This window comes from Carcharodon carcharias, chromosome X, assembly GCF_017639515.1.
Source record: "Carcharodon carcharias isolate sCarCar2 chromosome X, sCarCar2.pri, whole genome shotgun sequence".
Lineage (NCBI taxonomy): Eukaryota > Metazoa > Chordata > Chondrichthyes > Lamniformes > Lamnidae > Carcharodon > Carcharodon carcharias.
Window position 1 is genome coordinate 11,552,659 of NC_054507.1, and position 68,330 is coordinate 11,620,988.

The window sequence follows — 68,330 nt, forward strand, 5'->3', positions numbered from 1 at the left end:
ATAATGTGGTGAATTGGATCAGCAAGTTTGCTGATGACACTAAGATTGGAGGCGTTGTGGACAGCGAGGAAGGCTTTCAAAGCTTGCAGAGAGATCTGGACCAACTGGAAAAATGGGCCAGAGAATGGCAGATGGAATTTAATGCGGAAAAGTGTGAGGTGTTACATTTTGGAAGAACAAACCAAGGTAGGACATACACAGTAAATGGTAGGGCACTGAGGAGTGTGGAGGAACAAAGGGATCTGGGAGTTCAGGTACATAGTTCCCTGAAAGTGGCGTCACAGGTAGACAGGGTTGTAAAGAAAGCTTTTGGCTTACTGGCCTTCATAAATCAAAGTATTGAGCTTAGGAGTTGGGATGTTATGGTGAGGTTGTATAAGACATTGGTGAGGCCAACTTTGGAGTATTGTGTGCAGTTCTGGTCGCCTAACTACAGGAAGGATATCAGTAAGATTGAGAGAGTGCAGAGAAGATTTAAGAGGATGTTGCCGGGTCTTAAGGGGTTGAGTTACAGGGAAAGATTAAACAGGTTAGGACTTTATTCCTTGGAGCGTAGAAGAATGAGGGGAGATTTGATAGAAGTTTACAAAATTATGAGGGGTATAGACAGAGTAAATGTGAGTAGGCTCTTTCCACTTAGATTAGGAGAGATAAACACGAGAGGACATGGCTTTAGGGTGAAAGGGGAAAGGTTTAGGGGGAACATTAGGGGGAACTTCTTCACTCTGAGAGTGTGGAACGAGCTGCCATCTGAAGTGGTAAATGCGGGCTCACTCTTAAGCTTTAAGAATAAATTGGATAGATATATGGATGGGAGAGGTCTGGAGGGTTATGGACTGGGTGCAGGTCAATAGGATTAGTGGAATAATATTTCAGCACAGACTGAAGGGCCGAATGGCCTGTTTTCTGTGCTGTAGTGTTCTATGGTTCTATGGTTCTATCTGTCTTCACCTTGCTTTTGTGCCTTCTTGCCCTGGGGTACCTGACTGAATTGTTCGGAGTTTACAGTCTTTGGCCCATTTTATATCCTGTGCACCTCCGGGAGAGATCTCCTCTACAGCGTCCCTTTTCGAGGCAGGTTTTGCCTGGCTGCTCTTCACAGCTCTTCCACCTGAAGCTATTTATCAGCTTCGTGGCCCCCCTGTGCACTGCCCCCCTAGGGGCCTGGGTGGCCCCCTAAGTCACAATGACCACAACCGGGTCCAGTAAATCAGGAGCAGCAGGATCACTGGGGAATTAAACTGAGCTGATTTAAGTCCCAGTTGCATTGCTCATTGTCACCTTGAGCTGTTTAAGTACAGCGGGGTAGGTGTCCATTTTAACTGCCTGCACAATCCCAAGCCCCTTGACTAATGATTCACCAAATATTTAACTCTTTTTGCCAGTGCTTCTTCCAGCTTATATTTTGGTTCCCAACCAACCAGATAATGAAACTTCCTTCATCCCAGTCACTTCATTCGTTCAGTCGTTAATGCTCAGCAGGTCAGGCAGCATCTGTGGAGAGCGGAAAAAACAGAAAGAATGCTTCAGATCTGATGAAAGGTCACAAACTCTGTTTCTCTCTCCAGAGATGCTGCCTGGCCTGCTGAGTATTTCCAGCGTTTTCTGTTTTGATTTCAGGTTTCCAGCGTGCATGGTATTTTGCTTTTGGGGTCAGTGGTGAAGTTAAGTTCTTTCCACCCCATTCAATTCCCCTGGAGCATGAACATTACTACAGCCCCTGCACTATCCTTTCCTCATGTTCATTTACAATTAAACTCACTTAACCTTTCAACTGCTCCTTTACAAATCTAGCCATCTGTTATCAAGAGTGTTCCTCTTCCTACTCGAGCACTTCTGGTCTCTAGCATAGCAACGTTAACAGCCCATTTATACTTGGATTTTTCCTTATGTTTTTCCAATAAGATACCTCATAAAATTTCTAAAAGTACATTATATTCAAAGTTGGCATTACATAAAGTGCAAAGCAAAACATTTTGATCCAATACTATATGTTACTCACCACATTTATAATTACAGTCAATATTTACAATGTTAATCACATGTCAGGCATCCAGTCTGAAGGGTTTTACCCAGTTTCCTGCCTCTTGGTATATTATGACTGAAAGGCCTTCAACAGTGGCCTTTCCCCATTGTGCCTCTGTGGAGGCTGCCCCAAGCTTTAATTTGTCCCTCAGCTCAGAGTCCTGGAGCTTGGAATGTGCCAGTCTCCAGCACTCGGTCAGGGACAGCTCTTTGTGCAGGAAGACCAAAAGGTTTCGGACAGACCAAAGAGCGTCTTTCACCGAGTTGATGATCCTCCAGCTGCAGTTGATGTTTCCTTATACCTATTCAATGTTACCAACAATCACAACATTGGAATGCATTTGCTTTCTCCCCGTGGCTCCCATTACCTTTCCTGTCAAACTCACTGACCTAGTTTGCCCATTATTCTGCCCACAACTTGCTGTCTCTCACTCCTATCTCTTTAAGCTTATTTCATGCAGCTATCACTCCATCCCTTTTTTTGTGCGCAGGACCTGTGTGCATCCTCCTATAAACTGCCTTCCCAATGTTTAATAGCCCAATACTACTGTGAACTTTTCTTTTGCTGCCCTTCTCCTTAATCTTAAACTTCCTGGCTGGGATTCTCAACCAGAACAGAGCTAGATTTTTAAAATGGGCCAGGCTGGCTTTCTCAACTGGGACTGAGCTTGGAGTCTCAACTCTGGTCAGGTTAAGTCTCAATCAGTTGTCACCAGGGAGCTGGTGGTACAGTGATGTTGTCATTGGACTGGTGACCCAGGGCAATCCTCTGGGGACCTGGGTTCAAACCCCACCATGGCAGATGGTGGAATTTAAATTCAATTAATGTTAAAAGTGACCATGAAACCATTAAAAATCCCTGTGGTTCACTATTGTCCTTTAGGGAAGGAAATCTACTGTCCATACCTGGTCTGGCCTACATGTGAGTCCAGACTGACAGCATGACTCTTAAAAATGCTCTCTGAAGGTCCAAGGGCAATGAGAGATGAGCAATATATGCGGGCTTAGCCAGCAATGCTCACATCAGATGAATACATTTTTTAAAAAGCTTCAGATATCTCCACTTAGAGGTCCAAGTCTAACTTTTAAAGCTGGATTATACATCTACAAACAAAAATAAAAACAAAAATAGCTGGAAAAACTCAGCAGGTCTGACAGCATCTGCGGAGAGGAACACAGTTAATGTTTCAGTTTCAAGTCCGTATGACTCTTCATCAGAACTGAGGAAATAGAGAAATGAGGTGAAATACAAGCTGGTAGAGGGGGGTGGGACAGGTAGAGCTGGATAGGGAGCCAGTGATAGGTGGAGGCAAAGAAGAGATAGCCAAAGATGTCATGGACAAAAGGATAAAGAGGTGTTGATGGTGGTGATATTATCTAAGGAATGTGCTAATGGGGACATTAAGGGTGGTAAGTAGGACGAGCAAGGTACAGATAGCCCTAGTGGGGGTGGGGTGGGGGGGAAGGGATTGAAATAGGCTAAAAGGTGGAGATAAGACAATGGATGGAATTAAATTTTAAAATAATGGAAATAGGTGGGAAAAGAAAAATATGTTAAAAAATGCATCGACACTTGGGTTTCCCCCAAGGTCATCTGTGGGAGGGGTGGAGGGGCAGAGACCAGGCTATTGGGTGTGGTGGGGCATTGCTCGCATGAATGGTAGGATGACCACAGGGGGTGCCCCCTGATGGCATCTGTGGAGCAGCCCGTCTCTCCAACCGAGCTGCTGGAGAAATTAATAAAAGGAAATAATTGTAGCTGGAGTTAATAGAGGAGGCAGGAACGTGGGTGGAAGTGTTCCTTTTCACCGGGCTGTCACAATAAATCAGCGAATCAGCCTAACTGTTTAGTTCTGCTCATGTCGCAGGAAAGTGGCATGACCCCAAGGGTGAGTGAATGAGCAGGATAAACACACCAAGCCTCAAACAGCAGGGATAATTACTGGGTGAGCTTAAGACTGACTGACAGCTTCATTTTTTCAGGTCCCACCTGTGTACCTTGGCTCGTCAACTGGAACCTGCCAGCCATCAGGGGTAATAATATTTGTGTAAATGCTAATAGATTTAAAGGCTGGGTGACAGCTGGTGGTCTCATTTCAGGTGTAAAACCCCCTACACAAGCGCAGTGGATTGAATGCGCATTCTTCTGGCAATGCAGAGAAACGAAGCCTGGCTCATAAATGTTTGTAAATCATAGCAATAGGTCATTTTATTTATGCAGCACCTGTTCAATTTTCATTTCAACTTTTTCTTTTTTATAAGTTCCTCAAGGTCAGGGACTAGTGAGCTGATAAACAAAACTGACATGACGTCCTTCTCAAATGACGTGAGACATTAGCCGTGAAAGAAGACAAGGTTCCGTTCTATACTCCTCCACAACCTTGCCTACGCACACAAGCACACACCGAAGTATCCACCACCACCAACACCACCCCCCACACCACACACAGATAAGGAATAGTCTAATAATAATTATTGCCCTATCAACTCCCTCCCTTAGCAAAGTGATGGAAGGAGTTGGCAATAAATGCCATCAAGCACTACTTATGCATCAATGACCCTCTCATCGATGCTTAGTTCAGACTCCATCAAAACACAATGACTCCAAAACTCCAGCCCTGCAGAGAGAACTTGATGGGCTGAATGGCCTCCTTCTATGCCATAATGACTCAACGCCTGATCCAAACATGAGCAGGAGAACTGAATGCCAGGAGCAGGGCGAGAGCAGCTCCCCTCAACATCAAAGCAGCATTCAGTTGAACTTGGCGCTGAGAAGTTCCAGCAAAGTGGAGGTGACTGAGGGTCACATAGAAAATCCTCCAAATAGCCACAGTCATATCTGACACAGGAACTAATCATTGCTGCTCCAGAACATCACGGTAAAAGTTCCTTTGGACAAAGTCTTCGGCCGAATCACCTTCAGCTACCTTGGCAACGATTTTCTCTCAGTTATGAAGGTCAGGAGCAGGGATGTTTGCGCACAATTTGACATTGTTCAGCTCCATTGACACCTCCTCTGATAATGAAGCAGGGCCTGGTCAACTGTGACAACCTTTGACCCGGAAGCAGTGCAGGACGCAACATTTGTGAATTGGTTACGACGTCTGTGGAGCCTGGAATTGCTTTCAAGAAAGTTTGAAAGGGATTTTTAAGGCCAGAATTTTTGGCTCGGCGGGTGGGCTCATGCCTGACCGAGCGTGAAATGATGCGCGATGATGTCAGTCGAGCGTGCCAGAGTCAACGCGCAGTCACGCGATAGTTCACTCTGGCGCACACCGAAGTGGGCAGCGTGCCCACCAACAATTAAAAGGCCTATTAAGGCCATTAAGTTTTCAACTGACTTTCATTTTTCACTGCATGTTAAACCTAACGAAAAGACCAAGCGGCCTTTGCATTTTTTTGGAAACCTCGTTCACAGACAGGATGAGGTTTCCAAAAGCAAATACAAATAAAGTAAAAACTTTACTTTTTGAAATTAAAAGCAGAGCGCTGCCGCTCACATATCGTGCTGGGTGGGCCTTAATTGGCCCACCAGCGTGAAATCGCAGAGCTCTGCTGATCACGACTGCCCCTGTCCACCCTCGCCAATCGTGCACGTCTAGGGCGAAATTCTGCCCTAAGAGTCTGCATCAATTGTCAGGGTGCAGGTCTTCACACACCAAAGGCTCAGGACATGAGAAAGTCTTTGGGTTGTGGAGGGGCAAAACGCAGTAAGAAATTAAACAAAACTTCTTTCCCAGAGAGTGGTGACAAGATGAAACTTGATCCCACAAGGCTGCATACTGCAAAGGCTATGGGCCCTGAAAATATTCCAGCAATAGTACTGGAGACTTGTGCTCCAGAACTTGCCGCGCCCCTAGCCAAGCTGTTCCAGTACAGCTACAACACTGGCATCTACCCAGCAATGTGGAAAATTGCCCAGGTATGTCCTGTACACAAAAAGCAGGACAAATCCAACCCAGCCAATTACTGCCCCATCAGCCTACTCTCCATCATCAGTAAAGTGATGGAAAGTCTCGTCAACAGTGCTATGATGTGGCACTCGCTTAGCAATAACCTGTTCACTGATGCTCAGTTTGGGTTCCGCCAGGGTCACTCAGCTCCTGAACTCATTACAGCCTTGGTTCAAACATGGACAAAAGAGCTGAACTCCAGAGGTGAGGTGAGAGTGACTGCCCTGGACATCAAGGCAGCATTTGACCGAGTGCGGCATCAAGGAGCCCTAGCAAACCTGGAGTCAATGGGAATCAGGGGGAAAACTTTCCACTGGTTGGAGACATACCTAGCACAAAGGAAGATGGTTGTGGTTGTTGGAGGTCAATTATCTCAGCTCCAGGACATCACTGCAGGAGTTCCTCAGGGTAGTGTCCTCGGCCCAACCATCTTCAGCTGCTTCATCAATGACCTTCCTCCCATCATAAGGTCAGAAGTGGGGATGTTCGCTGATGATTGCACAATGTTCAGCACCATTCGTGACTCCTCAGATACTGAAGCAGTCCATGTCCAAATGCAGCAAGACCTGGACAATATCCAAGTTTGGGTGACAAGTGGCAAGGGGGAGGAGGTGGCATAGTGGTATTGTCACTGGACTAGTATTCCAGAGTCCCAGGGTAATGCTTTGGGGACCCAGATTCAAACCCTGCCTTGGCAGATGGTGGAATTTGAATTCAAATTTGAACTCAACATAAATCTGGAATTAAAATGTCTAACGATGACCATGAAACCATTGTCGAATGTTGTAAAAACCCATCTGGTTCACTAATGTCCTTTAGGGATGGAAATCTGCCATCCTTACCTGGTCTGGCCTACATGTGACTCCAGACCCACAGCAGTGTGGTTGACTCTTAACAGCCCTCTGAACAAGGGCAATTAGGGATGGGCAATAAATGCTGGTTTAGCCATGGCTACATGCATGGCCTACATCCCATGAGTGAATAAAAAGAAAGTAAAACTTGTGCCACACAAGTGCCAGGCAATGAGAGAATTTAATCATCAATAACATTACCATCAGTGAATCCCCCACTGCCAACATCTTGCGGGGGTGGGGGGGTTACCATTAACCAGGAGCTGTATTGGACTAGTTATATAAATGGTGTGGCCACCAGAGCAGGTCAGACACTGGGAATTCTGTGGAGAGTAACTCACCTCCTGACTCCCCAAAGCCTGTCCACCATCTACCAGGCACAAGTCAGGAGTGTGATGGAATACTCCCCACTCGCCTGGATGAGTGCAGCTCCCACAACACTCAAGAAGCTCAACACCATCCAGGACAAAGCAGCCCGCTTGATTGGCACCATATCCACAAACATTCACTCCCTCCACCACCAAGGCACAGTAGCAGCAGTGTGTACCATATACAAGATGCACTGCAGCAACTCACCAACGATCCTTCGACAGCACCTTCCAAACCCATGACCTCTACCATCTAGAAGGACTAGGGCAGCAGACACATGGGAACAGCACCACCTGGAAGTTCCCCTGCAAGTCACTCACCATCCTGACTTGGAAATATATCGCCGTTCCTTCACTGTCACTGGGTCAAAATCCTGGAACTCCCTCCCTAACAGCACTGTGGGTGTACCTACACCACATGGACAGCAGCGGTTCAAGAAGGCAGCTCACCACCATCTTCTCAAGGGGCAATTAGGGATGGGCAATAAATGCTGGCCCAGCCAGTGACACCCACATCCCTTGAATGAATAAAACAAAAGGCAGGTTCAGGTGAGATTTCAAGATGAATTTAAGGGGAAGATAGATAAACATGCAATGGAGAAAACAACAGAATGGTATGCTAATAAGGTGAGGTGAAGTAGGGTGGGAGGAGGCTTGTGTGGAGCATAAACACCAGGATGGACCAGTTAAGCCGAATGGCCTGTTTCTGTGCAGTAAATTCTATGTAATCTTATGTAAAGACCTATTCACAAGGCTGTAAGATCAAAAGATAATAAGAAAGAGGAGCAGGAGTAGGCCATTCAGCCCATCGAGCCTGCTCCATCATTCAATAAGATCATGGCTGATCTGATTGTGGCCTCTCCCCAACTATGACCCCCCCCCCCCCACCCCCCGTAACCCTTGACTCCCTTGTCGATCAAAAATCTGTCTAACTCAGCCTTGAATATATTCAATGAGCCAGCCTCCATTGCTGCCCAGGGAAGAGAATTCCAAGGACTAATGACACTCTGAGAGAAGAAATTCCTCCTCATTTCCATCTTAAATGGGATACCCTTTATTCTGAAAGTGTGTTCCTCATTCGAGATTCCCCCACGAGGGGAAACATCCTCTCAGCATCTACCCTGACAAACCCCCTCAGAATCCCATATGTTTCAATAAGATCACTTCTCATTCTTCTAAACTCCAATGAGTACAGACCCAACCTACTCAACCTCTAAGACAAACCCCTTATCCCAGGAATTAGCCAAGTGAACCTTCTCTGAACTGCACCCAATGCAAGTATATCCCTCCTTAAGTAAGGAAAGAAAAACTGTACACATTGCTCCAGGTTCGGTCTCACCAATGCCCTGTACAGTTGTAGCAAGACTTCCCTACTTTAATATTCCATCCCCCCTTGCAATAAAGACCAACATTCCATTTGCCTTCCTAATTACTTGCTGTACCTGCATGCTAACTTTTTGTGATTCATGTACAAGGACACCCAGATCCTTCTGTACAGCATCATTCTGCAGTCTTTCTCCATTTAAATAATATTCTGCTTTTTTATTCTTCCTGCCAAAGTGGACAATCTCACATCTCCCCATATTAAACTGAATTTGCCATTTTTTCCCCATTCACTGAATCTATCCATATCCCTTTGTAGACTCTTTGTATCCTCCTCCCAACTTGCTTTCCTATCTATCTTTGTATCATCAGCAAATTTGGATACAATACAGTCAGCTCCTTCATCCAGGTCATTAACATAGACTGTTAATAGTTGAGGGCCCAGCACTGATCCCTGTGGCACTCCCCTAGTTACAGTTTGCCAACCTGAAAATGACCCATTTATCCCAACTCTCTTTTTCCGGTTAGTTAGCCATCCCCCTATCCATGTTGATCTCTCACCCCCAACACCAAAAGCTCTTGTGCAGTAACCTTTAATATAGCAGCTTATCGAACGCCTTTTGGAAGTCCACTACATCTACTGGTTCCCCTTTATCCACTCTGCTTGTTATATCCTCAAAGAACTCTAATAAATTTGTCAAACACCATTTCCCTTTCACTAAAGCACATTGACTCTGCCTGGTTGTATTATAATTTTCTAAATGTCCTGCTACTACCTCCTTAATAATGAATCTTAACAGTTTTCCAGTTAAATATGTGAAACTAACGGGCCTATAGTTTCCTGCTTTCTGCCTCCCTCCTTTCTTGAATAGAGGTGTTATATTTGGGGTTTGCCAATCTGCTGACACCTTTCCAGAATCTAGGGAATTTTGGAAGATTACAACCAATGCATCTACTACCTCTGCAGCCACTTCCTTTGAGACCCTAGAATGCAGGCCAACAGACCCAAAGACTTGTCAGCATTTAATCTCATTAGTTTACGTAGTCCTTTTCCCTAGTGATCATGATTGTTTGAAGTTCCTCCCTCCCTTTTACCTCTTGATTTTCTGCTATTCTTGGGATGTTTTCTGTATCTTATAAAGTGAGGACAGATACAAAACAATTGTTCAAAGTCTCTGCCATCTCCTTGTTTCCCATTATTAATTCCCCAGTCTCACCCTCTAAGGGACTAATGTTCACTTTCGCTACTCTCTTCCTTTTTATATATTGTAGAAGCTTTTACTGTCTGTTTTTATATTTCTTGCTCGTTTTCTCTCATACCTCAACTTCTCTCTCTTTATTATTCTCTTGGTCATCCTTTGCTGATTTCTCATTTTTCTCAATCTTCTGTCCGACCACTAATTTTTGCAGCATTGTACATCTTTTATTTCAGTTTGATGTCATCCTTAACTTCCTGGGTTAGCCACAGAGGCTGCATCCTTCTGGTAGAATCTCTTTCTCAATGGAAAGTATCTTTGTTGGGTGCCCTAGGTGAAGCTGCAGCTTTGCAAACTCCACCCACCCACCCCCAGCGACACTCCGCTCCCACCCCCCGCCCCACCCCCCCCCCCCACCCCCACTCCCACATGATGCCATGTGACCTGTTTACTTATCAGGGACCTTGTATTAACAAACAAGCACACACATGCACAAACACACAGACATAGAGAACTATGAGATTCCTAGCATAGCAAAAAGGCAGAGTGTGCTGCATTTGCATGGAAGGTCTATGATTTTCTCCAGAATGATTCGATGAAGCGAATCCAGACAATAAAGGGAGGCACTCACCAGCAATGCAATGGACAGGGCAGAAGGAATATTGATGAAATAAGCTATTAAACATCACTTGAAACTAGGTGGAGCATGTTTATAGATTCAGACCTTGAAGCTACTTTTACTTCATGTTAGTGGTGCCAACTCCCAATATGCAGATCCTGAAGGTCAATGGTATTAGTTGGCTGTAATAGCAGTTTAAACACACCTTGCGTGAAGCATGCCTTTGCTTATATCTTAGTCAGAAACCAAGTTTCCTACCAACATTAACAGAACAGAGAGGAAGCTGAAATCTAAATATTAATGAGAAAAATGACCAACGTCACTGATGACTTAATAACTGATTGGTTAAAGTGATAGTTCAAATGGAGGTATAACGCATGCACTCCCAAGCGCTCAGTGCACCTGGAGAGTTGCTTCAACATTAAAAGGAGGACCCACTCCAAGATCAAGCACCCGGTGTTCCTTTACACCAGGGTGAGCACTCTGCTGTGGCCATCAACTGAAAGACTGCTGCATAACAGGGGTCAGGTTCCCCAGGAGCGGGATTGGCAAAGTCCTCACTTCTACATCGTCATCAGTGGCCTGGCAGCGGAAGAGGAGAAGCTGAAAGTCTCCTGGCACCAGCCAAAGTTGTGATTGGAAGGGCAGCGAGCGTGGGAGAGATGGAACTGCTCTTCTGACCACAGATTCTGTCACTGTCCCACATGCTACAGCTGCAACACATCACCCACCCTGCCATCTTTATCGTGTTTTATTTAACTAATTGGGTTTCAAGTCTAAAAATATCGCTCAGCTGTTTTCTGTAGTTACACCAAGTAGTTTAACTAGTTAAACTGTAAATTTATAAAACAGATCTCCGCAGTACCGGTTAAACTACTGACCCAGGTGAGAGAGATGAAAAGTTAAAAACTCACCACACAATCACCTACCTGCTCACGTAATTAAAGCTTTGAACACTCACTAGCTACTGGAGGCTGAAACAAGGTATAAAAAACCGCACTTCCTTCCTCATCTGCACTGAATTCCCACCTGCACCAAATTCCCAAGTTAGCACGCACCCCTCATTGCACTCAGGGCCTCGTCACACTCCGCTCTCCCTCACTGCGATGAGGGGAACTGTAGATTTCCGTATAATAATGAGCGAGGGCTGAACGGACTCCCTTGTCTTTTCTGATCATTTTGTCTTTTCTCTCAGTCTTTTTTTGAACACGTTTGCCAGTGAGGACTGTGGGCTCAGAGGAGTTACTGAGCTTGACAGCCTGAGGGAGCTGAAAATATGCACAGTCGCTGCAAACCTTGATGCAGGCTGTGTTAATGATAGCATCTCTTGTGGCTTTAACTCCTAGCTCCTCCTTCTCACATTGTGGAATTCATTCAGTCCTTCAAACCTTCCCTATTGGCATCAGTGCTGGTTGTTTTAAACAAGTATGTTCAAGAAGGTTGACGAACTGAAAGTTAATAGGGAGTCTTTGCAAAAATAGCAGAGCATCAGAGTGTGTGCCAGAGTGCAATCTCATACTGTTGCCCCTCCCCCTGTTGGATGATCAGCCATGATCATAATGAATGGCAGAGCAGGCTCGAAGGGCTGAATGGCCTACTCCTGCTCCTAGTTTCTATGTTTTTATGTCTACGTTTCTAAGTCAGAGGGTGAACAAACAGGTTGTTCGGCAGCTGAACAACATCACTGAAGATGCAATCACCAGGAAATGACAGGAAAGCACACATGCCAGTATGTAATTAACATCTTAAATCCACTTCTTTTTGCAATAATGGAATTATTTGGCTGTGAATTTTTTAAAAATCATTTAAGAACCCACACAAAAAGATATTAAGGAGTAGGAACACGTTATTGACATGCCAAATGAATTCAGGTCAATCTTGGAATTCTCTCACTGCACTTCAAAATCAATTTGTATAAAGGTACCTACTCTGGTCTGTACTCTACAATTATTAGGAGTGGCTGGAAGGAAATTTGAACAATAAAGGTGTTATTTCATGCTTTATACAGCTTGCAGTGATAATGCTAGAGTTTTCAATCTGAACGATTTAAGGTTACAGGTGATTATTATCTGATTCACTCATGAGTTGTCGGAGTTGACTTTGTGTGTTTGTGTGTGAAGAAGTGTGTGTGTCAGTATGTGTGCGTGCGTGTGAATGTGAGAGTGTGTGTGTATCGGTGTGCATGTGTGTATTTCTGTGTGTGTCAATGTGTGTGTGCGTGTGTCTGTGTGTGTGAGGGAGTGTGTGTGTCAGTACATTTGTGTGAGTGAGAGAGTGTGTGTTTTTCAATGTGCGTGTGTGTGTTTGTGTGTGTATGTGTGTGTGTGTGTCAGTATGTGTATGAGTGTGAGTGAGGGAGTGTGTGTGTATCAGTGCGCGTGTTTGTGCTTGTGTGTGTGTCAGTGTGTGTGTGAGTGAGGGAGTGTGCGTGTATCAGTGTGTGTGTTTGTGTGTGTGTGCATGTTCGCGTGTGTGTGAATGTGTTTTGGGTGCTGGATAGGAGAGAATGCAGTGATGAATTCAATAGTGATCTTGGGGTCCTAGCCTCCTTTAAGTCTGGCAGGCAAGCTGTAGGGCATCAAACAGGGATCCCATTGCAGCACACCAGATATAAGACCCCAATATTCTTCCAGTGAGGCCTCCAGCAAGTTAAGTTGGGGGACAAGGGTTCAGTTAGGGGTGGGTGGGTGGAAGGGTGATCGCGATTGCATTGTTACATTTTAAGAGGCTTAAACTTCATGTTGCAAAGGTACCCTCAGCCCTGTCGACCCTGCAAAGTCCTCCTCACTAACATCTGGGGGCTTGTGCCAAAATTGGGAGAGCTGTCCCACAGACTAGTCAAGCAACAGCCTGCCACAGTCATCCTCATGGAATCATACTTAACAGATAATGTCCCAGACACCACCATCACCATCCCTGGGTATGTCCTGTCCCACCAGCAGGACAGACCCAGCAGACGTGGCAGCACAGTGGTTATACAGTCGGGAGCGAGTTGTCCTGGGAGTTCTCATCATCGACTCTGGACCCCATGAAGTTTCATGGCATCAGGTCAAACACGGGCAAGGAAACATCCTGCTGATTACCACTCTCTTTCAGCTCTCCCTCAGCTGATGAATCAGTGCTCCTCCATGTTGAACACCACTTGGAGGAAGCACTGAGGGTGGCAAGGACACAGAATGTACACTGGGTGGAGGGCATCAATGTCCATCACCAAGAGTAGCTCGGTAGCACCACTAGTGACCGAGCTGGCCTAGTCCTAAATGACATAGCTGCTACACTGGGTCTATGGCAGGTGGTGAGGGAACCAACAAGAGGGAAAAACATCCTCACCAACCTGCCTGCTGCAGATGCATCTGTCTATGACAGTATCAGTAGGAGTGACCACTGCACAGTCCTTGTGGAGACAAAGTCCCACCTTCATGTTGAAGGAGTTGTGTGACACCACCACTGTGCGAAATGAGATAGATTTCGAACAGATCTAGCAACTCGAGACTGGGCATCCACGAGGTGCTGTGGGCCATCAGCAGCAGCAGAATTGTATACAACCACAATCTGTAACCTCATGGCCTGGTATATCCCCCACTCTACCGTTACCATCAAGCCAGGGGATCAACCCTGGTTCAGTGAAGAGTGAAGGAGGGCATACCAGGAGCAGCACCAGGTAAACCTAAGAATGAGGTGTCAACCTGGTGAAGCTATAAGACAGGACTACTTGTGTGCCAAACAGAATAAGCAGCAAGTGATAGACAGAGCTAAGTGATCCCACAACCAACGAATCAGATCTAAGCTCTGCAGTCCTGCCACATCCAGTCATGAACGGTGGTGGACAATTAAACAACTCGCTGGAGGAGGAGGCTCCACAAATATCCCCAACCTCAATGATGGAGGAGCCCAGCACATCAGTGCAAAAGGTAAGGCTGAAGCATTTGCAACAATCTTCAGCCAGAAGTGCCGAGTGAATGATTTTTTTTATTCATTCACAGGATATAGGCTTCGCTGGCTGGGCCCAGCATTTATTGCCCATCCCTAATTGCCCCTTGAGAAGGTGGTGGTGAGCTACCTTCTTGAACCGCTGTAGTCCATGTGGTGTAGGTACACCCACAGTGCTGTTAGGGAGGGAGTTCCAGGATCTTGACCCAGCGACAGTGAAGGAACGGCGATATATTTCCAAGTCGGGATGGTGACTGGCTTGGAGGGGAACTTCCAGGTGGTGGTGTAACATTCCACCAACAGTCCTGAAGACATGTGCTCCATAACTTGTCGCTCCCCTTCCCAAGCTGTTCCGGTACAATTACAACACTGGCATCCACCTGGCTTTGTGGAAAACTGCCCAGGTATGCCATATCCATAAAAAACAGGACAAATCCAACCCGGACAATTACCGGCCATCAGTCTACTCTTCATCATCAGCAAAATGATGAAAAATATTGGCAACAGTGCTATCAAGCAGCACTAACTCAGCCATAACCTGCTCACTGATGCTCAGTTTGGGTTCTGCCAGGGTCACTCAGCTCCTGACCTCATTACAGCCTTGGTTCAAACATGGACAAAAGAGCTGAACTCCAGAGGTGAGGCGAGAGTGACTGCCCTTGTCATCAAGGCTGCATTTGACTGAGTGTGGCATCAAGAAGCAAAACTGGAGTCAATGGGAATCAGGAGGAAAACTCTCCACTGGTTGGAGTCATACCTAGCACAAAGGAAAATGGTTGTGGTTGTTGGAGGTCAGTCATCTCAGCTCCAGGACATCACTGCAGGAGTTCCTCAGGGTAGTGTCCTCGGCCCAACCATCTTCAGCTGCTTCATCAATGACCTTCCTTCCATCATAAAGTCAGAGGTGGGGACATTCACTAACACACTTGAGTTGACAGCCAATGGAAATGTAGTCACAATCAATTAAAATAAATTACAGAGACAAGTGTATACAATTAAACAATGTTTGACTTGCATGTTACATTAAATTTTCACAAGACTAACCCTTTGATGATTGTAACCCATCTCTGCCATGCCTGTGTCCCATCCAGGAGACAGGTATCTACATCAGCCTGGCTACTTTTTGCTGTTTTTCAAAATGGACAATTGCTGGGCTGATAAAATGGCTGCAGTTGATCACCTGCTCCTAGTTCTGGAAGATTCTAAGCTCTTCCAATGGACAAAAGCGAACTCATCAAACTCCTGGAATGTGACTTGTATAGTATAAACATTCCAGTCCAGCCAACACAAAGGATTCGTAGACAATACCTCTGCACCAGCCAGCTCTAGACAAAGGCAGAGCGGTTTGGGGCTCATCATCTCCAACATTGTACTAATCATTCTTCAGTTACCTGCTCACATCATAATGGATTTTAACAAGGGTGCCTTGTTAGCTGAATAGCTCGACCTGAAACCACCCTGTCACATGACCGAGACTTGAGCTGTTTGAATTGCTTTAATTGTACAGTTTTTGAATTTTATCTTCAGTTGCAATTTAACCTCAGTAGGGAAAACTGGACTCTGACCTCCATCTCTCTCAGAGTCTGATCTCCAGAAAGAACTTTGTATTTTGCCTACAGAGTGAACTAATGCCCAGGATACGAGAAGACTTTGCTGCATCTTCAATGGACTCAACCTGCAACCGAGTTCATCAGACGAAGACCAGGAATTCTGCCAGACAAACATCTAAAAGAACCTTCCTTGGGCTTTGATTCTGAACTCTGGACTCACATAAAACCATAATTCTTATATTTATCATAGTCTTTGCCCTGAATCCCTTTTTCCCCTTATCCCTCTTTTATTGCATGAATGCAAAAAGGGACTGATGTTGCGAAACCCCCTTCCTGCGTAATTTATGTGTGTGAAATAAACTAACCCTTTCATTTTATCTTATCCTGACTTTGCTGTGGGGTTATTAATAGAGGATTGGATCACGCCAAAACTGAAGGGTTGGGGCAAATACACCACCACTTATAAAGGAGAAATCAAAAATTAAAAAACACCTTTCTGTTTATGGACAGGTAGTGAGAGGGGAAATCAGGGCTATTTAAATTAATCCCCCCTCCTGATGATAACAGCTGAAATACAGAATACAGAATGGCGTTTGCTAGGACCAAACTTGAGTATTGCTGAAAAAAGAGACATGTCGAAGTTTTTCATCTTGCACTCATCAGGACACTCGCAAGAATATCAACATAAGGGGAAAAGAACAATTCTTCATGGCAGCACCACTTGCCAACCAATCAGCATTCTCTTCACATACAGTATAAATTGTTCTTTTCCCCTTATATAGGTATTCTTGTGAGTGTCCTGATGAGTGCAAGACGAAAAGCTTCGACATGTCTCTTTCCTCAGCAATAATACAGCATGTCTACGGGGCTTATACTTCTCCACATTGGCTTCAGTCTGCAGGGGGATCATAGGAGTTCTCACCTCTAAGGTTTTATTGTTAATCAGTTTCCCAGTTTGCTTTTGGTGCTGAAATTGCACATCAAACGGTTCAGCTTTGAGAACAGCCATTTGTGAGCATCTGTGAGTTCCACATGCATCCAACATTATAAAACCAGGAGGGAATTCCTGATGATATTTACACATAATGGCTTCTCTCCAGGAGAAATAGCTCCCACAGAAATGTTTACATCCCTCGACAGTATCGCTTGAACTCACTTCTTCCTGTTGCACTGAGGCAAAAGATTTCCTTTGAGAAAGCAGCTAATTTCCTTCTGAAATTTGCAAGTGTTAACCTATGCAATTTTGTACTTAAAAGGCGTAAACAAGTACACTGGCATTACTGTTGCCATCCTTACAACTTCACATAGTGAATTATTCTGCAAAGTCACTGAAGAGACAGGCATATTTTTAAATGACTCCTCGATGGGTGAATACCCTGTCCAGTGAACCTAGCCATTTAGTCCAAGAAATGACCAGGTCAGGTTGCTAATCTATGCTAATCTCAGATAGGGTAATGATGGAGGTTCTAACTAAGGGATGAGAAGGTCAGCCATGATTCCTGCCTCTAACTCTGATCAGGTGACCTCAATGTACGTGGGCATTGAGTGGATGTCTTCAGGGTTTTTAAAATTCAGTGGTTATGTCACAGTGGTACAAGCCTTGAGTTTTCACATGGAATCAACTGAAGTAGTGCAAAATATTGCAGAATGCAATGCGTGAATTGGAGCCAAGCCAATTGACGCTGGAGTTAACAGCGCTTTTTTTACACTGGCTCAAAAATCCTCTCACCCAAAAGCGGCTCCCACCCACAAAACTGGCCATGCCCCTGCAGGTCAACATGCTGAGTTTCTACCAACTGCGCTCACCCTTATGTTTTCACAGAGCGCTGGCCCTTGTTCTGCTATTCACACATTCTGTTATCTTACCTTTATGCCACTATCAGCACCTTCTTTAGTCTTTAACACTACCATTAACACTCCCTTTATACCACTATCAGCACCTTCGTTAGTCTTTAACACTACCATTAACACTCCCTTTATACCACTATCAGCACCTTCTTTAGTCTTTAACACTACCATTAACACTCCCTTTAAACCACTATCAGCACCTTCTTTAGTCTTTAACACTACCATTAACACTCCCTTTATACCACTATCAACACCTTCTTTAGTCTTTAACACGACCATTAACACTCCCTTTATACCACTATCAGCACCTTCTTTAGTCTTTAACACTACCGTTAACAGTCCCTTTATGCCAATATCAGCATCTTCTTTAGTCTTTAACACTACCATTAATACTCCCTTTATACCACTATCAGTACCTTCTTTAGCCTTTAACACTACCATTAACACTCCCTTTGTCCTGTGTGCATGACATCTTTGTCAATCTCTCCTGAGCTCCCACCTATCCCTGACCTTCTATCTTGCTCCAGCTGCTCCACCCCCTCTTAAACAGTATAAAATCCATCACATTTCTACTTTTCTTTAGCTCTGGAGAAGTCACACGGTCTCAAAACGTTAATTCTGTTTCTCTCTCCACAGATGCTGCCAGACCTGCTGAGTTGTTCCAGCATTTTAGGTTTTCGTTCCACCAACTGCGCCCTTCCAGGGTAGAGGGAGCTCATCACATTGCAGCCAGGATCTCGGGCACACAGGCACCCGCAGTTACATGAATGGAGCATTAATGACCTGACCAACAGTCAGTGAAGGCACTGAGGCAGGTCCTGCTCCTCCTGCTGATGCCGCCATGATTTGAGATTCAGTTTAAAAGCAGTCAGCTGATTGACGGTGTATGAGGCACACTCAGCTTTCATTTAAATGGTTATTAATGCACATGGAGCTGCTGCAGGGTGAGTGACCACCCACAGAATGCTGTTAAATGCAGTTAAAATTGCTGCATTGATGATCGGTCTCATCGGGATATTGCACTTGTTGGGAGAAGCTTTTCTTTTGCATTCTTTGGTTAATGTTGCTGTATTTCCCCCCATGCATTCATTATTTTCACTGGGAACACAGCTTTTTCCCCGCTTTTGGCATTTGCCTTTTACAGTCATAGCTTTTCTTCAGTCTCTAGGCTGCTGCAGGCATTTAAATAGCGCCGTGCAAAGTGGTGACCGGGGGGCACTCCTCGCCAGCGTTCAAACATTCAGGAGGCTTTCCAACAGAGGAAAGGAGTTCATCCAGGGGCTGTGTTAAGCAGGGGGGGCACAATGACACCACTGAGTGCTCCTGCAGAAATGAAGCTTGTAACACAGCGTGGAATGTTACTGCCACTGGATCCTTCCAGGCAACACCTAAGACGTACCAGATTAGACAGTCTGCAGTCTACGCCTGTATCAAAGAAGTGGTGAACTGTGTTTGAGCAGGTCAACACCTTTATTGCTCCCTTTGACACTGGCCTATCGTGTGACTCCCTCTCCCTTTACCCTACCACTGGTGGCCATACCTTCAATCAACTGAGCCTGAAGTTCTGGAACTCCCTTCCTATACCTCTCCACCACTTTCTCCTCCTTTGAGATTCCCCCACCGCGCCGCACCCACCCCCCCACCCCCACACCTGCTTTAAGGCTCTTTGATTAAGCTTTTGGTCTCCCAACCTTTGCCTTGGGATTTTTAAAGGTGGTACAGAGAATGTCGAAGAAAGAGAGATTAAAGCTGGAAGGAAGAACACAAAGGTAAAGACAAAGTGCATGTGACCTGAAATCGAGAAAAGAAAAATGGCTAATAAGCTGGGGGGGTACATACAGGATTCTGTGATACTCTCACTCTCTCTTCAGGAACCATGCCCTAAGAGGGCATTCACAACCATGGATATGCTTGGCAAGGTACTGCACTGGTTTGCCACTGCCTTCCCAAGAGACTTAGCCACTCTTACCACCTGCTGTCAGGCATATGGGAAGGATTTCCATGTTGAGAATTAACCTGCTGGCCCAGACCCTGGGCACTTCTTCCTGGGACAGCAAGCCTTAGAGTGGGGCTTGAACTCAGAGTTTCTGCTTTAGAGGCAGGGACACTACCCATTGTGCCACAAGACCTCCACTGTTGTGGCACTAAAGGGCTTAAATGTAAAACTGCACTTTTTTTCTTAGGAGGCCTAGCTGCTCCAAATTTCGAGTGATCCAGGCAGCTCACAAGCACTGGGTGCCGGGTGAACTGTTCTGTATGACTGTTCGTCCTAGTTCCACCCTTAAACCGCACGCAAAATAGCAACGTCATTCTGCTAAACGAGCTGTTAAAAAAAAGCTCGACCATCTTGCTCCCTTTTCATTCTCTTGCCCCTTGCTTCTGAGGAACTCGCTGAACTGTTACATAGTCTGCTTTTGCAAACCTACAGTTCTGCCAGCTCCATCGGAACCAGCTGCTGAAGAAGGGAGAGAAGTGAGGCAGAGGGGGGTGGTCATTTTAAAGGGCAGCAACTGGTCTCTGTTGGCAGACTTCAATACTGCAGGCCTGAAGTGAGCCTTTGAAGAGAAAAAAAGATAATTAATTATCAGTGAGATAATTTATCTCAAGAACAGCATTTTGTTGACCCCCCTATTGCTACTGCAGTTAAACTATGCAAATGTTATTAAATGTGTGGGTATTCTCATTACAATTCATTAGAAAATCAGCACTTAAGTAAATATTAATGTATTAAACATGAATTTTAAACCATTATTACATAAGTACTGAATTATAACATTTACCGTAATAGAATCATAGAATGGTAAGAACACAGAGTGGGCCAGTCAGCTGGTTCTCTGTAAGAGCTACTCAGCTAGTCCCAATCCCCTGCCTTTCCCTGTAGCCCTGCAATATTTTTCTCATCAGATAATAATCCAATTCCCTTTTGAAAGCCACAACTGAATCTGCCTCCACCACACTCTCAGGGAGTGCATTCCAGATCTTTTTTTTTAATTCATTCATGGGATGTGGGCTTCGCTGGCTGGGCCAGCATTTTTTGCCCATCCCTAATTGCCCCTTGAGAAGGTGGTGGTGAGCTGCCTTCTTGAACCGCTGCAGTCCATGTGGTGTAGGTACATCCACAGTGCTGTTAGGGAGGGAGCTCCTATGTAAAATAGTTTTCCTCATGTTGCCTTTGCTTCTTTTGCATATCACCTTAAATCTGTGCCCTCTGGTTCTTGATCCTGCCACCAATGGAAACAGTTTCTCCCTCCCCACTCTGTCCAGGCCCCTCATGATTTTGGACACTTCTATCAAATTTCCCCTCGACCTCTTCTCTAAGGAAAATGGTCCCAACTTCTCCAATCTATCCACAGAACTGCAGTTCCTCATCCCTGGAACCGTTCTTGTGAATCTTTTCTGCACTGTCTCCAATACCTTCACATCCTTCCCAAAGTCTGGCACCCAGAACTGGATGCAATACTCCAGTTAAGGCTGGACCAGTGCTTTATACAGGTTTAACATAACCTCCGGCTTTCATACTCTGTGCTCATATTTATAAAGCCCAGGATGCCGTATGTCTTATTAATCACTTTCTCAACCTGCCCTGCTACCTTCAATGACTTATGCACATATACCCCCAGGTCCCTCTGCTCCTGCACCTATTTAGAATTATACCCTATATTTTGCCTCTCTTCATTCTTCCTACCAAAATGTATCACTTCACACTTCACTGCATTAACTTGCATGACTATATCCTCTTGAAGTCCTCACAGTTCACAATGCTTCCAAGTTGTGTGTGTTATCCGTATATGTTGAAATTGTGCCCCATACACCCACGTCTAGGTCAATACTATAAATCAAGGAAAGTAGTGGTTCCCTGGGGAACCCCGCTATATACCATACTCCAATCTGAAAAACAGCCGTTCACCATTACTCTCTGTTTCTGTCACTCAGCCAACTTCATATCCAGGCTGCCAGCATGAGGTTCACACTTGCTGACAAGCCTGTTGTCTGGCACTTGATCAAATGCATTTTGGAAGCCCAAGTACATTGTTGTGTATTTGCCGCTTAGTTGCATAGTTTATTTATCTTATTGACCTCAGAGCAATGCAGAGATGACACACATTTCTAATTGTGCAGCAGGTTTTATTTACAGTGCTATAAAATATCTCTGCAATCACTCATGCTCACAGCTCGGCTTCTAGCTTCTTCTCGTAGCTTCTCTGTTTACTTTACTCCAAGTCAACACCCAGGCTTAACCAATCAAGCACAGTGAGCGTAGATCAGTTACCAGACTCACAAAATCGAACACAGAAAAGTTGAACGACTGAATACTACATACATCAGCCACATTGCCCTCATCAACCCTCTCAGTTACCTCATTGGAAAACTCAAATTAGTTAAACATCCTTTCCCTTTAACAAATCCATGCTAGTTTTGCTTAATTAATCCACATTAGTCCAAATGATTGTTAATTTTGTGCCAGATTATCACTTCAAAAGGTTTTTCCACCATTGAGGTTAAACTGACTGGCCTGCAGTTGTTGGATTTATCTTTACATCCTTTCTCAAACAAGGGTGTAATATTTGCAATGTTCCAGTCCTCTAGCACCACACCTTGCCTAAGGAGGATTAGAAGATTATGGTGAGTGCCTCCACAATTCCCACCGTTACTTCCCTCAGTTTCCTTGGATGCATCTGATCCAGTCCTGGTGACTCATCAGCTTTTACTACAGCTTGACTTTCTAATACCTCCTCTTTATCAATTTTTAGTCCATCCAGTGTCTCAACTATCTCCCCTTTCACAATGACGTTGGCAGCATCTTCCTCCTTGGTAAAGACAGATGCACAGTATTCATTTACCCAGCCATGCCCACTGTCTCCATATGTAAATCCCCTCTTTGATCCCCAGTCAGCCCCAGTCCTCCTTTTACCTCAATTTACTATTGATATGCCTATAGAAGACATTTGGATTCCCTGTATGTTGGCTGCCAGTCTCTTCTCATACTCTCTATTTGTTTCTCTTTCCCCTTTTCCACTTCTCTTCAGATAGTTCTATTTTTAGTCCGATTCTCACTTGTATTATCCACCTGACATCTGTCATAGACACCCTTTTCTTGCTTCATCTAACTCTCTATCTCTTTCATCATCTACCTTTTTCCCTTCGTGGGAATGTATCTCAACTGCACTGAAACATCTCCTCTTTTAAGCCAGACCATCATTCCATTATGGGTTCAAATGGCAGTCTTTGATTCCAATTTATCTGGGCTAGATGGATTCTCCCAAATAAATTAGCCTTCCGCCAGTTATTTATTCTTGCTCTGGGTTGTTCCTTGTCCTTTTCCATAGCCAACCTGAATCTTATGATACAATGATCACTGTTCCCTAAATGTTCTCCCACTGACATTTGATCGACTGGACCCACCTCATTTCCTAGAACCAGATCCAAAAATGCCTCCCTCTTCGGTGGACTGGAAACATACTGATGTAGAGAAGTCTCCTAAGCACACGTGATCATTATATTTTTGAGGTTAAATTGATTTTGAAACAAGCACCAAACTTTTTAAAGCTTAGGACTGCACCTTTGACCTTCTAGGCAGCCCCCAGTACACAAACCAATCACATCCCCTCCAAAAGGTTTTCAATGTTGCTTGTGTACTGGTCCGGGGGCACTAGCTGATGCCGACCACTCCTTCCTCAGTCTCCCTTGCCCATTGGTGAGTGTTGGCAGCTTCTTTGATCCTGCAGGCATTCTGATCTGAGCTTGACCTCATTTCTGTCAGACTCACTGGATAGTGAACGGGGAAAAAAAGAGGGACTTTCGTTTATGTAGCGCCTTCCACAGTGTCTTAAAGGGCTTCAGAGCCCATGAAGTCCCTTCAAAGTGTAGTTAATGTTGTAATGCAGGAAACTTTCAGAGCAAGCTCCCACATACAGCAATGTGATGTTGACTGAGGGATAACTATTAGCCAGGGCAGTGGGAAAAACACCCCTGCTCGTCTTTGAAATAGTGCTTTTATATCCATTTTAGAGATGCTTTGGTTTAACATCCCACCAAAAGGTGGCATGTCCAACAGTGCAGCACTCCCTCAGTACCACGATGGAGAATTACTCATATTTCTGTATTCAAGTCTCTGGAGTGGGATTTAAACCCACAACCTTCTGGACTCAGAGGTGAAAATACAACTCATTGAGCCACAACTGATGCAGCAGCAGCCAAAGTAGAAAATGTTGGCAAGACTCAACAGGTCTGGCAGCATCTGTGGAGACAGAAACAGAGTTAACATTTCGAGTTCATATGACTCTTCTTCAGAGCTAAAGAGAAGTGGAAATGTGATTAAATTTATACTGTTTAAGAGGGGGTGGAGCAGGTGGAGCAAGATAGAAGGTCAGGGATAGGTGGGAGCTCAGGAGAGATTGACAAAGATGCCATGGACACAAGACAAGGGGAATGTTAATGGTAGTGCTAAAGACTAAAGAAGGTGCTGATAGTGGTACAAAGGGAGTGTTAATGGTAGTGTTAAAGACTAAAGAAGGTGCTGATAGTGGTATAAAGGGAGTGTTAATGGTAGTGTTAAAGACTAAAGAAGGTGCTGATAGTGGTACAAAGGGAGTGTTAATGGTAGTGTTAAAGACTAAAGAAGGTGCTGATAGTGGTATAAAGGGAGTGTTAATGGTAGTGTTAAAGACTAAAGAAGGTGCTGATAGTGGTATAAAGGGAGTGTTAATGGTAAAGTTAAAGACTAAAGAAGGTGTTGATAGTGGTATAAAGGGAGTGTTAATGGTAGAGTTAAAGACTAAAGAAGGTGCTGATAGTGGTATAAAGGGAGTGTTAATGGTAGTGTTAAAGACTAAAGAAGGTGCTGATAGTGGTATAAAGGGAGTGTTAATGGTAGTGTTAAAGACTAAAGAAGGTGCTGATAGTGGTATAAAGGGAGTGTTAATGGTAGTGTTAAAGACTAAAGAAGGTGCTGACCGTGGTATAAAGGGAGTGTAAATGGTAGTGTTAAAGACTAAAGAAGGTGCTGACAGTGGTATAAAGGTAAGATAGCAGAAGGTGTGCAACCGTCCCATTCTAGTTCTTGGAAGGATGGCCTGTTACATTGGAAGTACTTCCCCCAAGTGATATTCTCCATTAATAAAACAATGGAAGAATTAGTTGAAGCTGTGGTGTAAACTTACATGTAAATTGTTATTGGATTCTAAATTGCAATCTACTCTCTAGCAACTGTCTGAGATTAAGCCAGCCTGTTTGCAACCTTGGTGTCATATTTGATCCCGAGGTGAGCTCCTGACCTCATATTCGTGCCATCACTAAGATGCTTATTTCCACCTCCATAACATCGCTTGACTTTGCCCCTGTCTCAGCTCATCTGCTGCTGAAACCCTCATCCATCGTTACCTCCAGACTCAACTATTCTAACCCAATCCTGGCTGCTCTCCCACATTCTACCCTTCATAAACTTGAGGTTATCCAAAACTCTGCTGCCTGTGTCCTAACTCACACCAAGTCTCGTTCCCCTATCACCCCTGTGCTCGCTGACCTACATTTGCTCCTGGTCAAGCAACATCTTGATTCTAAAATTCTCATTCTTGTTCTCAATTACGTCTATGGCCTTGCCCCTCCCTATCTCTGTAATCACAGAATTAAGAATCTTAATGACGCAGAAGGAGGCCATTTGGTCCATCATGTCTGCACCGGTTCTCCAAATGAGCATTATGTCCTAGTGCCATTGCCCTGCATTTTCCCTGTACCCCTGCACATTGTTTCTATTCAAATAATCATCTAATGCCCTCTTGAATGCCTCGATTGAACCTGCCTCCACCACACTTCCAGGCAGTGCATTCCAGACCCAAACCACTCGCTGTGTGAAAAAATGTTTTCTCACCTCGCATTTGCTTCTTTTGCAAATCACTTTAAATCTGTGCCCTCTCGTTCTCAATCCTTTTACAAGCGGGAACAGTTTCTCTCTACCCACACTGTCCAGTCCCCTCATGATTTTGAACATATCTATCAAATCTCCTCTTAGCTACCTTCTCTCCAAGGAGAACAGTCCCAACCTCTTCAAACTATCCTCATAGCTGAAATTTCTCATCCCTGGAACCATTCTCCCTACCCCTCGCCGCCTCTCTACCTCACTTTCATCCTTTAAGACACTCCTTAAAACCAACCTCTTTGACCAAGCGTTTGGTCACCTGACCGAATATCTCCCTCTGTGGCATGGTTCCATATTTGGAGCAGTTTGATGGTTCTTGGACTCTTCTTGCTCGTCATCAGGTCAACTACCTGTCACGCCAAGAGGAGCAAAACCTTGTTCAAACATCAGCACCGTCTGACCCTCCAGTAACTAAACTTTTTGTTGCACACACGCTGCTCGGAGGTCTTGTGGTGCAGCGGGCCAGAGGTTCTGGGTTCGAGTCCCACCCTGGGGAGTCGATGAGCACAGAAGGCGCATTCATAATGCTATCAAACAGGTCGAGTGTCAACCTAGAAACCCTTCCAACACACACCAATGGCAGGCGGTAAGAGTGGAAGCAATTCCTGGTCAGCCATGCAGTCATTATCACTCATAGATCTAGACTACAACATGCATCTAAAAGAATTGTAACACACCTATTGGTACTCAATCAATAATAGAGGCAGCAAAGAGGAGGAGCTTAACTTCTCCTTCGTCTCTGATTGGCTCCTTCAACTCCCACAGCAAGCTGTGATTGGCTGGTGCCCAAATCTTCATCCACGAGTAGCAGGGCCACAATAAGCCGATTAAAAAGACAGACAGAAAATCAGCAACGCCTTTCTGGGAAGCTGGAGTGATATAAGGGAAGTGCTGTAGCACATGTAACCCAATTGGAGCCAGGCAAAAGACGGGTTTGGGAGCAGTGAATCTACCAGAAGAAAGTTTTCAGTGTGCAGTTTGAGGTTTGCTGAATAATAATTGTAAAGTTTAATTGATGTGCATATTTTGCATGCTCTTTCCAATTTTATCCAAATATATATTTAAAAATTGCGAAGAAATCAGTGGTGTCTAAGAAAGCTTTTTTTTAAAAACAAGTTATTTCCTGTGTTGTGGATATTTGTGCAAATTTATATTTAATTTCTCTGCGTTTTCTTATTAAATGATCGTAAATCGTTACTTTTTGATTTTTGAAACATTTAATTTTGCAAAATAAAGTTGTGTTAAATGTGAGTGAAATGCTTGTGTGATGACAGTTATCAATAGACCTTAATACTGTCCATTTTGCCCCCCCCCCCCCCCCCCCCCCCCCCCCCCCACCTCCACCTTCGAGCTCTTTTACGTCAACTGTGATCTTGTGTTTTATGATCTTAAAAAATCTGGCTGTTCTAACTGGGAGACACTTCGCTTAACGTTACATTCAATAGGGATGTGAATGTTAAGATGCACCTGGAAGCTCAAAAGAGTGCTGGAAAGGGACAGGAGGTCTGTCAGTAGAGACAAGGCAAAGCTAAACAGCTCAGGTGGAGATCCTGGCTTGAGAACGCCATAAATATGCAGCAATGATGTTTGTAGTTCTTATGCAGTCGCTGCAGTAATCGACAACCGTTGATTCATTCTGTTAATATTGTCTTACACACCAGTGAGGTCACATTCTGTGAGACTTCTCTTAAAGTGGCTAGACTTTTCGGCCCAAGGACATCTCTTTGGCTATGTTCCGAGAGTCCCTACTTTTCTGGAAGCTGAGCTGTAAGAATTAAAGAACCAATGTCAAACAGAAGTTCACACACTTTCTCCCTCCACCCCCCAGCTCTAAGTTCTCATGAAGGGTTCCACCTGAGAGGTTTTTTTTGGGGGTGGGGGGTGGATTTCCAGCATTTTCTGTTTTGATTCCAGCTTTCTAGGGCTTTCTTTAGCTTTTACCTCAGATGGTTGCATGCTTTAACTGGTAAATCGTGTGATCAAGTGTCTTACCCTCACTCCCCCCCTTATTTCTTGGTGGAGTGAGGATAATGCTGCCTGTGGGGAACCTTTCCATTAATGCCCTACTGTGATTGAAACCTGTAGGTTTTGTTTCAACCCTTGTGAATGCTTGCTGTAACCCTCTCATGGTGCATCATTTCTTTAACACACTCTTTAGTCTTGTAGAGGCTTGCTGCGTAACAAGATGATTTTAGCCCTAATATTGGAAGAACCATGTACAATGGAGATACGTAAGGGCAGATTTTGACTCTGCGATAGTGTAAAACAGGCAATGTCCATTGACTTCAGTGAAAAGATGCATCAGGAGAGTTGTGAAATGGCTGTTAACTTGCACAAAGTCAAGATTTAATCCACACTCGCTGAGTGACTTGTCCCCTTTATCCAGTTGCTCCTGTTAACCACACCACCTGGGATGTATGTGTTGGTGCCTGAAGAAAGGTCCTTTTTTCTAAAAAAAAACTTAATATTGTACTAACAAGAGCCTATTAAATACTATGTATTGTAACATTGACTGCTAAGTCTGGTCAGAAGTACAGTTGCTACTCACAATTGTTAGATAATTCTGAATAAATAAAAAAATGACTTCCTACAGGTATTGTGCATGACTTCTTATTCAGTTAGATTTACTGTAAAACGGAGCTGGAGTTTGGCTTGTGTGTTAGCCACAGCTCAGTTGGCCTTGAGTCAGAAGGTTTTTGGCTGAAGCCCCACTCTGGAGAATTTTGGCTGATCCAATGCGGTACTGAGGGAGTGCTGCACTGTCAGAGGTGCTGCCTTTTGGGTAAGATGTTAACCTGAGGTCCCATCTGCCCCCTCAGTGGATGTAAGACTATTTTGAAGAGCAAGGGAGCATCTCATGCTCGAGAAGCATCCCTCGGCCGACTTCACAAAACTGTGTGTGTGTGTGGGGGATCTTGCTGTGCACAAGTTGTCTGCTGTTTCCTACATCAAAGCCGTGACTACATTTCAGAAGTACTTAATTGCCTGTAAAGTGCTCTGGGATATCATGAAAGGCATGTTGTTCTTTCTTTGGCTGGGCAGATTTGAGCACAGTCTAGGCTGACACTTCAGTGCAGTACTGAGGAAGTGTTGCCTTGCAGAGACCTTAAACTGAAGCCCAGTTTGTTTGCTGTGTAGCACTCGAAGAGCAGACAGTGCCTCCTGTGTCCTGGCCAACATTCCTCCCTTAAACAGCACATATAAAAGCAAATTAACTGGCCATTCATCCATTTGCTGTGTTGTGGACATTGCTGCGCGCAAATTGCACGCTAGGTTTTCTTGCAACTGCATTCTGGATAGTTAATCGTTTGGCTGAGCATGCTAAGGCATCCTGCGGATGTGATGAGGCGCTATTTAAATGCAAGTGTGTTACTGAGGACAGAATGTTACAGGAAAACAATGAGACCAATTCAGCACACGTTTCAAAGGATTAATCTTTTGAATAAGAGTGCACAATTTTAACCCTTGCAAAGCCACAGTTGAATGATCTCATTGGGGCATGGTGTGCTTGAGAGCCCACTGGGATGGCACATCTGCTTTGACCTGGCACTCTTGGCATCTAATAGGCTTAAAGTCCAATCTTTAAGAGACAACTGTTAAGCCAATCAAAGGCCACCTCTTCTTGGATTTTTCTTGCTTCTGAGATGAACGGACCAGGGAGAAGACACAGGTAAGGGACACATATTCAAGTTATTGACAGAGTGAAAGGGTTAACATAGAAAGATTAAGGAGATTTGCGAGGGGAGGAAAGTAGCATTAAATAATGCAAATAGGAGACAGATTGGGGAAAATCAGGATAAGTAACACTTTTCTTAAACAGTTTAAGGTTGTGGTTCAGGAAACTATTCCTCATTGCGTAGCTTAATACTGTAATATTTGTTTATAATATCATGTGACCCAAAAACCTTTTTTAAAAACAACTCTAGGGGAGTTTCTAGTTTCCTTGGGAGGTGAGGGGTTACATAGAGTTACTTAGAATTTACAGCACAGACCATTCAGCCTGACCACCCCATGCCTGTGTTAATGCTCCATTCGAGCCTCCTCCTCTAGTCCTTCCCAATCTAACCATCTGCATAACCCTCTATTTCCCTTCTGCCTTGTATACCTATCTAGCTTCCCCTTAAATACATCTCTACTACTCGTCTCAAACCAAAGTGGAAATTATACGACTGATGGTCAGGAAAAGCACCTTGTTTTTCAGTTACTTCAGAGTCCTGACCCGCCCAGACCATTAACCTGTCTGTGTTTCTTTTTCTTTCAGCTCCCCATAGACCCGCTGTGGACTTCCAGCACTCACAGTTCCTTTCAGTTTTCCAGCATCGTTTCTTTTCTATTATCTGAATTTCACCCTCTGCTGTCAAAGCGATATTTCCTTTTCTGGAAAAGACATGTTCTTGCTTATCGACACAATTTTAAGCTGAAGTCTGGGATCAACAAGGATGCTCTTTCTTGTTTCTTTGGGACAGTGAACGAGAAAGACAGCATTAATTTTCCTCTCCCTCAAAATATAACCATTGTGTTCCCAAACCCCATAAACTGAGCCTCAGCTAGATCGTAATCTGTTTTACTGGTGAACAAGCTCCCTCTGGCCTCACTACTGACATTCCCATCCCCTCTACTCCCCAACAGAGGAAGGAATATCAGAACCTTTGTTAAAAGCATTCCACTAAAGCAGAATTCCTTTGAGACACAATCCACTTGGGTGGCTCAGTAATAATGTGCTTTTGTTCCCTAGGAAGATCTTTAAATAGCAAGTGGAGACTTGGTTGTAAGCAAATAGTGGAACATAAGAGCAGGAGTACGCCATTCGGCCCCTCCACCCTGCTCTGCCATTCAATTAGATCATGACTGATTTTCTACCTCAGTGCCATACTCCTACACTATCCCCATACACCTGGTTATCTTTAATATCTAGAAGTCTATCGATCTCTGTCTTGAATATAATCAATGACTGAGTCTCCACAGCCCTCTGGGGTAGAGAATTCCAAAGATTCACCACCCTCTGAGTGAAGAAATTCCCCCTCATCTCTGTCTTAAATGGCCTGCCTCTTATCCTGAGACCATGTACGCTCCTTGGAGCCACTTAAAGGAGAAAAGTCTAGCGAGTGCTTTCAATATAAAGTGTTCTCCACGTCTAAAATCCAGTGTTAAAGATTGTTCCGTTGTCACTATAATTTCAGCAGAGTGGAAAATTTTTGAAGTTGATCCACTTTTAAGCAGTCACTTTCTCCTCCCTAGGATTTCAGTAATATTGGGCATGTGAAATGTTTGTACTGTATCATGTCTTAAGTGAGCATTTCCAGCTACGTGACACTCGGATCAAGTCATGGTCAACGCTTGGGGGCTGCGGGAGGGGGTGGGGTGGGTGAAAAAACAGTTGTGGAAGTATCACACAAGAAGCATAATGAGTAAGGGCTTGGATGTATTCTTTCCTCTAATCAATAGACTAAACAATCCCAATGAAAATACAATTGTGCTAAAGTCTGATTTCACATTAGATGGAAAACCCCAGACTGTGAGCTCTTCTTCTCCTGAGTACTGCCCCACACTGAGCACCTAGTTGAGGAATCAGTGCTCTTGACTACTGTGATAAAAACAAAAAACTGCGGATGCTGGAAATCCAAAACAAAAACAGAATTACCTGGAAAAACTCAGCGGGTCTGGCAGCATCGGCGGAGAAGAAAAGAGTTGACGTTTCGAGTCCTCGTGACCCTTCGAACCTGTCGAAGGGTCATGAGGACTCGAAACGTCAACTCTTTTCTTCTCCGCCGATGCTGCCAGACCTGCTGAGTTTTTCCAGGTAATTCTGTTTTTCTCTTGACTACTGTACCCATCCTTCTCTTGAGGCAATCTCCTATGAAGGAGCTGCTATTTTAAAATGTATTCTTTCACAGGGTGTGGGCATCACTGACTTGCCCATCCCTAATTGTGTCCCCATGCATCTGCTGCTCTTGTCCTTCTAGATGGTATTGGTCGTGGGTTTGGAAGGTGCTGTCGAAGGAGTCTTGGTGAGTTGCTGCAGTGCATCTTGTATATGGTACACACACTGCTGCCACTGTGCGTCAGTGGTGGAGGGGGTGAATGTTTGTGGATGGGATGCCAATCAAATGGGCTGCTTTGCCCTGGATGATGTCTTCAGTGTTGTAGGAGCTGCACTGATCCAGGCAATTGGAGAGTATTCCATCACACTCCTGACTTGTGCCTTGTAGATGGTGGACAGGATTTGGGGAATCAGGGGGTGACTTATCTCCAGGCAGCTCTGCAGGGAAGTCTGTGGGTTGGGGATCTGGGTTGGCTGTGTTACCCCTCAGCCTGTAGTGTGTTAAAAGGGTGGGACGTGGGTTGATGCTTGGGAGCTGGCCATGCTTTTCTATAGAATCAGCAAATCAGCCGATCTCGACAGCTTTGGATTCTAACAGTGCTGCCTAATGTATCCTGTGAAAATTACCATCCTGTGTAAAGTTGGGTAACTGAGACAGCCTCTCAACAAGCTGATAACATTTTGTACTGACTAAGCAGCCTGAATATTGATTCATTGGAGTGTCCAAGTGGATGTGTTACGGAGAGGAGGGGGGTTAATTTAAACAGTTCTGATTTCTCCCCTCTCCACCCATCTGTAAACAGGTGATTTTGATTTGCTTTTCCCCCTTTATAAGTGGTGGCGTATTTCCCAACTCCTTGGTTTTGGTGTGATCCAATTTCTATTAATAACCCCACAGTAAATTCGAGATAGGATAAACCCAGAGGGTTAGTTTATTTGCACGCAATTGACCACCGGACGAGGATTGCAACCTGTGCACTTGGACAGTAAAAGGGATAGAGAAAAGAGAGATTTACAGGACAAAGACCACTGAGCAAAAAAATTATAGTTTCATGTGGGTTCAAGTCCAGAATGAAAGTCCAATGAGGTATTCTTTCGTGGAGGTCAGTGGGTTGGAAACTGATGCAGGATAATTTACTTTTCTGGTGGTGTTGACTTCACATGATGAGCGACATGCAGAGATGAATCAGTCTCGTAGGTGATGGTACAGAATTTCCAGCAGAAGCGGTGTAGATGGGACCACTTGTCCAACCAGGACCAGAGCCCTTATCTGAGGCTTTGTCAGATGGCAAAAAACTCAACTTTTCAGTTCAGCAAGGCAATCTTACTGATTCCAAAAGCCAGAGGCTCATGTCACATGACTCCCACCTCTCCAATGTCTTTGACAAGGGATGTGTATCCCTCATCTGGGTCCCCAAGATTAAATGTCTCAACCATTAAGAAATGAAAGGAAGGTTGTGGGGCCTTTGTCTTAAAAGACAAGCAGACTCCTGTTGGCCAGCCTGGGTTATGAAATGCAGATGGCCTTTGTATTGCTGTCTTTGAATTTGGCCTGTGCAGCTCAGTGTCTCTTCAGGGATAGCGAGGTGTGAGTTTCTCTGATGCTGCCAGGTAGCTCCTTTTTGTTCAGGGTCACAGACAGACAGATTCAGCCACTTTAGGTCCTTGTCCAGTTTGAAATGTTTAGAGATAGCAATGAGCACATCTCTATATATTTTCTAAAAGAAATTATACAGCGTGAGGTCTTAGTCCCTCACAGATGTCACTTGGCATCAACAAAGCAGCTCCTTTGGAGTAATGAAAAACCAAGCAATTGGAATATTTCCTACCAAGTTGCAGAATTTTAAAACCGCTACCAAACATTACTCTGGGGGAGGATCTATAGATGAAAAGCAGTCCCCTTTTTTTTCTGTTTGGTGCGTAAGCATGTACATTGTATGAAAACAATTGTACTTGATTGTAATTTCATGAACAATTGTTTTGAATGTAAAATGAAAAGATGTTTTCTCTGGCCCTTCATGTTGTGTGAATGTTCACAGCAATTGCTTCTGTTTTTTTGTTTCTCTTCTTGTTCAGTTTCAGTTCAAGTCACCTGACAGAGAGACTGGCCAGAATGAAAGGTTTAATTGCTTTGGCCGTGCTGTCCATCTTGCTGCAAATGTCTCAGGGAAGTCATGATGGACAGTTGGCAAATGGTGGAGTCCTGACCAAGGTATGGACGCGTTTCCCATCCCTCAATCCTCTCAAGAGGCCTTCAGAATTTTTTCCAAATTTTCCTCTTATCTTGCATCATTTTATGAATGCAAATGTCTGTTTTGCCATTCTGGAGATTGTTTGAACCTTGCTGTGCAACATGAAACTCAGCAAATTACCTAAAAAGTGAACCAAGCAAACTTGCCTCTTCGATCAACCTTTTGCTTCCCTCTAATTAAGAGACGTTGCAGGGCAAAGGGACCAGTCAACAATGAAAGTGCTCATGTCATATCATTGTGGTGCACCACAAGACCATTCGGTCGATTCCATGCTGGGTCTCCATGGAGTCCAGTCAGTCTCACTAGGCCCCCCCTATCCCCATAACCCTGCAATTTTATTTCCCTCAAGTGTCCATCCAATTTCTTTTTGAAATCATTCATTGTCTCTACTTCCACCATCCTTGTAGGCAGCGAGTTCCAGGTCACTACCATTTGTTGTACATTTTTTAAAAATTCCTAATTTTTCCCCCACCCCCTGCGTCTCCTGCCCAGAAACTTAAATCTGCCTCCACCCCCACCTAATCCTTGTACCATCAGCTAATGGGATCAGCTTTTCTTTTTCTACCTCATCCAAACTTGTAATAATCTTGTACATCTCAATCAAATCTCCCCTCAATCTCCTTTTGTTCCAAGGAGAACAACCCCAGCTTCTCCAGCCTAACCTTGTAGCTAAAATCCCTCATCCCTGGAACCATTCTGGTAAATCTCCTCTGCGCCCTCTCAAGGACCCTCGCATCCTTCCTAAAGTGTGGGGACCAGAACTGGACACAATACTCTAGTTGGGGCCTAACCAGAGCTTTAGAAATGTTCAGCATAACTTCCCTGATTTTATACTCAATGCCTCTATTTATGAAAGCCAAGATCCAGCCAACTTGTTGTTTTCTGTCCTTAAGCCAATGTTTTACCCAATTGAACACTGACCCTCCTATTCCATGAGCCTCAATTTTGTTAACCAGGTCTCTCATCAAATACTTTCTTAAAATCCATATAGACAACATCCACCACATTCCCTTCATCAACCTTCTATGCTACTCCATTAAAAAATTCAGTTAGACTAGTTGAGACTTTTACAAATCTGTGCTGACTCTCCTTAATTAACTCAAAGCTCTCCAAGTGCCTGATGATATTTTCCCTGATTATTGTTTCTAATGCCTTACCCACCACTGATGTTAAACTGACTGGCCTGTAGTTACTAGGACTGCCCTTGCATCCTTTCTTGAAGAAAGGTGTCAAATTTGCAAATCTCCCCAACCCTCAGGCACTTGCTCCATATCGGGGGAAGATTGGAAGACCTTCTGCTATTTCCACTTCCCTTGGCAACCTGGGATGCAATCCATCCAGACCATTTAAGCATATCCAGAGCTTGGGACCTAGGCAGCTGAGGGTAAGGCCATGAGGTGGCACAATTAAAATGGGGATGCTCAAGGCCAGAATTGAATGAACGCAGAGATCTCGGAGGGTTGTGGGGCTAGAGGAAATTACAGAGATAGGGAGGGGTGAGGCCATGGAGGGATTTGAAAACAAGGATGAGAATTTTAAAATGAAGACATTGCTTGACTGTGATCTATTGTAGGTCTGCGGGCACAGGGGTGATAGGGGAATGGGACTGGAATAGTCGAGTCTAGAGATAACAAAGGCATGAATGAGGGTTTCAGCAGCAGATGAGCTGAGCCAGGGGCAAATGCTATCAAAGTAGAAATAGGCAGTGATGATGTGGATATGTGGTCAGCAGCTCATCTCTGGGTCAAAAACGGCATAGAGGTTGTGAACAGTCTGGTTCAGCCTCGATGGTTGCCAAGGAGAGGGATAGAGTTGATCACTCGGGAACTGGTGGAAATTTTTGCTCATCCAGTACTGGATATTGGATAAACAGTCTGATAGTTTACTAACAGTGGAGGAGTTGAGAGAGGTGGGGGTGAGGTAGAGCTGGCTGTCATCAGTGTACATGTGAAAACTAACACTGTGCTTTCGGATGGTGTCACTGAGGGGCAGCATGTAGATGAGAAATAGGAGGGGGTCAAGGATAGATCCTTGGGGGACACCAGAGGTAACGGTGCAGGAGCAGGAAGAGAAGCCATTTCCAGTGATTCTCTGGCTCCGATTAGATCGATAAGAATGGAACCAGGTGAGAGCAGGTCCCACCCAGCTGGACGACAGTGGAGAGGTGTTGGAGGAGGATGGTGTGGTCAAACCGTGTCAAAGGCTGCAGACAGGTCGAGAAGGACGAGGAGGGAAAGTTTACCTGTGTCACAGTCACACAGGATGTCATTTGTGACTTTGATAAGAGATCGTTTCAGTATCAGGGGCAGAAACCTGATTGGAGGGATTCAAACATGGAGTTCCGGGAAAGATGGGAATGGATTTGGGAGGTGACAACATGTTCAAGGGCTTTGGAGAGGAAAGGTGGAGATGGCAGGGCTCCTTGGAGCGAGCGTTAGATTTAAAGGAGAGAGGGACAACACCTGAAGAGAGAATCGCTTGCAATATGGGGACCCTTAACTCCCTTGTCAACCAAAACTCTGTCTAATTCGGTCTTGAGTATATTCAGTGACCCAGCCTCCACTGCTCTGAGGGAATTCCACAGACTAACAAAGAAATTCCTCCTCCTGTCTTAAGTTGGCAACTCCTTATTTTTAAACTGTGCCCCTTAGTTCTAGCCTCTCCCAAAAGGAGAAACATCCTTTCAGCATCCACCCTGTCAAGGCCCCACAATCTTGTTTCAATAAGATCACCTCTCATTCTTCTAAACCCCGATGGGCGTAGGCCCAACCTGTTCAACCTTTCCTTGTAAGACAACCATTTCATCACAGGAATCGACCTAGCTGACCACCTCAGAGCTGTTTCCAATGCTAGTATATCCCTCAAGTAAGGAGACAAAACTGTACACAGTGCTCCAGTGCAGTACAGTTGTAACAAGACTTCCCTACTTTTATATTCCATCCCTCTTGCAATAAAGGCCAACATTCCATTTGCCTTCCTAATTACTTGCTGTAGCATGCTAACATTTTGTGATTCACGCTATGGACATTGGGTGCCAGAAAGGCTCTCCAAAATGGTGACTGAAAACATAGTAGCTTCATGTGGAAAAAGAGATCACCTTGACCCAGCCAACTACAGGCCCATTAGGTTAAAATCACTAATGAGAATGGAAACCAGTCTAGGGAATGGGCTGTGGGAGGACCTGTACAGGAATGAAGTACAACAGCAGAGATTTGAGGAGCACAATGTTCTGCCAACGCCCATTTCTGACACATTTAAGGGTGCTATAAATAGAATTGATCATGGAATTCTCTGATATAGTTGATTTGGATTTCCAGAAAGCTTTGAGAATGTTCCACATGAGAGACTTCTTAAAGAACTAAAAAAAAAATGGAAATCCAGGATGGAACAGGGAATAAAATCCAAAAAAGGGTTTGGAAAAAAAAATAGGAAATGATACTTGAGATGTAGGCCTTGATGTTAACCAATCCCCAACCCCCACACCCACGATGGGTAGGAGATAGGGGAGGAGCTTAATGAAAGATCTGGGAATGCACCTTCAACTCTCCTCATATAAACAAAAGGTAGTTTATTATGGCTTGAGTGGGGCATCCAAGTCCTCAAAGGGGGGCATTTCACTCATTTAAAGAGGGCAATTGGAGGATTGATTTTTAAATTGAGCTGTTGCCCTGCAGTGAAAGGGAAGTGGGAGTTGCCAGTTTAAGAAGGGTCTTTTCCAGCACTCCTAGTGGGCCACAAAGAGCAGGAGTGCCCTCCACAGCCTCTGAAGGAAGTCTTCAGCTGACCCTCTGCCAATTTTCAGCCCCCCTTTCCTCACTGATGCAATCGCTGGCCTCTCCCACCTCCCTCAAGTGACAGGGGCCTCTGCAGCCCATCCCAACCCCTACAAGACCTGATTGCAGATTTGTCCTCCCCTCAACTGGTGGCGATCGACACCTGAGGTACTCCAGCTTTGGCCTCCTGCTGGTTTTCACGCCTTGCAACTGGCCAGCCTGTCAAATTGGCTGGCTGCTGGGCTGGAAACAGAAATAAATGATAATGAAGACTCCTAACACACTCCTGGCCTCCCATAGTCTACCCTCTGTAACCTTGAGGTCACCCATAACTCTGCTGCCTGTGTCTTAACTCACAGAAAATCCTGTTCCTCTAACATCCCTATACTCGCTGACTTGCATTGGCTCCCGGTCAAGCAACGTCTTGATTTTAAAATTCTCATCCTTGTTTTCAAATCCCTCCATGACCTCACCCCTCCCTATCTCTGTAATCTCCTCCAACCCCACAACCCTCCGAGATCTCTGCGTTCCTCCAGTTCCGGCCTCTTGAGCATCCCCGATTCTAATCGCTCCACCATTGGCGGCCGTGCCTTCAGCTGCCTGGGCCCCAAGCTCTGGAATTCCCTCCCTATCCCTCTCCGCCTCTCTACCTCACTCTCCTCCTTTAAGACCCTCCTTAAAACCGACCTCTTTGGTCAAGCGTTTGGTCATCTGACCTAATATCTCCTTTCTGGGGCTCAGTGTCATACTTTTGTTTTATAACGCTCCTGTATGTGAAGCAGCTTGGGATGTTTCATTACATGAAAGGCGCTGTATAAATATTGAGTTGTCATTAAATTTGGCAATACCACCTCATCCTCAGTTTGGCCTGTTTTGATCTTCCCTGCAGCTTCACCACCTCCCCAGAAATGTCAGGACCGTGGTCTCGAACAGAGGGTGGTGGGAGGAGGGGACAGTGTTTCAGACCCTGTTTCATATCTGTAATACTTGAACTGGATGGAAAATCTTACTCAGCTTAAACTCAACAATCTTGTCAAGTTGACCTTGCCTCTTCCATTGTGGGAAATGAGTTGGATTCTGTATTGGAGGAAGGAGTTCGAGAGTATTAAACAAAATAAATGGATTGGCATTCTTTCAGATCTACAGAATTGGTGGATGGTGGTAACATTGTGGATGATAGATATATTTTGGCTTTATAAATGTTAAGTTGCCCAGCTGGAGATGTTTCAAAAGCTTTTGAGATAAAGGAGGATGTCCTGGATGTAGTATAAGGGTGTTCAGGATAGTAAGGGTTAATGTGGGACTGGGAAACAGGACTGCCCATATTATGATAGTCACATGATGGTAGACTGTGTAGAGAGGGGATGGGAGAGGTTCACATGCAGATGACACCTAGTTCGGACAATACTTTGAAGGGTAGTGACAAATGGTGGTAGTTCCTGTCTCTGGTAGCTGTTGTAATTGAGTCTCAAGATTCTGGGTTCAAGTCCCTCTCCAGGTCTTGAGCACACAAAAAATCTAGGCTGACTCTCCCAGTGCAACAGTGAGGGGGTGCTGCACTGTCAGGAGTACTGTCTGTCAGATGAGACGTTAAACCAAGGCTCCATTACCTGATCAGGTGGATGTAAAAGGAGGGTGGTACTTATTCCTGGTGTCCCAACCGTGACTTTCTCTTTCCCAGACTTTTGGCATTGGAGAACTTTTTGCTGCTCTAACTAGTTGGCCTTTCAGTGCCCTGATTCGCCATTGGGTCAGAAGGCTCCGATTGGCTAATCCTGGATTCCAGGGACGCGCTCAGTTTGAGCGTGCGGCAGAGTGGAGTTTCCTGTTTAGAAGAATTCACTTGGAAAGAAACTGCCTTGTAACAAACGGGATGAAAATCGCTCTGAAAGAAACATCGGCGACTTGAGCGGAATGCAAAATGGAGGTCACAGGTTATTTCCCTCCCTCCTCCCCCTCTGCTTTGTGGGGTGAATTTTAGGTGCCCCCAGCAGGCATGTTTCCTGTAGAAAGGGGGCATGTAAAATAGGGTGGACACCAGCCCATAATGGGTGCTAAAATTGGCAGCCTGACTTGATAAGCCAATTGATCCTGATAATACATTGCCCACGCCATACAACATATCTGTGGGCAGCAGTATGGGAGTGGGAAGCCTGGTTTTATTTCTCACTTCCAGTGGTTAAAGGGCATGAAGGAAGGATGGATTGCTCTGTGGGGGCTGTCCTTTGCTAATCACAGGGTGGCATGCATTAAGTTGAAACCCCCTCTCCCTAACGCACCCAAACCCTCCCAGCCCAAGACCCCGGGGTTCCCTGCTCTGGAGATTCTAGGCCTTGGCTTACTGTCTTCAGCTGCAGGCCTAGCAGCTGCCACTCACTTCCTGCCGCTGCAGGGACTGGTGGAGCTGCCAGCCAATCTGATTAGCCGGTAGCTCCAGAGGGTGGGGCTTCCCCCCCAAATGAGGTGTGGAAATCCCACTGGGGCCCTTATAAATCTGCCCTGCAGCAATGCATAGCTGCGGGTGTGTCGGTGTACGTGTTGGCTCCTCGCTGACATGGTCTCCAAGAGGCAGGTGGGGGTGGGAATGGACCGTCTGTCTGTCTGTCTGTCCGTCTGTCCCCACTCTGCCTGGAAAATAGTAATATGAGTCCTGGCCAATATTTATCCTTCAGTCAACAGCATAAAAACAGAATTTGGTCATTAATACAGTGCTGTTTTTGAGTTTTGTGTGTGCAAATTGACAACTGTATGTCCTGCACTGCAGAAAGTATTTAGCAGGCTGTAATGGTTGTGCAAAGCACTGTATAAATGCAAGTCTTTGTTTTTATTTTTAAAGTATATTCAACGTGTAAGTTTGCACTGGAATCTGAATCAATCTTGTCCTGGAGAGGTTAGTGTGAAGGAAGCTGGGTTTGTTTTCGTTACTGGTATTGACATGCAGGAAATTCCAGAGGGAATGTATGCTCAAAGTAAGAGGGAATAAAAGGATTTTAAAAAAATGCAAGGAACAAGGATGGAAGTTGAGATGGACGGCAGGTATGTACACTCTGCAGTAGAGGCTCTGAATCTCCGATCTTCCTGTTGCAGGGAAACTTGAATGCGGAGAAACTACCCCTCCTCTTCCTGAAGCGTTTCTATGATGGTCTCTCCCATGATGGATTTGTGGGATTGATGGGAAGGAGAATGGCTGGCAAGTACAAAATCAACCAGAAAATTGAGAATTAAATGTTTTAAGTTTGTTTGGTGGTGGCATCACTAGCAAGGTTGGCATTTATGGCCAATGCAGTTGGCCTGAACCGAGTGGCTCACGAGGGCGGTTAAGGATTAATCACTTTTTGGTGGATGACTGGAGTCAATGTGTAGGCCAGACTGGGTAAGGATGGTCGATTTCCTTATAAGGACATAAATAAGAGTTGGGTTTTTACAAAAAAAAACTTCAGTCAATTTTACTGATACCAGCTTTTCATTTGCAGATAATTGTAAATTGAAACTTTCCTGGTGGGATAAGCTCTCGTTTAACTCCACTATTAGTCCAGGATTCCTAGTCCAGTAACATAACCACTACACTGCTATAGCTATTGGTCACCTTTAATTGCACACTGGAGCGTGTGTCATAAGGTATGTGACCAACTGCACAGAGAACAGTGCACTCCGAGGAGGTTGTGTATTTGGCTCCCCCAAATGGTGCAGCAAGTTTTTGCAGTGAGCAGCTCATCCAAGGTTTCCACTCCTCACTGCTATCCAGTGATGCCTGCTGGCAGTGCACTGAGGGCAAGTCGAGGCTTTACCCTGATGCCCCACAGTCTTCCAAAGCTCAGTGTCAACAGGGGTAAGGTCAGAGGTAAGTGGCACATGTGCCATAATTCACTTCCAAGAAATCGAGGCCTCCTGAATAAGGGCGAGAAAACAGAACACAAAAAAGGGTATAATATTCCCGCAACAAAAAAGACTGATTGTAAATATACTGACAGGAATGCAGTGAATTTGCACAAACAGAAATTATTCCTTTTTGCAGGTACAAAGGAAAGTCCTGTGGCTCGGAAACGTAAGTGCTCCTGAACAGATTTTCCTATTAGTTGCTGATTTAATCATTGTTTTATAGCCCCTGTCTGCCTGTTTAAAATGCAGAAGCTTCACCCCCCCCGCCCGCCCCCCGCAATTAGTGATTTGGCAAGGCCGGCTTTATTGACATAATTTGTTCAGGCTTTGGGAATTTGTCAGCAGGAGGGGTCAGAGTGAGGAATAAATGAGGCTGCAAGGAGTTATGGAGAAACTTGGAGATCAAGTTTCCATTAGGTGTAAGATATATTTATTTCACGGGGATGACCTCGTTATCATTATAAAAAAGAAAATAAAAGCAAGATGTAATCCAGATTTTTAAAATTAATTGAGGTATAAATAATGCAAAAACAATAGAGCATTTGAATTGTTTTATTCATTTGTAGAATGAGTGTCGCTGGCTAGACCAGCATTTAGTGCCTATCCCTAATTGCCCTTGAGAAGGTGGTGGTGAGCTGCCTTCTTGAACCGCTGCAGTCCATGTGGTGTAGGTACACCCACTGTACTGTTAGGGAGGGAGTACCAGGATTTGGACCCAGCGACGGTGAAGGAACGGTGATATATTCCCGTCAGGATGATGAGTGACTTGGAGGGGAACTTCCAGGTGGTGGTGTTCCCATGTGTCTGCTGCCCTTGTTCCTCTAGATGGCAGAGGTCGTGAATTTGGAAGGTGTTGTCTAAGGAGCCTTGGTGAGTTCCTGAAGTGCATCTTTTAGATGGTACCCACACTGCTGCTACTGTGTGTCGGTGGTGGAGGGAGTGAATGTTTGTGGATGGGGTGCTGATTAAGTGAGCTGCTCCCTCTTGGTGTCAAGCTTCTTGAGTGTTGGTGGAACTGTACTCATCCAGGCAAGTGGAGAGTATTCCATCACACTCCTGACTTGTGCATTGGAGATGGTGGACAGGCTTTGGGGAGTCAGGAGGTGAGTTATTTGCTGCAGAATTCCTAATCTCTGACCTGCTCTTGTAGCCACAGTATTTATATGGCTGGTCCAGTAGGTTCTGGTCAATGATGACACCCAGGATGTTAATGGTGGTGGATTCAGCGATGATAATGCTGTTGCCCTTGCATTTCTTATGTCATTAATGTTACTTGCCACTTATCAGCCCAAGCCTGGATATTGTCCAGGTCTTGATGCATTTGGACATGGACTGCTTCAGTATCTGAGGAGTCACGAATGGTGCTGAACGTTGTGCAATCATCAGTGAAGATCCCCACTTCTGACCTCATGATGGAAGGAAGGTCATTGATGAAGCAGCTGAAGATGGTTGTGCCTAGGACACTACCCTGAGGAACTCCTGGTGCTAAAGTGATTGGCCTCCAATAACCACAACCATCTTCCTTTGTGCTGGGTATGGCTCCAACCAGCGGAGAGTTTTCCCCCGATTCCCATTGACTCCAGTTTTGCTAGGGCCCCTTGATGCCACACTTGGTCAAATGTTGCCTTGATGTCAAGAGCAGTCACTCTCACCTCACCTCTGGAGTTCGGCTCTTTTGTCCACGTTTGAACCAAGACTGTCAGGAGCTGAGTGGCCCTGGCAGAACACAAACTGAGCATCAGTGAGCAGGTTATTGCTAAGCAAGTGTTGCTTGATAGCACTGTTGATGACCCCTTCCATCACTTTACTGATAATTGAGAGTAAACTGATGGGACGGTAATTGGCCGGGTTGGATTTGTCCTGGCTTTTGTGGACAGGACATAACGTGGGCAATTTTCCACATAGCCGGGTAGATGCCAGTGTTGTAGCTGTACTGGAACAGCTTGGCTAGGGGTGTGGCAAGTTCTGGAGCACGTCTTCAGAACTACAGCTGGGATGTTATCAGGGCCCATAGCCTTTGCAGTATCCAGTGCACTCAGCTGTTTCTTGATATCATGTGGAGTGAATCAAACTGACCAAATACTAGCATCTGTGATGCTGGGGACCTCCGGAGGAGGCTGAGATGGATCATCCATTTGGAATTTTTGGCTGAAGTCCGTTACAAACAGTTCAGTATTGCTGGGTTCCCTCATCATTTGAAGTTGGGAATGTTCATTGAGCCTCCTCTTCTTGTTAGTTGTTTAATTGTCCACCACCATTCATGACTGGATGTGGCAGGACTGCAGAACTTTGATCTTATCCTATGGTTGTGGGATTGTTTAGCTCTTATCTATTATGTGCTGTTTAGCATGCAGGCATTCCAATGTTTTAGTACCAGGCATACCTGGTGAAGCTGCTCCTGTCCTGGCATATCCCTCACTCACCATGACATGAGGTAACAATGCGATTCTGCTGTTGCTGATGACCTACTGTGTCTCATGAACGCCCAGTTCTGAGCTGCTATATCTGTTCAGAATCGATCCCATTTAACATGGTGGTAGTGCCGCACAACATGACGAATGGTATCCTCAGTGTGAAGATGGGAGTTTGTCTCCACAAGAACTATGTGGTGGTCATTCTTACCTATGCTGTCGTGGACAGATGCATCTACAACAAGTGGATTGGGGAGCACAAGATCAAGAAGGTTTTTCCCTCTTGTTGGTTCCCTCACCAATTGCCGCAGACATGTCCTTCAGGACTCGGTCAGTAGTGATACTACTGAGCCACCCTTGGTGATGGACATTCCCCCTACACAGTGCATCCTATGCCCTTGCCACCCTCGGTGCTTCCTCCAAGTGGTGTTCAACATGGAGGAGCACTGATTCATCAGCTGAGGGAGGGTAGTACGTGGTAATCGGGAGGCTTCCTTGCCCATGTTTGACCTGTTGCCATGAGACTTCATGGGGTCCAGAGTCAATGCCGAGGACTCCTAGGGCAGCATCGTCCCAACTGTATACCACTGTCATTACAGAAGTGTTACAGTGCAAAAGGAGGTTATTCGGCCAGTTGTCTGCACTGGCTCTCTGAGCATTTCTCCTAGTGCCATTCTCCTGCCTTCTCCCTGTAACCCTGCAGATTGTTCCTTTTCAAATAATCATCTAATTCTCTTGAAAGCCTCAATTAAACCTGCCTCCACCACATCCTCAAGCAGTGCATTCCAGACCCGAACCACTTGCTCTGTGAAAATGTTTTTCCTCATTTTACTTTTTTGCTTCTTTTACTAATTACTTTAAATTTGTGCCCCCTCATTCTCAATCCTTTCATGAGTGGGAACAGTTTCTCCCTATCTACCCTGTCCAGACCCCTCATGATTTTGAACACCTCTATCAAATCTCCTCTCAGCCTTCTGTTCTCCTAGGGAAACAGACTCAACTTCGCTAATCTGTCTTCATAACTGAAGTTCCTCATCCCTGGAACCATTCTCGTAAACCTCCTCTGCACTCAATACTTTCACATCCTTCCTAAAATGTGGTGCCCAGAACTGGACGCAGTGCTCCAGATGAGGTGTGACTAGTGTCTTATACAAGTTCAACATAACCTCCTTGCCTTTGTACTCTCTGCCCCTATTAATAAAGCCTAGGATACTGTATGCTTTATTAATCACTCTCTCAACCTGTCCTGTCACCTTTAATGACTTGTGCACATGGACGCCCAGATCCCTCTGCTCCTGTGCTCCCTTGAGTTGCACTGTTTCTCCAAGTTCTTCCTACCAAAACGTATCACCTTATGTTTCTCCACTTTGAACTTCATCTGTCCACCCATTCCACCAACTTGTCAATGTCCTTCACAGTGCTTCCCAAGTTTTGTATCATCTGCAAATTTTGAGAACTTTGGGTCTGTCCTGCTGGTGGGACAGGACATACCCAGGGATGGTGTACAGGATGTTGTCTGTAAAGTATAACTCATGTTGAGATTTGAACCTATGTTTCTATTGGGCCTCAGGGTTACTAGTCCAGGAACCACTCTGCCACTGTTCCCTGATGGAAAACTATAGGGTTAAAATGGCCAGGTGTGTAACAGGGGAGGATTGCCTACTTTATGCCTTTGTCCAATCTGAACTTCACCTCCCCACGTTCTCTGTCTGGTTTCACATATGAAGATGAACAACTGTGGAAAGCAACAGCAATCAGAGCATGCGTAGCATTGTAATGTAGCATGAGTCACCTTCAGGACAATAAGGGAGGATACTAGGGGGGTGAGGAGGAGTGGGAAGAAACATCAGGCAGGGGTATCCAAGCTGTTATCTTCAGCTGTATTGGTGCATTAATGTGGGGTTTAAGGGGCCACAATTAAAGATTTAATCCATGCTCCTGTTAATTTGGAGATTTCCCCAGATTTTGACACCTCCTGGTGTACTAATTTAGGACTTATCCTTTTTCAAACATTGCGGCCCTCAAAATGCAACCAGAAGAAAGCAGCGAAATAAGAAATATCAACACAAACCGAACTAAACTACCTGAGCCTCGAGGGGAAGGTTGCCAGTAAGCAGAGACGGTGTGTGGCTCCAGATATCCCTGGCATTGGGTATTTAGCACTGGCATACTCAAGTGTACCAGTTGGGTACCTGGGACCAAAAAGCACAGTAGAAGAGCCCAGTGGAAAAGCAATAGATTATTAAAAGGATGAACTTTCCTTTTTTCTGCAGGGGACATGAATGATTTCTTTGTTGGCCTGATGGGAAGACGCAACATGGAATTTGGTGAGGATGAAACTCTTGATGCTCTTTATTCACCCTAACTTTTTGTTTTCTTGGCAGAAAAGTGTTGCTTTTAGATCTAAAGAATCTTAAGGGGCTTTGAGTATTGCCAATGAGTTGGAGGCGGGCAGGACTTGCACCAGGACTCACAACAGAGTCTTGATGAACTGCAGCAAACCAAACTCCTGACAAACTACAGCAGAGATTATTTCTCCAGCAAAATGCAGTGAGTGGAGGATAGTTACATTGTACAACTTATATATAATTTCCCCCATCATCTCCAATCCAGTCAAACATAATAGTGTGACCTAGTGTTATGATCCTTGACCAGAACCCAGGCTGTGGGGGGGGATGATTGGTTAGGGACCAGTAATGTGTTTAAAGTAGATTAAAGTTAAGATTGAAGACGCCTGCTTTTGGGATTATGCCACAAGATTTCACTGGTTTTGGACAAACAAAAGAACAATTTTTTGAAAGATAAAACAATTTACAATATCTATCTTGTACTCTTAACATTCAGAATCAGCTTGAGGTACATGTGAATTAACAGGTCAAACACGTCACACTGCACAATAAACAGTAGATGTGACAGATCCCACAGATTTCTCAGCAACCCACTCCAATGTTAGTATTCACCGAGTTACACAATCCCTTTAAAGCCATGAGGAATTTCCAGTCTTCATCTTTTGAAGATCTAGCCTCTGAATTCCCTCAAAGCCACTCTGACTCAGACTGCCTTAATGCTCACTCTCCCCTCCAGGGGCTTCTCCTGAGACCTGACTGCCTGGAGACAGCTCGCCACAACACCGCTGCTGCCTGGAGCCTCTTTGCCTTGCTTCAGGACACACCCAGTCATGGAGGATTTCTTGAGCCCCAACTGTTGCCTGCATCGAGCTATCATTGGCTCCCAAGGTTCCTTCTGAGCCTCAACTGCACAGAGCTACCAAATGGATCCCCAGGGCTTCACTGAGCCCTCGATCCAGCTCCTCCGAGCTAAGAGCAGCACTTTCTCGAACTTAACTGGGAGCTCTGCCTGTGTCCCTGCAGACTGGCTCCCTGATTAAAATTGACCGACCCTTGAACTGCTCTGGGTGGCCTATCAACATACACTCCCATGGGGTCCCACTAAGGTGAAAGCAAAATACTGCAGATGCTGGAAATCTGAAACAAAAACAGAGAATGCTGGAAAAACTCAGCAGGTCTGGCAGCATCTGTGGAGAGAGAAACAGAGTTAACATTTCGAGTCCGTATGACCCTTCTTCAGAGCTGAAGAGAGGTACAAATGTGATGAAATTTATACTGTTTAAGGGGGGGTGGGGCAGGTGGAGCTGGATAGAAGACCAGCGATAGATGGGGACTGGGGAGGGATTGACAATGATGTCATGACTAAAGGACAAAGGGAGTGTTAATGGTAGTGGTTAGTGCTAAAGGAGGTGCTGATAGTGGTAAAGGTAAGAAAGCAGAATGTGGTAATAGCAGAACAAGGGTAAACACTCTGAAAGAACAACATGGACAAGTAACAGCTGGCCCTTGTGGGGGTGGGGGGAGGGGGTGGAAAGGATAGAGAATGGGATTGGAGCAGGGATAAAAAAGGGATAAAATGGATTTTTAAAAAAAGCGCATGAATATGGGAAAAATTCTGCTTTCTTACCTTTACCACTATCAGAACCTCCTTTAGCACTAACCACTACCATTAACACTCCCTTTGTCCTTTAGTTCATGACATCATTGTCAATCTCTCCTCTGCCCCCACCTATCGCTGGTCTTCTATCCAGCTCCACCTGTCCCACCCCCCCTTAAACAGTATAAATTTCATCACGTTTGTACCTCTCTTCAGCTCTGAAGAAGGGTCATACGGACACATTTCCATTTCTCTTCAGCTCTGAAGAGTCATATGAACTCGAAACGTTAACTCTGTTTCTCTCTCCACAGATGCTGCCAGACCTGCTGAGTTTTTCCAGCATTTTCTGTTTTTGTCCCATAGGGTCCCACCCTTTGGTTCCCACCTGGGTAACCAATGTAACAGCATTGTAACATTTAAGGTACAGCATGTTCTAATCTTCACAGGGGGACACAGATCAATGGACTTCATAACAATATATGCAGCCTTCCCAAAGTAATCCCAATCCTGTAGCCTGGCAAAAAGTAAGAAATCCTTGTAATGAACATAGAAGCACAGTTATCTGTATACCCCTTATAGCACTAGGCTTTTGGGGATTACAGATTTGTTTCAACTATTTGTCTAGAATTGACCCTGCTTCAAATCTACCACATTGATAGACAGAGTTGCACAAACCCCTAATTAACTACTCCAGCTCCTTTCCCATTTGGTTTCATTAGTGTAAAAGGCTGGTGTTGTCCAATGGAGATCACCGGGCACCATTTTAGCCCCTTGCACTACATTTCGTAGGAAGTGCCTCACATTTTCACACTCTATACTTAAATGTACTCACGTTTACATGTACTTAATAAACATCTCTCACCATTCAGTAACCTAATGATCAAATAACACCCGTGCACTCTGATTTTCACCTTCCCGTTTCACCAACAAACACGCAAAAGCTTCAAACTCAGTTCACACGTGGTAAATTGATAATGCATCGGACGCAGAGTTAGTCGGTTGTACATCTCAGCTGACATTGACTGTGCCGAATCGGAGTTTGCAGAATTTCACAGGGAGGGGATTTGCTTCGCCCACTGCTGAAGGGTCATTGTGAAAGCGCCTCCTGTTCCAATAAGCTGCCCCACGGCCATTTATTATTCAGAGCATTGTGGCTCCAGGCGAGACTTTTGCCCCCATCTAGGGTGCAAGTCCTGCCTGCCAGAGGTGCCAGCCAATGTGGTGGTAGCTGTCTGGTCCCTGCAGCACCCATGGGAGCACTGGCTTTGCCACTGCATCCAGTTGCAGCAAAAAGCCAGGAACTGGCTAACCAAGCAAGTTGGAAGTGTTCTCGATTTTGCCATTCCCCGGGTTGGAGGGAAGTGAGGTGGGGACCAGCTGCAGGGGTAGGCATGGTGGGTGGGGGAGGGGGGGAAAGAATGTGCCTCCCATTGGAGAAGGAGGCACACCCCCCTACCCTTTCACTCCACCCCCACATGCCCAAGTAGTCTTTGCAGCTGGTCCTCCCACCCAACTCTGACCTCCTCCCGCTAGCTGAAAATTAGTCGAGCAGGAAGTGGCTGTTAATTGGCCACTTAACCAGCGCAACTGGTGTGAGGGTGGGCCGCAGGTGCCCACTAAATCTTGGGGTGGAGGGGGCGGCCAGCCAGGCTGGCATTGGAAAAGGCATCCATGTAATTTTCTGTGCGTGGTGCCCCTCACCCCCACCCCATGGCCTGCAAACCCGGATTGCCACAGTGGTTCTGCTAGATGTTGGGCAATAACCTTACCACAAAAAGACAATTGCTCCCCTCTCCCACTGCACCTTGAGAGCTGTCGCTAGAATCAATTGGAATCGCCAGAGCACACTGACCTGTATCCTGAAGACTTGTGGATGAAATTATGAACCCCAGGTAAGTTTTCTCTGTGATGCAGTGGATAGACCAGATCTTGTCGATAAGCCGCTTGCCTGCAATCCCACCCAACTCCTGCTCCACCTTCCTTTCTTCTGTGGCCTAACTGGGATTGCTGCTCTGTAGGCCCCTGGAGCCTCCCCTCCTTCTGTCTGGTTGTGAAATAATGCCCCAACTTGGATTCGACCTCTGTCTGTCATTCTCTTTCTCTCTCTCTCTTTCGTTTCTGGTTCTCCACTAAAACCATGAAAAGGAATGTGACTGGTACGGTCATGATCATGTGACTAAACTAGGCTAATAGAGCAGATTGAGAGTTCAGATCCCACCATGGCAGTTTCAGAATCTTGGAAAATATAAACCTGGTCTTGGTAAGAGTGATGGTGAAGCTGTTAATAATGCAGCTGGTTCATTGATGTCCTTGAGGGAAGGAAACATGCCACTCTTACGTGGTTGAGGGGCCCCTCTTACTGTAATTCCACACCAACGCGGTTGACTCTAACTTAAAATTAACATAACAAGCCACTCAATTGTATAAAACCAATACAACGCCAGCTGCAGCTTCTCACTCATGATTTATGCCTGTTCTGCATTGCCTCGGTCTTGAATATTCTTTGTCTCTCTAATTCCCTTCTCAGGTCAACTAGAGATGGGCAGTAAATGTTAGCATTGCCCACATCCTAAGGATGAATTGTTTCTTTAAAAAAAAATCAGAAGGCAGCTTCTACACAAGTGAAAGGACCCTATTTAGATACTTTGAATTGCAAACATTACACCCTTGTTCAAAAAAGTTGTAAGGATAAGCCCAGCAATTGCAGACCAGTCAGTTTAATTTCAATAGTGGGGAAACTTCTAGAAACAATAATTTGGGACAGAATTCATATTCGCATGGACAAACGCAGGTTAATTCAGGAAAGCCAGCATGGAGTTCAAGGGAAAATCGTGTTTAACTAACTTGGAGTTTTGCAAAGAGGTAACAGGTTGATGAGGGTAATGCTGTTGATGTGGCATCCATGGACTTCCAAAAGACATTTGATACAGTGCCACACAACAGACTTGAGAAGTTATAGCTCATGGAATAACAGGGACAGTAGCAACGTGGACACAAAATTGGCTGGCAGGAAATGGTGATTTAATGGATGTTTCTCTGGCTGGAGGAAGGTTTGTAGTGGAGTTCCCCAGGGATCGGTGTTGGAAGCCTTTTTTTTCCTGATTTATATATTAAAGATCTAGACCTTGGTGTGCAGGGAACAATTTCAAAATTTGCACATTATACAAAATTTGGAAGCAATGTAAACTGTGAGGAGGACAGTGTAGATCTTTAAACGGATATTGACACATTGGTGGAGTGGGCAGATAAGTGGCAGATGAAGTTCAATGGAGAGAAGTGTGATGTGATACATTTTGGTAGGAAGAACATGGTGAGACAGTATAAAATAAAGAGTACAATTCTAAAGTGGGTGCAGGAGCAGAAAGGCCTGGGTGTTTATGAGCTTAGATCATTGAAGGTGGTAGGACAGGTCAAGAGTGGTTAATAAAGTGTACAGTATCCTGGGCTTTATAAATAGAGGCAGAGAGTACAAGAGCAAGGAGGTTGTGTTGAGCTTGTGTAAGACACTAGTTAGACCTCAGCTAGAGTATTGTGTACAGTTCTGGGTGCTGCATTTTAAGAAGGATGTGAAGGCATTGGAAAAAATGCAGAAGAGGTTTACGAGAATGCTTCCATGGATAAGAAACTTGAGTTACGAAGATAATTGGAGAGGTTGGGACTCAACCTTTTCTCCAAGGAGAAGAGTAAATTTGATAGAGGTGTTCAAAACCATGAGGGGTCTGGGCAGAGTAGAAAGGGAGAAACTGTTCCCACTTGTGAAAGGATCAAGAACCAGAGGACACGGATTGAAAGTAATTGGCAAAAGTGATGAGAGAAAACTTTATGCAACGAGTGGTTTGGGTCTGGACTGCAGTGCCTGGAAGTTGATGGAGGCAGGTCAATCAAGGAATTCAAGAGGGCATTGGATGATTTTCTCTTCAAATAATCTGCAGGGTTACGGAAAGAAGGCGGGAGAATGGCACTAGGTGAAAAGCTCATTTGAAGAGCTGGTGCAGCCATGATTGGCTGATTGGCCTCCTTCTGCACTAATAATTGTGTGTCAAATACAGCTATTGCCCCTATAACTGTAGCTTTCCCTGCTCCTTGTGGGAGTCCTTTGAACTATGCTTGGCAACTGTTGCAGTGACATGAAACCAAGGAAGAGTCTATGTAGAGAACCAATACATTGGCAAAAAGGTCAGTGAGTGACATTAAATGAGAAACTTATGCAAGTGTATTAATGGGTTTGAGGACAGCAGGTCTACACGCATTAATTAAAATTAATAATTTACACTAGGTACTAGCTAGACTGTAAAGGAGGGAATAGAGGTTTTGTTTTAGACCTTGGATGGGCAGTAGGGACCTACTGCTTGCAATTCCTGTTCTTTGTGGAAACCAACACAGTGGCAGCAGTGTGTACCATCTACAAAATGCACTGCAGCAATTCCCAAGACTCCTTCGACAGCACCTTCCAAACCCGTGACCTCCACCATCTAGGGCAGCAGACACATGGGAACACCACCACCTGCAAGTTCCCCTCCAAGTCACTCACCACCCTGACTTGGAAATATATCACCGTTCCTTCACTGTCACTGGGTCAAAATCCTGGAACTCCCTCCCTAACAGCACTGTGGGTGTACCTGCACCACATGGACTGTAGCGGTTCAACAAGGCAGCTCACCACTGCCACCACCTCAAGGGCAATTAGGGATGGGCAATAAAAGCGAAGCCCACATTCCGTGAATGAATTTTTTTTTAAACTTAGGACATTTCATGTATCTTGGGGGAACCACGTGTGTAGGAAGGTGCCTCCAACAGCTTCAGTCCAAGCTCAGTATTTCCCAGCTTGAGGGGGCAGCCGCAGTCACTGCGGAGCATCTGGGAGGATGAGTGATTCCTGGATCGTACATTCCAGCAGGTGGTCACTCCACAGGCAGAGAGAGGTCAGGATAGGAGATAGGCAGCCATCTAGAAGAGTAGGAAGAGGCGGGGAGTACAAGAGTCTTAAGGATGTGTGCCAGCCTCAAACTGGTACTGCTAGGAGTGACGACAACCTGGAAGGAGTGCAGCCAAGAGCATAGTACATTCAATGGGCAAGGGACTGCACAGGAGAGAACAGTAAAGAGTAGAAACATTCCTTATAGGAGATTCCATAGTTAGAGGGACAGACGAGGCTTTCTGTAACTGTCATCGTTGTGGTGTGTTACCTGCTTGGAGCCAGGATTAAAGGACCTCATGGAGAGGGTGCAGGGGGAAGGGAGTGGGCCAGAAGTTGTGGTACACATTGGTACCAATGACATTAGGATAGGCATTGAGTTCCTAAGATCAGATTTTTAGAAGTGAGGGTGAAAGTTTAAAAAGTAGCACCTGAAAGATAGTAACCTCTGGATTAGCCCTAGTGTTGCGTGCTAGCCAGAGTAGAAATAGGAAGATAGGGAGGATTGAGGCTGGTGCAGGAGGGTGGGCAGATTCTTGGAACCTGTTCTGGGACAGGAGGCACCTATTCAAAAGGGATGGGTTGCACCTCGACACCAAATATGCTCGCAGGGAGGTTCACTGGTGTGACTGGGGAGGATTTGCACTAAATTGGTAGGGGAGGGTGGGCACCAGAATATGGAGGTAGAAAAGAGGAATGAAGTGCATAAAGGAGTGAGATTGTCAGACAGCAGTAGATTAGGTAGTAGTACAATATTAGATAGAAGCTACCGAGGAATACAAAGACAATTTTAAAATGCATGTATAGAAAGGCACAAAGTGTGGTGGTTGGTGAGCTACAAACACAAATAGCAATGTGGGGATGTGATGTCATGGCAATAATGGTAACATGGCTTAAAATGGTGAGGACTGGGCACTTATCTAGAAAAAGAGAAGGACAAAGGGAGGTGGGATGACAGTACTGATTAGGGAAGACATTGCAGCGATGGAATGAAAGGATGTCCCTGAGGGGGTAGAGACAGAATCCATTTGGTTAGAGTTGAGAAGCAAAAAGGGGATGATCACACTACTAGGGGTATTATGATGGCCTCCAAACAGTGAGAGATAAAGGAACAAATCTACAGGGAAATCAGATATGCAAGAACTATAGAATGGTGATACTGGGGGACTTTAGTACCCAAATATTGATTGGGATAGTCTTAAGAATAAAGGAAAAGGAAGGGGAGGAATTTCTGAAATATGTTCAGGAGAACTTCCTTGATCAGTATGTTCTTGGTCCAACTAGGAAGGAGGCATTGCTGGATCTGGTGCTGGGGAATGAGATGGGCCAAATATCTGTGGGGGAACATTTGGGTAAGAGTGATCATCATATGACGTTTAGGCCAGTAATGGAGAAGAGAAAGGAACAATCTAAAGTAGAACATCGAAACTGGAAAAACCCTATCTTTAATGGGATGAGGGGGGATTCGGCCAAATTAAACTGGAACTAAAGAATGACAGGTAAAACTAATGGAACAACAGGTGATCTTTGTGGAAGAGATACTTCAGGTACAGGCTCAGTACATTCCAACAAGAGGCAAAGGTGGGGGAACCAATGCCAGGGCCCCTTGGATGATGAGGGAAATAGAGAATAGGATGAAACAAAAATAGAGGGTGTATGACACATGTCAGGTGAACTCTTTAAGTGAGAACCAGGCCAAATACAATAAGTTGAGAAAGAAAATAAGACTGGAAAAGAGGGAGTATATGAGAATAGAATGGCAGTTAACATGAATGAATCTAAAAATCTACCAGTGTAAATAGTAAGAGGCAAGGTGGGTCATATTGGGGACAAAGAGGGTGATCTACACTTGGATGTACAGGGCAAGGCTAGAATACTTTAATGAGTTATTTTTATCAGTGTTTACTAAAGAAGAGGCTGTTGACAAAATATCAGTAGAATTGGAAATGGTGGAGGTAATGGATGGGGTGAAAATTGATAGGCAGGATATACTGGAAAGGCTACCTATGCTTAGTGGACAAGCCGCCTGGTCCAGATGGCTTTCATCCCAAGTAACTAAAGAAACTGAAGGTGGAGATGGTGGAAAGGCTCAATGTACTCTTCCAATCTTCCCTAGATATGGTGGGGCAGTAAGTTCCAGAGGACTGGAAAGGGTGGAAGGACATTCCTAGTAACTATAGGCTGGTCAGATTAACATCAGTGATGGGTAAGGTTTTTGAAACAATCATGGAAAACAAGTAACAGACACTGGGAGAGTTTGAGTTAATTCAGGAGAGTCAGCACGGATTTGTAAAGGGTAGATCGTGTTTGACTAATTTAATTGAATTTATTGATGAAGTAACAGAAGGTTGATGAAGGGAATGCGATGGATGTTGTCTATATGGATTTTAAAGTGTTTCTCAAAATGCCACAAAAAACTGGTTACTGAAATTGTGGCTCATGGAATGGGAGGGTCAGCTTAGATTTTTTTTAAAAAATGGTTTAAGGACAGAAAAATGGCAGGTTGTGGTGAATGGTGGTTTTTCAGACTGGGTGGTAGACAGTGGTGGTTCCCCAAGGTTCAGTGCTTTTTTTGATTTATATAAATTACTTGGATCTTGGAATACAGATTCAATTCCGATTTAAAAATTTCCTGATGGTACCAAATTTGGAGATGTGGTAAACGGTGAGAATGATACTAATCGACTGCAACAGGACATAGGATAGCAGAACGGGCAGACAAGCATATGAATTAGGAGCAGGAGTAGGCCACTCGGCCCTTCAATAAGATGATGGCTATCTGATTTTAACCTCATATTCCTGCCTACCCCCAATAACCTTTCACCCCCTTGCTTATCAAGATTCTATTTCCACCTGCCTTAAAGATATTCAAGGACTCTGCCTCAATCACCTTTTGAGGAAGATAATTGAAGACTCACCACCCTCAATTTTTTTTCCCTCATCTGTTCTAAATGGGCGATCCCTTATTTTTAAACAGTGACCCCTAGTTCTAGATTCTCCCACAAGAGGGAACATTCTTCCCACATTCACCCTGTCAAGACCCCTCAGGATCTTGTGTTTCAATCAAGTCGCCTCTTACTCTTCTAAACCCCAGCGGATACAAGCCCAACCTGTCCAACCTTTCCTCATGAGATAACTTGCCCATTCCAGGAATTAATCTAGTAAACCTTCTCTGAATTGCTTCCAATGAATTTACATCTGTAAAGTGGCAGATAGAACTGAATACAAAGTGTGAGGTGGTATATTTTGGCAGAAGGGAAAGGGAGAGACAATATAGAATTAATGGCACAATCCTAAAGAATGTGCAGGGACAGAGGGATCTGGGGGTTAATATGCAAAAATCTTTGGAGGTGGCAGGATATATTGAGAGAAAAGCAGAGCATATGGGATTCTGGACTTCACATCAGAGGTATTGAGTACAAAATCAGGAAAGTTTTATGCTGAATCTTTATAAAGCTCTGGTTAAGCCACATCTAGAGTATTGTGTCCAGTTCTGGTCACCACACTTTAGGAAGGGCGCGAGGGTCCTTGAAAGGGTGCAGAAGAGATTTACCAGGATGGTCCCAGAGATGGGGGATTTTAGCTACAAGGTTAGGCTGGAGAAGCTGGGGTTGTTCTCCTTGGAGCAAAGGAGATTGAGGGGAGATTTAATAGAGGTGTACAAGGTTATGACAGGTTTAGATGAGGTAGATAAAGAAAAGCTGTTTCCACTAGCTGATGGAACAAGGACTAGGGGGACACAGGTTTAAGGTTACAGGTGGGGGAATGTGAAGAAGAACTGTAATGACCTGGAAGTTACTGCCTCCGAGGGTGGCAGAAGCAGAGACAATGAATGATTTCAAAAGGAAATTGGATGGGCAGAGAGAAATAAACTTGCAGCATTACAGGGATAGAGTGGGGGAATGGGCCTGACAGGATTGCTCTAAAGAGCTGGTATGGACTCAAATGGGCTGAATGGCCACCTCCTGTGCCATAATGACTAAGACTTTGTGATGTATGACTCGTATTGGCTAAAGTCGGTGGCATGATTTCAGGGTGGAGGGGGAGAATGTTCTGGAATTTGTAAACTTACCTGTTGGCACTATACAACTAAGTCCTTTTCCTTTTAAATTGCCAAATGCTAAGTAATGGAACTGAGAAATAGGTACAGTGATTCCCTTTTCTTTTACATCTACACTTTCTTAAAATTCAAGTAACTTACCACTGGCTGCGTAAACAAATTTCTTCCTTGTATACAGCTCCTGCCTGAAACCTTAAACCTGTATTCCCTAGCCCTTGCACCATCAGCTAATGGGAAGTTTATAGGAATAAACCTAGTTTAATCCATCATACTCAGTGTTTTGCTTCTGTGAAAATATCAAACGAAATATTTTCACACACAGAAATGGCAATTGGTACAATTGTTCAACAAACTGCTAACAAAGCATACCAACTCCTGGCTGTGCTAGTTTTAATGGAAACATGAACCAGTTATATAACTAGAATTTGCTACAGGCCAGTTTAAAAAAAAAAGCCTCTTATTTATAGAACACCTTATAGCTCGCAAAAACATCTCAAATTTCTTTGCCTGCAATGAGCCATTTTTGAAGTGCAGTGGCAGCCATTTTGCGCACAGTAAGCACTCGCAGCAATGAGGGTTTCTGTTTTGTTTCAATGGCGTTGATCAATGAAGGGATGTTATGGCCAGGAGCCAGAAGTTCCTGCTTTGCAAACAGCGCAAGACGATCTGTAACATCTACCAAAACCATCAGACTGGGCCTCAGCTTTAACATCACATTGAAAGACAGCATCTCCGACAGCCCAGCACTCCCTCAGTACTGCACTAGGTGTGTCGGCCTAGATTATGTACATCAATCTTTGGAATGGGACATGAATCTACAACCTTTTGATTCAGGGGCAAGAGTGCTACCATTGAGCCGCAGCTGAAAAATGAGGGGGGGGAATAATCTAAATAATAATTTCAAATGTCGCATTTAAACAGATACATCAACTACTCTAAATAAAGATGTTCCAGAGACAAAAGGACCCAGTGCTTCCTCCAAGTGCAAGCTGAGGTAATTATTTTACATCTTTCAAATATTTTATTCACAGTGACGATTTAATAGCGAACTATTTTTGTAAAAATAGAAAAGGTTGGAAATACTCAGCAAGCTGGGCCGCATTTGGAGAGAGGAACAGTTGACATTTCAGGTCAGTAAGCTTTCATCAGAACTCGTCATGAACCTGTAACGTTAACTCCGTTCCTCTCTCCACAGATGCTGCCTGACTTACCGAGTATTTCCAGTGTTTGCCGGGTTTTTTAAATTTTGGATTTTCAGCATCTGCAATATTTTGCTTTTGTATTTTCAGTTATTTGATTTTGTTTAACCCTCCCTGATGGAGACCCCAACCAGCTGACCTGCTCCACAGCTTCAGTCCGAGCTGCTCCAAGGCTGGTCAGTAAGAGTCACACAGGGCTGAGAGTTGACTTGTGGCCTGCTTTTTTCATTGAGTTGAAAACGTCTATGTCAGTGCAGATTGGATGCGGGTGCTGGACCCTTTGGTGGTAGGGGTGGGGATGGTGGTCTGCAGGACTCCAGTACTATACCTGTGTCATGTATTAACCAACTGGGTCATGTAGGGCACTGGAGTTTGGTTTTTTTAATTTAAATTTTCGAAAGGGGACAAAAACAGGCTTGGAAGTGAAACATTTCTCACAGGCTTTGGCTCACAATCCAACTGTAAACAAAGATTGCTGAGTTTTTCCAGGTATTTCTGTTTTTGTTTTCAATTAAACAATATTTTGCTCTGTCTTTAGGGCCTGCAGGTCCATTTAACTGGTCAAAGGAATTGGGACCATTTGAAGAAAGTGATGTCTCCATCTACCAAAGTGCACACCTTTCCAAATAAACCCTGAAATTTGGTCTTTTTTAAAAAAAACTGAATTATAATCGACAGTAGATTTGCATTTGTGTTCATTTTTGTATGTGGATTCATGGACACTAGTTTGAGGGGTTCAGTGACCAGTGATAAACGCAATTCTCAAGCTGCCTCGTTTGCGGCTCCAGTTTGTGTCCTGCGTTTTTCTCCATCTCCGGTGTTGTCCGCTGCAAGTAAATACTCCAGCAATCCTTTTTCTTTAAGCCATTGCTAAAATTCGAAGATATTGTTGTTATTATCTCTCATCCCTGTGCCTCTGCCACTCTGGAGATCAGCATTGCCTTGATCTCTGCAAACACTGTCCCTGATGTTACACCTATATATGCTCTGTCGCTTGAACTGCTGCCATCAACTTATCCAGACAGTAACAAATGCACAACAGCCCTTCCGACTTGAAGTATTCTGCCTACGGAACGTTACCTTCCTCATCCCAATCAGCCTCGTGACTACTTTCTTTACCTGCAGGATCTAATTAGGCATTTCGTTTCCCAGAAAACACATCTGAGTTTCCACAACATAAACACCTCTTGTTCAAGCTCCATTTATCCATTTGAACAGTGCTGTTCCCCAACACACAAGCATTTGCGTGACATGGAATTCCAAAGAGTTGTATAATTTTCCTTTCATCCTATTTATAGCGAATTACATTTCAACAATTCCTTTTCCCATTCACTCCACACCAGCCTTCCAATCTGGCAGCTAGTGACAATTTGAGAGTCTCCCGATGCTCTCAACATAGGTGAGAAAGAAAAAAATACATTTTACTCAACAGGCCCAAATTTCTGTAAATTTAACCAAATCTTGTGCTCTCAGTAATCTAAGGTAGTGTGATCATTGAGTGAAAATAGACCCTTTCTTGCCTCTGCAAGGATTAATATCAGTCACGTCACAAACTTTCTTAACAGAGCAAGTACCAAACCAGTTCATTCATGGACAGTCATTTACAGAAGCAAGCAGCAGCAGCCTAGAGGGGCTAAACAGGCAGTTAAGCTTCATTGCTTGACTTTCCTTCCAGGATAAGATGGATAAACACTCCATCAGATTGAAGCATCTGCTTGAATATTACTGCTTTCGGTGCTCCTTCAAATTCTCTAGCTGTTATGTTTCCTCTGTACCCATTTAAGAGGCAAAGCTGGAACTAATCCAGGCATCAAAATTATTGCATTGTTAGACGCCTAAACTTTTAAACTGTCCTTGAGAAGTCTGTTTGTGAGACGGAGGCATTTTACTCAAAAGAAACACTAGATGCCTCCCCACTACACACACCCCTTCCCCCCAAATACATACCACAAACACAATAAGGATATACTGAACACCTGTGGTGTTTAACACATGCTGTCTAGGTTAGTGTTATTCTGATTGGATTCTATTGTAGCCTAGAGTGATCTGTTCATTGTTTCTAGTATTTGGATGTGTTAGGTGACTGGTATCCTTGCTGCTGTTAGTAATTAACTGTACTGTCTTAAGCTTTATTCAAACAAATTGTGCAGTTCTAAAAGAATAAAGCCCAGCATGTAGTTACAGAAGCCATTTCGAGGGTGGAATTTTTATTAAAAGAACCTATTTTAAGCTAAGAAACACAATATCAAAACCCATAAACTGTGGACAAAAAAGCTCCACTTCTGTCGCACAGATCACTCCCATTAACTGCCATGGATGAAATCCCACAATAATCATCTTCTAAGCATACTATTTTACCAATTATTTATATTTTAAATTATAGTGGGAGAGATAATTCTGCACAAAAACAGCCCCTTGCTATAAAAAAGTACATTGTATTATCTGACAATGGTAATTAAGTAGTTACCAAGTGACTCATGATGGGCTGTGGCAGAAATTGGTCCCCTCACTTCACAGCTTGTTGGGATCCTTCTCTACATTGCAAACAACCGATTATAGTATTGACGACTCAGTCCAACTCATTTCTGGTCAAGAGGGCTGAGTGGACAGGGATTCTATCTTGGGTATGGGAGACAAACAGAGGGCGAGATCGAAAGCTGCGCTTCAATTGTGCCTCCTCCTGGTAGAGCACAGGATGGCCTACTCAGCAGTTATAGCTAAGCTGCAGGACCTTGTCCTCTCAGGTGATAGTGGCGGTGACAACAAGCCTCTGAAAGGAGACAAATGGGAAAACCAATGAAAATGTACCATTTTGGAATAAAACAACCCACCCCCCTCCAAGAAAAAACAGGGCTAGAGATTCATCTTGTGCTGTACTGTAGAATGGGTAATATCAGATCATCCTCTTGTTCTACACAATTCCTGATGTTTAATCCCGTCAACTGCGAAGGAGCTGAAAATGGCCACACTGCAGACAGGCAGCTGATCCATTGTTGCACCAAACGCCCGAGATGAATTTCTAGCCGTACATTTTTTCCCTCCCCCGAATATCTTGGAAAGAGAAACTGGGGCTCTCAAGAATCTCCAGATCGCCGGGTGTTCCTGTGATCCTTTCGACAGGATGAACACTGATGTCATCCAGTGCCAACAGGCAATGCACGGACTTTATCTAATGTCATTAGGGCTGACAATGCACCAGTTCTGCTTTAAAAACGTAACTGATTTTGATGCGTGCAACTTAAACAAACCCAGTCCCTGTTGTTTAAAAGTGTTTGCAGACGGTGTTAGTCCCAAATGCTCCCAGAATACAGGATATTCTCTCGCACACTGCTGTTCTTTCATAGCTGTGGAGGCACCAGAACAATGTGCAAGTGACACATGTTCCAAGCCATGGAAGATACCCTAGCAGGGTTTTTATTCTGTGCTTTTTATTCTGTGCCACTGCCCAGTTTAGATCTAAAGAGAAGTGAGAGTCCTGAAACAGCCAATGATATGAACAACATATGATGTATTCAAGGGAGCACTTGCTACAACACAAGTGAATCTCCCTCCAGTGGGATTTGGCACAACCAGAGAACACCAGGTTGGAGGGAAGGTTCAGTCCCCCAACCGATAAACCCACCCCCAACACCGTACTCCCTGCCCCCCCGCTCCCACCGCCCACAACCCTAACCTGTGATGTGGGGAGAAGAGGCTCAGCTGAGATTATTGCACTCTGTTCATGTGGTGTCTGTAATCTTGTCACTCCTGCTACTTTTAAAATCAAGCTTTGTGGAGATTGATAATGGCTGCAGAATAAAGCGAGTTATCAGCGTGCTACATGTGTGGAAAATGGGTTTCTATGTAGATGCACAGTGGAGATAATAAATAAGTTTGCTCTTTGCCTGAGTTATTTCCATATGAAAATGTGCTATTTAAAACTTGCTAAACTATAGCACAGTCAGCACTTCACACGTTACCTTGCATAACAGACAAAATCCATCTCCGGGTTTTATTCTTTGAATTAGTGCTTCCCAAACTGGATAGAGTGGATGTGGGGAAGATGTTTCCATTAGTAGGAGAGACTAGGACCTGAGGGCACAGCCTCAGAGTAAAGGGAAGACCTTTTAGAACAGAGATGAGGAGAAACTTCTTTAGCCATAGAGTGGTGAATCTATGGAATTCATTGCCACAGAAGGCTGTGGAGGCCAGGTCATTGAGTGTATTTAAGACTGAGATAGATAGGTTCTTGATTGGTAAGGGGATCAAAGGTTACGGGAAGAAGGCGGGAGAATGGGGTTGAGAAACTTATCAGCCATGATTGAATGGCGGAGCAGACTCGATGGGCCGAATGGCCTAATTTCTGCTCCTATGTCTTATGGTTATTAGAATAATAATGTTCCAGCACAGAAACAGGCCACTTGGTTCATCCGGCCTCTGCTGGTGTTTTTCTTCATATAAACCACCTAGGTTAGTCCCACCCTCCTGCTCACTCTGCATATCTCCTGGTATTCCAATTAATACATTCATGTTTTAATATGAGGGTAATTGCCACTTACCTGGCACCTGGCTGGATCTCATTAAGCACTATTGGGTCTTGGTCTGCTCTGTCCACCCCACAATCATCCTGGAGATTAACAATAATCCCCGACTTCTTCGTGACTAACCATTTCCCTAAACCTTTGTCCCCTTCCCCTCCCACCTCCCACATCTGCGAGCAATCTGTGGCCTTCTTTGTCACTAAGATCGAGACTATATGATCAGCTGCCTCTGCCACATCCCTCCCTTCACCTAGCCAACCAGATCAAACTTAACCCAAGGCCCCCCCGCCCACCCTACCTAGCCCTGAACCCACATCTCTTTCTGTTCTTGCAAACGACTGCCCTATCTCCAACGTCCCTATCTTCCACAAAGTCCTTGAACGTGTTGTCATCTCCCAAAATGGGGGAAAACACTGGCATAGTGGTAATGTCAGTGGATTATTACTCCAATAGCTGAGGCTTATGCTCTGGAGACACTGGTTCAAATTCAAATCCCACCACAGAAGCTGGTGGAATTTAAATTAAATTAATAAAATCTGAACTATAAAGCTAGTCTCACTAATGGTGGCCATGAAACGATCATCAATTGTTGTAAAAACCCATCTTTAGGGAAGGAAATCTGCTGTCCTTACCTGGTCTGGCCTACATGTGACTCCAGACCCACTGCAATGCAGTTGACTCTTAACTGCCCTCTGAAATGGCCTGGCAAGCTGCTCAGTTCAAAGGCAATTAGGGATGGGCAACAAATGCTGGTCTTGCCCAGCAACACCCACATCCCAAAGAATATAAAAAACAATTCCTGCCCATCACTCCTGTAACACAACGTTTGAATCGCTCCAATCGGGTTTCTACCGAGCTTTAACACTGAAATGGTTCTTATTAAAATCACAAATGAATTCCTACAAAGCTGTTATAAGCTTTCTCTCCTTATCCTCCTCGATCTGTCTGCAGACTTTGACACAGTTGACCACACCATCCACTGCCGATACCTCTCTTCCTTTGTTCAGCTGTCTGGAACAGCAATCACCTGGTTCCATCCTTTCTATCTAATCGTAGCTATAATATCTATGAGGAAGAAAGAAGCCATTGTCTTTGGTCCCTGCTCCAAACTCTGTTCCCTAGCTACCGACTCCATCCCTCTCCCTGGCAACAGTGAGACTAAACCAGTCCGTTCACAACCTTAGTGGCATATTTGACCAAGATGAGCTTCATCTATGCTCAGCAAACTTATTTACACCTCCCTAAAATCATCCGTCCCCACCCCAGTCTCAGCTCCTCTTGTTGCTGAAACTCCCATCTCTGCCTTTTTTACTTTTAGATTTGACTACTCAATGTCTTTCTGGCTGGCCTCCTGTCTACTACCCTCCATAAACTTGAGTTCATCCGAAACTCAGTTGCCCATATCCTAAAACACTCCAATCATCCCCTGTGTTCACCAATCCAGATTGGTTCCCAGTCCAGCAAACCTTGCCTTTAAAATTCTCAGCCTTGTGTTTGAATGTTTTCATTGGCTTAGCTCTCTCCATCTCTGAAACCCCACCCCCCCCCAAACTTCCTGTCCTTCTCGCTCCATCCTCTTACTCATTTCCCCTCCCTTCACTGCACCATTGGAGGTCATGCCTCCAGCCACCTAGACCCTAAGCTCGAACTCCCACTCGTAAACCTTCTCCATTGCTCTGGCCTCCTTTAAGGCCATCCTTAAAACTTCTTGGACCGAGCTTGTGATCTCTCCATTAAATCAGTATCCATTTATTTTTGATTACATCTCTGTGAAGGGCCTTGGGAATTTTCCACTTTAAAGGTAATCTTCAGGTTATAGTCCAATTGTTACACACCCTCATTATATCCCTTTCTTCACACAATTTCCTTTTAAAAGAACAAGGATAATGACATTTGATGGGGAGTGGAATAGAAATAAAATTTTAAAAACCATGGTGTTAGGTGAAAAAGATATGAAAAGAAATCCAAAACTAACTATCAAAACTTAATTGTTTTTCACTATTTTTAAAATGGACTTTCTGCTGAACCAAAAAAATGGCTGCTACAAGTCACATGACCTTTGTTCTGGAAGCTAACGACTAGATTTACAAGAACAAAAGAATCCTCCTCTCATCATCGTGGAATCTCACACCCAATTGCAATGACATTATGCTCACAAAACCGAGGGGATTTGCAGATTGAAACTCATTATACCTGCAGAGTTGTTAACAAACCCATTGCACACCTGGGACAGTCCAGGTTCATTTCAAAAGAGGACCATTGAGGGGATAATGGAAGTCATTTGCATTTAGATAAGTTTAACCCTCTGGTGGAGTCAGAGGGTCTGCCCAGACAATGGCTTCTTGACACAAGAACCTCAATATGTATGGTAACTTTTTCAAAAGCTAATAGCTGGGACATTATCAGTCCTGAAACCAAGACCAGTTGGATAAACATCTAGATAAACATCTCTTTTGAAATCATGGTGGAGAAAGAAAGTCACATGACTCAAGCGACCACTTTTAAATCTCTATATTCCTCCGAGAACTGGAAAAAACCCCAGTCTGCTGTTTAACATCCAACTGGTGAACACCGAGAAACAGAACTCCAAGCTGAAAAACAGCCTGCTTCTCGAAGCCTGCCTTTGCTGGAAAATTTCCTACCATCGCCTGCAGAACTGACCTAGTCGCTGTGTACCAACTTCATCTTGTGGTATCAGCACCAACTGTAAAGAGAACTCTGCAACTCTGCTCTTCAGCCACCTGAACTCGAGCTCCTATGTAAAAAAAAAAATCCCTCACTGGATTCTGATAATCACGTGAACTGATATTCATTTCTGTCGTTCTTTTACTGTTACTATCCATAGTTGTAAAGTTTTTTTTCTATCCCACCCCACCTTACTGTGTGAGTGAGAGATTGTAGTGGAGTGGGACATTGCGAACACTCTTCCCCCAGGTTTGACTGTGAATAAACTAACCTTGAGCTAATCATAACACGCCACAGCCAACTTTAAAAAGAATTCAGAACCCTTTCTGCTTATGGACAGTAGTTGAGAGGAAAGAAATTCAGTTTGCTTTTCTCTCCCATCAATAACAATGGAAAGGTATGTGTTTTAGGGTGCTACTGCTGCCATGCACCAATATCTGACTGGAATTCAGATGGATGATCTGTAACCAGAATCCTGTGACTATAATGCAATAATCTACCACTAGTAGGCATGCAGGAGTGGCAATTTGTCTATTGATTCCTCCACTCCACCCTCTCTTTTTCAGAGTGGGAATTCTGTGCCACAAACCATTGGTGAAGCAGCGTACATGACTCTTAAAAGAAAGTGAAATGCCTGGATAAGTGCAGCTCCAACAACACTCGAAAAACTCAACACCATCCAGCACAATGCAGCCCACTTGATTGGCAGTATCCATCACCTTAAACATTCACTCCCTCCACCACCAATGCACAATAGCAGCAGTGTGTACCATCTACAAGATACACTGCAGCAACAAACCAAGCCTCCTTCGACAGCACCTTCCAAACCCACGACCTCTACCATCTAGAAGGACAAGGGCAACAGACACATGGGAACGCCACCACCTGGAAGTTCCCCTCCAAGTCACTCACCATCCTAACCTGGAAATATATCGCCGTTCCTTCACTGTCGCTGGGTCAAAATCCTGGAACTCCCTCCTTAACAGCACTGTGGGTGTACCTACACCACATGGACAGCAGCGGTTCAAGAAGGCAGCTCACCACCATCTTCTCAAGGGCAACTAGGGGTGGGCAATAAATGCTGGCCCAGCCAGTGTCACCCACACCCCATGAAAGAATAAAAGAGGAAGAAAAGAATATTAAAGATATTGGGAGCTAAGGGAGAAGTGGGATTAGACACCAACACAAACTAGAAAGGCCTATTTCCATGCTGTAACAGTATATAATATTCTGACAAAGTACAAGTACTGCTTTTATAGCAGAGCCTTTACTGTGGCAAGTCTGGATGAGGCCTAACAATGAATCCAAAGTAAACTTTACAGTGGAACTTGTGCCTGATTACTAATATATTCACTTTTAGGATACAGAAATATAACAGGCCAAATTATATTTTTGTCCAGGCTAAAATGACAGCAGTATTTATTTACACTTTAAATATACAGAAACTTAGGAATGAGGTAATCCTATAAGCACAAAGCAATGTTCTCATATGTACATGGCCCAGAAAAGTCTTCAAGAGCCCTCAACTCTTATTTTTTTCTTCAGTTGAAGACTTCTTTAATCAGAACAGTCTAATTCTAATTTAAAAATGTCTTTCCCTTTGTTGGATTCTCCCGTGATGTATGTAACATCAGCTCTTCATTACGATAGGTTCAGTTGAGAAACGAACTGGAAAATAGCAGTCACAGTTCAGTTTATGACCCCAATCCCCTTTAACCTCAGCAATGCAAATAGAGACAGTGCTTTTTGCTAATCTAACAAAGACAACGTCACTCTTAAACAAAAGGCATCAAAACTGCAGCGGCCGGAAATCTGAAAGATAAATAAAAAATGTTGGAAACACTAAGCTTTCCAGGAGAAAGGGGGTTATTGTTCCAAACGTGTGTGCTCTTTGTCAAAACTAGAGGATAAGACAGATGAATGTCTCCTGTTCGTTCATCCCTATTAATGTTAACCTAAAGCTGCATGTTGCATTCTGAAGAAAATCTGTAGCATTCGGAGATGAACCATTTTAAGGAATAATGCTTGTGTGAACTGAGGTTTCAGTAGGCACAGTTTCAAGCAGCCACCTTTGGGGCTGGACTGTATTTCAGTCTATAGAATTGAGATGTCATGTCATGTGGACCTTGTCTCTACAGCTGTTGATGTTTGCCTCCCTCCATTTGCATTCCAAGCAAGCTGTCCCCAATTAACACATCAGGATCAAAGCACAGCTTTATCTGCAGAAAGCTGCCATTAAATATCAGTGGCAGTAGCTACCTTGTGACTCAAGAGTGCAGTACAGCATCCATTTCGTCATCATGAAATGTGCAAGACAATTTTCAGAAATAGAGACAACTATATAAGTTTGTAAGGTGAAAAAGATTAGTGAAGATAGGCTGAAACAGGAGAATTTATAGAGAACAAGGAAATGGCAGAGCAATTAAATAACTACGTTAGTTCTGTCTTCATGGAGGAAGACACAAATAACTTCCCAGAAACACTAGTGAGGTCTAGTAAGAAGGAAGAATTGAAGGAAATTAGTATTATTAAAGCAATAGTGCTGGAGAAATTAATGGGACTGAAAGCTGATAAATCCCCAGGGCCTGATAATCTACATCCCAGGGTACTAAAGGAGGTGGCTAGGGAAATAATGGATGTGTTGGTTGTCATCTTTCAAAATTCTGTAGATTCTGGATCAGTCCTGGCAGATTGGAGGGTGGCAAATGTAACCCCACTATTTGAAAAAGGAGGGAGGGAGAAAACAGGGAATTACAGACTGGTTAGCCTAACATCAGTATTAGGGAAAATGCTACAGTCTATTATAAAGCATGTGACAACAGGACACTTAGCAAATATCAATAGAATTAGACAAAGTCAACATGGATTTATGGGAGGGAAATCGTGTTTGGTAAACCTACTGGAGTATTTTGAGGATGTAACTAGCAGAATAGATAAAGGAGAACCAGTGGATGTAGTGCATTTGGATTTTCAGAAAGCTTTTGATAAAATCCCACATAAGAGGTTAGTGTGTAAAATTAAAGCACATGGAATTGGCGGTTAATATATTGGTATGGATTGAGAATTGGTTAGCAGACAGGAAACAGAGAGTAGGAATAAATAGGTCTTTTTTGGAGTGGCAGGCAGTGACTAGTGGGGTACCGCAAGGATCAGTGCTTGGGCCCCAGCTATTCACAATATATGTCAGCGATTTGGATGAGGGAACCAAATGTAATATTTGTAAGTTTGCTGATGCCACAAAACTTTGTGGGAATGTGAGCACTGAGGATGGTGTTAAGAGGCTTCAAGGTGA

The 68,330-nt window shown here is 44.4% G+C and overlaps 1 protein-coding gene across 2 annotated transcripts; it reads left to right on the top strand.

The window, feature by feature from the left end:
• Nucleotides 1–26,457: 26,457 nt before the first annotated feature.
• LOC121273164 (tachykinin-3-like) lies at nt 26,458–60,019 on the top strand. 2 transcript variants are annotated; one of them, XM_041180140.1, is made up of 7 exons: nt 26,458–26,561; nt 33,476–33,611; nt 40,512–40,614; nt 41,440–41,469; nt 45,988–46,041; nt 57,556–57,628; nt 58,372–60,019. In XM_041180140.1, the coding sequence occupies exons 2-7, from the start codon at nt 33,513–33,515 to the stop codon at nt 58,388–58,390; spliced, it is 378 nt and encodes a 125-aa protein (XP_041036074.1). In that variant the 5' UTR covers nt 26,458–26,561; nt 33,476–33,512; the 3' UTR covers nt 58,391–60,019. The 2 variants fall into 2 exon arrangements, with proteins under 2 accessions (XP_041036074.1, XP_041036075.1); XM_041180141.1 differs by lacking the exon at nt 57,556–57,628.
• Nucleotides 60,020–68,330: the final 8,311 nt, after the last annotated feature.

Bases quoted from the DNA above. Each gene is read 5' to 3' on its own strand.
- LOC121273164 (XM_041180140.1), top strand. From the start codon at position 33,513: ATGAAAGGTTTAATTGCTTTGGCCGTGCTGTCCATCTTGCTGCAAATG. The intron at 33,612-40,511 runs GTATGGACGCGT...TTCCTGTTGCAG, and splicing joins ATGGTGGAGTCCTGACCAAG to GGAAACTTGAATGCGGAGAA. The intron at 41,470-45,987 runs GTAAGTGCTCCT...TTTTTTCTGCAG, and splicing joins AAGTCCTGTGGCTCGGAAAC to GGGACATGAATGATTTCTTT.